The sequence below is a fragment of the Eretmochelys imbricata genome, chromosome 14 (assembly GCF_965152235.1).
Source record: "Eretmochelys imbricata isolate rEreImb1 chromosome 14, rEreImb1.hap1, whole genome shotgun sequence".
NCBI lineage: Eukaryota > Metazoa > Chordata > Testudines > Cheloniidae > Eretmochelys > Eretmochelys imbricata.
In genome coordinates, this window is record NC_135585.1 from 14,317,956 (window position 1) to 14,389,254 (window position 71,299).

General features: G+C 50.9%; 1 protein-coding gene across 1 annotated transcript; it reads right to left on the reverse strand.

The window, feature by feature from the left end:
* Positions 1-4,947: 4,947 nt before the first annotated feature.
* On the reverse strand, positions 4,948-44,276 carry GRIN2C (glutamate ionotropic receptor NMDA type subunit 2C). Its single transcript, XM_077834010.1, has 13 exons — positions 44,209-44,276; positions 40,679-41,102; positions 31,387-31,979; positions 29,410-29,524; positions 27,188-27,399; positions 25,418-25,586; positions 21,381-21,534; positions 15,196-15,321; positions 12,757-12,986; positions 11,352-11,512; positions 9,494-9,681; positions 8,137-8,369; positions 4,948-7,116 (listed from the first exon to the last, which is right to left on the reverse strand). The coding sequence occupies exons 1-13, from the start codon at positions 44,274-44,276 to the stop codon at positions 5,545-5,547; spliced, it is 4,245 nt and encodes a 1,414-aa protein (XP_077690136.1). The 3' UTR covers positions 4,948-5,544.
* Positions 44,277-71,299: the final 27,023 nt, after the last annotated feature.

Here is a 71,299-nt window from a genome sequence, read left to right on the forward strand (position 1 = left end):
GACGCTGGGCGAAATGTTCCCAACAGGGCTGAGAACTGGACTAATGGAATATACTGGGGCGAGGGAGGTCCCACAGTCGACTGAAGGCGAGACTCCATTCAACGCCCCGGGCCCATGGCAGCTGTGGGATGTGCATGCCAAACCCCATTGCCGGTCGAGGGGTGGTTGAAGTGCAAAGCCCAAGGGGTGAGTGTGGCTCTTGGGGGGTGACATGCTTATTTCAGTGCATGGGAGAGGCTGGGAGACGTGGCAGGAAAGCGAGGAAAACGAAAGCCCCCAGGGCTCCGGTTCCAGCACTTTGAGGAAGAGCTCTGTGTGCACCCGAAAGCTTGTCTCATTCCCCGCCAGCTGGGCCAGTGAAAGCGATGACCTCACCTGCCTTGGCGCTCTCATAGCCTAGGACCTATTTTCCAGCGTGCTGAGCCAGGCAGAACTAGACCCTGTGGGTCAGTATAAGACTAATATGAATTATCAATAAGCTGCAGTGCAGTATCAACACCCCAAAGTATTTGAACTCAACTCAATGGATGAGGGCCGGGGGGGGGGGGGGGCGGGAGTTCTTTAAATACTTTTGAGGCTCTGGACTTTAGCACATAGACGAAAATTAACACTATGTTAACATGGGCGGCACATGAACCCTCCCTTTGGGGAGCCCCCCCCCACCCAGGTGTCTATCTACATGCTGTCCCATGTCCTTTTCCTCAGCTTCCTTCCCTCCCCGTGACCTGTAGGGAGTTGATGGCCTGGCTACTCTAGTTGGGGAGGGTTGCCTTGATGTCTGTGGAAGATGTCCCTGAATTCCTGAGTTCTCTAAGACCCCCCTCCCGCCCCCCCCTCCCATTTACAGTGCCACCATTTCTCCATGCAGGGTGTGTAAAGCCATTCGTGTGTCTGTGGGGGGTATTACTGGCAGGGGTTACCCTCACCTTGCTTAGCCAGGGGTTGGCACTGACCAGCCTCAGCCATGCAGAGGGTTTGCCCCTGCCCCACCTCGATGTGCTGAAATGCTTCCCAGTTACCACCCAGCTTCTAAGTGCCTCTTTTGGGGGGAGATGGTGGCAAAGGCGGCAGCTGCAGGGTGGGCTGCTGTGCACACTAGTGCCAGCTGGGGAGAATGCCAGTATACGGGCGAGCGTCTTTGACGTGGGCCTGCTACTTTTACTCATGTGAGTAGGCCAGTGCCTTCATCAGCACGACTCATTTGGTAAGGCCCGCTCACACAAGCTGGCTAGCAGGAGCCCCCTTAACAGCGCCATGGCCTAGCCCTGCAAAGTCACCATGCGTCAGCCTGACACTAAGAGTTTATTGTAAGCTGCGCAGGCTGGCATCTTATTTATCCAATGACGACATTTCCACAGCAACCCCGGCCCTTGTGACCACAAGATTTGCTTGGCGTAGTTCTCTCTGAGCCGGCTGCGCCTCCCCCTTACCAGCGGCAACGTGCTGGCCAGCACCGCCGTCCTGTTCTCTCGTGCCCTGTCTTCTTCAGGCTGGCGGCCTCTACTGTGTCAGAATGACTGTAAGGCGTGCCAGGGTCGGGAGCTGGGGTTTTTAGAGAAACAGTCTTGAGCCTCATCCGGCTGCGGAGAGGTGAGCCAACGGCCCTGTGGCACCTAATAGGCTAGTCTGCTGTGGTCTAGGTTCAGTTGTTGGGTTTAGGGTGCAGCTGCTGGGTGGGGTTTAGTGGCCTGCGATACCAGGCCGTCAGACTAGGTGATCTGATGGTCCAGTCTGGACTTACATTCTATACCTGTGACACTCATTACCAGCTGATGCCTGGTTGATCACCTTTCATAGCACAGCACCAACCCCAGGCTCCCCTTGGTACCATGTACAGAACCAAAGTACCGTCACTCCCATTCCCACCTGTCCACAGCTCCAAGGGCCAGACCCTACCCTGGCTCTGGTGGGTGGTTTCGCCAGAGGCCAAGGCCTGAAGGAGCATAGCTAGGTGGATGTCCCCTCAGGGCAGGACAGTGACCTAGCGGCAGAGTAGAGGGTGCTTATAGTCAACTTGTTCTGAGGGGCAACAGACTTGCAGGGAGTGATTGACGGTTATTCTGCTCTTCTCTCTCAGGCGGGAACAGGAGAAAAGCATCTCTGAGAGACCTTGGCGGTCCCTTGATCCTGTGACCAGGCCCTCACAGCTGCTCTTGCTCCCTCAGCTTCCCAGGGCCCCTGGCTGGAGATGATAGCAACAGCACAGCCTATTCTGCTCCTGCACCAGGGGCTGGCAAAGCCTTCCGGCCCAAGGGTATTCTCAGGGACCCCTGCCACCTCTTCTCTGGGCCCAGGGCAGCTGAGAACCAGGCCACAGGCAGCAGGGCTGTAACCTCTCCAGCACCATCTGTACTTCAAAAAACCTGAAGCCAGAGCGAATGCCACCGCTCGTGTGGTTTAGTCAGTCACTTCAGTAGGGGCAGAGGTTCACCCAGGCACTGCTATCCTTTTCCCCTCTGCCTGGCCCGAGCAGCTCTGCACCCTCGCCCAGGAAAAGAACCTTGAGTGGCCAGTACAAATAACCACTTCAGCTGGCTGCAACCCCCAGTGCAATTGATTTTTAACAAAAAATGAAACATGGGCAGTTTCAGGTCAGAAGACTCCGGCGGCTGCTCCTGGGAGCATGGTGGGGAGATCTGGCAGGAAGACAACCACCCTGCTTGGGAACCTAGCAAACAATCCCGAACAGAACATCTCCTCTTGGCTTCAGTGTGTGTGTACCTTCTGATGGCTCAGGAGCTGTACCCAAGGGCAGTTAATGAAGTGCTATTTACTCCTGGTTCAGGTCCTAGGGGAGGGAGCACAGGCAGCGCAGCATGGCCTGGAGCAAGGAACGTAGGCTAGAGCAGGCAGAGAGCTCAGGCCCTCAGCCAAAGTTCAATTGCCAGCGATGATTATTTAATTCCATGTCCCATAAATCCTAGAGGCTTGTATTAATCCTATACTTTTCCTTCACAGCACTGAATTTGTCTGCACATTCGTTCCCTGAGCTAATTTCATTTTGTTGTATTTAACTGGCCGTAGGCTCAGGTAGGAGAACAAGTGCAGGGCCCACAGGTTCCCAGTCGCTACCCCGGCATTTTGACACGTGTGTTAACTGGAGAAGGGGTGGGGCGGGGGGGGGGGGGAAGAGACACGCTTGATTTACCTGACCAGGGCTCTGTAAATCCCTTGCTAAGAGGGCACATGCCCACACCGATGCAGGGCATAAAAAAAGCCCACCTCCGCCCATGCAGACATCAAGCCACACCCCTCCAGGGGAAGGATTCCTTACAGTTCCCTTTGCCTGACAGACAGATCAGCCAGAGAAAAATAAATTGGTGTGATTCTGAATGTTCCCCATGTTTTTGAAAGCAGCTGCACTCCAGTCGAGGACTCCTGGGTTCTAGTCCCACCTCTGCCAGTGACTTGCTGTGACACCCCCCATCTCTGCCCAGGAAAGGGCACCAGGATCAAGTGCTGAAGAGGGCTAAGTAGTAGCTGCATTTATTATGTCCGGGAAGATGAGTTGGGCTCCTTGTGCAGTTGCTGTGCTGGAAAGCCTGCCTGCTAGTTGCTGTAGATACAACATTTGAGGTTAGTACACGAGCCACACGGAGGCAGGGATGAGACTAGGCCTGAAGCATCTTCATTCCAGCAGCAGCCCCAGGGCAGGGCAGCAGCCGTGATCTCTTTCCGCACAAAACCCCTCTCTGTTCTTTTGCCAGAGTCGGGTTTCTCTGCTCCCGCTACACCCAGGACTGGGAGAGGTGGCAGCTCAGCGAGAGAAGGCAAATGAGGAAACACATTAGTCAGGCCAAGCCCTGGCTCTCTTGTGACAGTAAATGAAAAATTAGCAGGTAGGTGATGTCTCCTCCTGAGGCCTTTGATCCTGCTGTGACTATAATGAGACCAAGTGACTGAACACAAGGGAGTTAATAGAAATAAGATACAGAATAGCAAAGGGCTTTTTCCAAACACTTTGGAGTTAAATTAAATACACTTCTCCTGATTTCTATTCAACAGCTCAACTCTCCTCCCATCAAGCTTTGTTTGGGTGTGAAAAAAGGCCAGGCAGGGGCTGGACTGAATTATCATGTTAACCAAACCTGGGCAAATAGACTGTGCCTGTGAGGATTTACACGGAGTTAAAAACCCATCCATCAGCAAGCGTAGCATCTCCAGGGAAGTTCCCCGTAGGGCAGATTTACCAAGTGAGCCCAGATCTGGCAAGTCGCACCCAGCAACACTATTCCACAGCTCATAGGCGCCAACTCCATGGGTGCTCCAGGGCTGGAGCACACTCTCCCCCGCCCCCCCCCAGCAGTCCCCCGCTACATTAGCTCCTCCCCCAGCACCTCCTGCCCACCTGTGATCAGCTGTTCAGCCCCGTGCAGGAGGGGCTGGGGAGGAGCCAGGGTGGGGCACACTCGGAGCAGGGGGCGGAGCCGGGGCAGAGCACCCCCTGACAACTCAGAAAGACAGCACCTCTGGCACAGCTTCCTGTTGGACAGCTACCACATCGTATCCCACTTACCATTTCACACACACCCTCCCCCAGGAAACCATAGACTTTATCCCTGCTCCTGAAGTCAGTGGAGGTAGGTGCAGGCCCAAGGGCCTGGCGGGAGAGACTCATGTGCAGGATTCTAGTCGGAGCCTCAGCTTGTGTGCATGAGTAAACCAGAGTAAATCCACTGATTTCAATAGAACTCAGCTGATTTGCACAAGCTGAGAATCTGACTCATTTACTTAACCATTTGCAGGTCTTCCGGATGAAAAGGCGGCTCTCTGCATGTTAGATATCAGTAGAAACCTTGGCAAAAATAACCCTGAGTTTGGTTCAGAATGATGGCAGAATTAGAGAAATAAGATTTAAAATGTCTCTTTAATCACCTGGGCATGGCATTGTGACTTTTCACTTTAAGAAACCAACATGTGAAGAAAAGTCTTGAAACTATCCTAGGGAATGTGGGTGTTCCTGTCCCTGGTGTGGTCCCCATTCATTAGCGGACCATATAAAGCAGTGCAGCTTTAGAAGCCAGACAGTCACAGTTGTGGGGTGGGGAGCAGGGCTGGAAGATGTCCCCATCTTTTCACAGAGAGCAGAGCTGTGGGCATGCGCCCCAAGTTCACTGGAACCAAAAATAAATGATTGACATTGTACTGGATACTTTATAGCGAGCCACAGATGACTGTGAGCATTTCAATTGGACAAGACACAACCAAGAGCATCGCACTGCCCATGCGAAGTCACAGTGCCCAGGAAATGGAAGACTTCAGAATTCACACATTAAAGTGCCTTCTACAGTTAGGTTTGTGCCCCGTATCAAATAGCTGTGGCTTTATTATTTTTTGGTCCATCAGTAGCTGAGGAAATGGGAAAAGATCTTCCTGCTGGTGCCAAAGAGCAGGAGAAACTCATGGACAGATTTGAGAGCCTCCCTTATGGGATCAATCCCCAAGAGTCACACCTGAATCTGTTATCTCCAGATGGTGTGTGACAGCAGTAACGTGGATATAGGCCAAGTAACGATAGCCCTAACCCTGCCCCCCTCTCTGCCCTCACACCTCGGACTCAAGGCTAGAGATTCGTCTCCAGGACCGGGCAGCACAAGGACTGTTCATTCTCTGGGCTGCCAGGAGGTCCCTCCTCTCCGTATTGACCATCTGGAGGAAGGACGGCTCTGCTCTGCTTCGCTCTGTACAGTCTCTGTACACGCTGTCAAAGTACATGGTCCTCCGGCTGTCCTCCTGGATCAAGTAGTCCCTGCTCCTGGGTGCCCAGGGAGCCCGAGTGACACAGCGCTGGCTGGTCCTGGAGTGTTCGCAGAGCGGGGAAGGCCCCTGGTAAAGCCGCCCCAAGTACATAGGCAGGTTCATATAGGAGTTCATGTAGGCGTACTGTTTGTGCACCACGGTGGAGGAGGCCTGGTGCACGCCAGTGGCGTTTTGCAGGCACGCCTCCCCGTAAGAGGGCAGCCTCACCGCCTGAGGGTGCAGGAACTGCTGGGCTTTCCAAGGGAGTCGGGAGTTTGCCTCCACACGTTTTCTGTTGCACATAGCACTGGACCTGAGGGCTTCCGTGGGATAGTACATTGGTGTCTGCCTCAGTGCCACACCAGCTTTGGGGAAGAGATCTGGCATGTCCCCTCGGGTGGAAGACTTGCCGTCATATCTCCGGATGCCTAGGGAACGGTACTTCTCGTTCTGCTCCCAGGCAGACCTCAGCAGGCTGGCTCTTCTGTTCAGCTTCTCCTTGCCCAGAAAAGGTAGCTCCACTGGTTCTGGTTCCCTGAACACAGTAACTAAGCGTCTGCAAGGCCTGTCGGCTTTTGAGAAGGAGCTGTTCATGCAGTCAGGAGGCAAGAAAGGGTTCTTCTCGGAAGTGGAGAACAGCTTTGCCAGCTGGGTTGGGTCCCTGTGTCCTCCTTCCCCATATACCAGGTGGACATTTGGTGGAAGCTTCTCCTTTCCCTCTCCCCTGGACACAGGGTGCTTGTGCTCTTTGTAGATGTCTGGGAGGGGAAGCTCCCTTTGAGTTTTCAGTGGTGAGAGGGGAGTGCTCAGGTGGTTTCCCAGGGGCATGTGGCTCCCAAAATGGGATGGAGGCATGGTCCTCACCAGGAGGTGCGGAAAGCCACCCATGGTGGAACCTGGAAGAACTTTATCCCCAGAATAGCTTCCTCTAAACTTTAGGGGGTGAAGTACTGGAGGTTGCTCATTTACCGCCCTCCAGTTTTCATTAGCTGGCAGCCTGGAATCCACAAAGGGCTGTTGGGGAGCAGGGATGGGTGGTGGAACAGCCCTCTGGGCACAGTCCCTCCCAAGCTTCTCTGTTGCAGCCACATTGGAGGAGTAGGGTGGCCTGTTGGACACACTGGTGTTCTGGACAACAAGCTGAGGAGTTCTAAGGGAGAACGTGGTCTGGAGGTTTTCACTCTGGTTTGTCCAGTTCTCGATGGTGCGTGTGGCATTCTCAAGGGAGCTCCCAACACTGGCTGTTGACACCATGTCCTTGGCAGCCTGCAGCATCTTCAGCACATTGGCTTGGGCAGAGTTAGCGGTGACGTCGGGAGTACGAACACGAACAGGGCTCTCCAGATTCTGGACTCCACTGAAACAGCTATAAATGCCCTGAAAAGCAGAGAGAGAAAAAGTGGCCAGAGCAACCCTGAGTGCAGGGGACACAGGGAGGGAGATGAAGAATAATAAATCAGTGCGCCTTGGGTCCTGGGAAGGGATGAGCCAGGGCAATCCCTCATGTACAAGCTCTATGTTCATGCAGGATAAAGCAGATAAATACTACAGAACAATGATAAACATCCATAGTTGAGATGGAGAGCAGCCCAGGACTGGCCTGAGATCACATTGCTGTAGGCCAGGAATATCGTCTACTGTGCCAAGATCTCTGCATTACTTCCAAACACCATGATTCCAAACATCTTCCCTTTTTAGAATAGTTTCCTCCCACTAGTGACCTAGCGGACTCATCTCCAGAACAAGCGCTTTGATCAGCAGTGGAACTTGAGGGCAGAGAACCATCCATCCCCGGCCAACAAGCATACCTCCACGATGGTGCTCTAGAGTTCCTCCTGCCTAGACAAACCCAGAACTTAGTCTTTCCTTCAGTTCTCCCATTCGCTCATCAGCCTCGCTTCGAACAGCACGCCCATTAACTTTGGTTTCACACCAGATGAGGTGAGAGCTTGCTGGAGCACAAGCCATATACTAAACTCAACGCATTTCACGTGCAATAAGCTGTCTTGGCTTGGGAATGTGAAAGTAACAAGGCCAGGAACTGGTGCATCCATTCATTATTCATTTCCTTGATGCACTTTTAATTGGTGCTCGATTGTTTCATATGAATTTAGGGCTGGGAAAAGGCTCCCATCAGAGAACCCCACAGCCCTTCAGACAAGAGGCTTGTTTTTATCCACAGAACACTGACACTGTGTGGGCAGCACAAGCTTCCTCCCTCCTGCCATATTCTGATCAGTAACCTAGAGGCAAAATACTCAGCATCCCATTACCAGACACATCCACTCAGCCTTACTCCTGGTGACAAACTAGCCCCTCCTGAATAAATAAGATCAATAAAGAGTGACTTAGGGGGAACATGATCACGTAGTGGAAACGTGTGGGGAAGGCACTCACCCTGCTTATGGCCAGAAGGAAGTCAAGTTTGTGCGACTTGGGGACAGAATGGCGTAGTTTCCAATACACCAGGTGCTCCCAGGCAAAGACCAGCAGGCTCAACCCCATGGCCACCAACAGCATGTAGAAGACCCCGGCCATGTTGTCAATGTCTAGCTTGCTGCTCATCACCTCATTCTTCTCATTCTGGCAGATCCCCGACAGCCACACGGTCTCCAGTTTCTGGGTTTCCCCTGGGAAACAGTTACACACAGAGGGACAGACTGAGATTCTAGTCAGGAGCTTCCTGTGCCCCTGCAGTGTGAGGGACCAACCCTCTCACTTCACAGTCTGATGTCTACGTTGTTTTAGGAGCAGAAAAAAAATCCACTGCATCCCAGAAGTTATTAATAGAATTGTCCTCTATTCAGCCTTTAGGATTTCTCCCCAGTTTGTGCCTTCACCAAACACTCCTGGATTTGGACATGTGATAGCCTTTTTCCGACTTCTTAATTTCTTCCCCTTCACACCCATCTCTTCTCCCCATAATTCCCTTCCTCTGTCGTGATCTGCCTCTTTCCCCCCCTCTCCTCCCCTCCTTAACTCTGTTACATTTTACTCCTGAACGTCCTGCTCCTCTCCCCCGCCCATGCCTTTATACTTTGCACACAGATCGCTTAAGATCTCAAAGCTGCCAGGAGAGGTTCATTGCCTATTAGTGGGAAGACAGAGATTGCAGAGAGGATAATGTCCAGGAGGGGCTGGGCCCAATTGAACGTTAACCACAAACAACCTGACAGAAAAGAACAGCTTTCTGAATACTTCTTGATGCTTCCCCTAATGCACAGCGCAGACCACGGACTGACTGCTTGACTACACAGAGTCCAGCTGGGGCTTCCTAAGGTATCAGGAGACCAGGAGATTCAAAGTTGCGTGCCATAGATGACTTCCATGTGGCAGGCGGAGGAGAAAGCTAGGGCCAGGATTCCCAGATGGTTTACATTTACACCAGCTGAGGATCTGGCCCCTAGATTACAGGGATGGAGCCCTAGATGTGTGGGTTAATTCACAACATATGTGCTGGTTTTGATGGACTGTCTGATCCTCTTCCAGTTTTAACAGATAAATACATTTTAAAATAAAACAGCAGCATGTTTGTGTGAGAGAAAGAAAGGAGAGGAAAAAATGGAAGATCAAGCAAGTAAGGGAAGGTGAGAGATAGGAGAGCCACCTTTGTGCGTGTCTGATTCTTGGGTAACGCGGTTTCCCCAGCTTTGCAAGGAAAGAAGTACAAGAAGGGAAGGGCTAGGCTAACACTGTCACCCAGTCAGAGGAGGGACACCGCTCCCCAGCACTGAGCAGGGAAAGAAATACCCACCGTCTCCCAGGAACTGCAGAAGGGCCAAGTCAATCGGCCTCTTCCACTTGGAATCCTTCTGCAGAGCAATGCCATAGCCGGTGGTAGCAAAGACCTTCCCACTGCCGATGGTCACCAGCTTGCAGCCCTCGTCCTTGCCAGCCATGTAATTCAGCACAGCAGCATCGTAGATAAAGGCGTCCAGCTTCCTGGAATCAAGCAGAGAGAGTTCAGGGCAAGGACGGCAACAGAGGAGATGGGAAGGGAGCGGCTGGGGCAGGGAAAGGATAAGGATAAGGAGATACCAGGAAGAGAAGAAACAGAGTATCCACAGAGCTTTGGATTCAACATCTCATCTCAAACAGCCGGGGAGGAAACTTGGATGCTTCCCTTTCTAAACAAGGAGGAGCTGCTGATGGTATTGAGGCTCAGCAGCTCTACTGTCAAGAAGCCCAGACTCAACTAGAGTGTGGGCTCCCAATGCCCCAAATGGGAAAAGGCTACCCCCAACAAAATGCTTTCCTCAGGCCAATATTATTTTAAAGGCAGTGACATATCTATACAGATCACTTGGCTGCCTTTCAGTGGTGTGCAATCTCTGGGGTAAAAGGTGGCATCTGTTTAACATCACAGAGCAACACTATACAACAATTTAGGACACAAAGTGAGGGGAAAAAACCCTCTCCTCCATTGAAATCGAAGAGGTGATCTAGGGGATGTCTACACTGTAATCAGAGATATGACGGCAGTACGTGTAGACATACCCCGACGCTAGCTTTGATCTGGCTAGTTTGAAGAACAATCATAATGAAGCTGTGGGAGTAAGGGCTAGCTGCTAGAGTTACATACCCAAGGTCCCAGGCAGACTTGTACAGTCATTGGGTCATGGCTTCACTGCTGTCGTTATTCAGGGGACAGAGATCAAAGTTAACTTGGGTGTGTCTATCCGTGCTGCAGTCACACCTCTGATAGCAGTGTAGACATATCCTCAGCTGAACAGCCTGTAATCGTCAGAGGCCTGGTCTACACTAGACAATTAGGTCGGTTTAAGTATAGCGGTCAGGGGTGTAAAAAAGCCACACCCCTGAGCAGCATAATTCACGTGACCAAAGTCCCAGTGTAGACAGCGCTAGGTCAACGGAAGAATTCTTCTGTCAACCTAGCTACTGCCTCTCGGGGAAGTGGATTACCTACGCTGATGAGAAAACCCTGCATCTTGGCATAGGTGGTGTCTGCACTGAAACGCTGAAGTGGTACAGCAGTGCCGCTGTGTAGACAAGCCTGAGCTAAAATTTAGCAGCCTGTGCTCATGAGAAGTGCTATAGGCTCAGTAAGGACCACAAGCGATCAGGACCTCAGTCTGCCCTCTCATCTGGAAGATGGCAGTGCTGGGAGGGAATATGTACTCAGGAGATTACTCAAAGAGAGGGTGGATTTCTTACCTGATGTGTCTCTCTCTCACCCCCTAGCTTCCTACCCGCTCAGCCCCTTTGAAAGCTAAATGCTCTTATGCAAAGGGATGGGGCATTCTTAAATTACTTGATTTGCTATCGAAAACGCGCACACACCAGGTGCTGGATGGAGATCTTGGGACAGCTCCTTCTTTACTTCTGTGGAGCTCCACCCCTTCACAGCAGTGGAGGACTTGGCCCTGTATGCTTTTGTTAGGTGGTGGGAGCTCTTAGCTGGAGCAGTCTCCTAAAGTCAGGCAAGTTAATCTGACTTAATCTCCATCCCCCCACGTTTCTGATCATGTAAATACAGAATGACAGTCCCTTCCTGCCCCAGCCCAGGCATTTTGGGGGTAGAAGCCTGCGCACGCTCCAGCTATGGAGGCGCACTCCTGTTTCAGAAGAGTTGCTCTTAAAGGGAGACGTACCCCATTTTGAGGCTGGTCAGGGCGTCTTCCACCGAGCGCTGGTTGTATTTCATCATGTGCGTGTGCATATCTGGATAGTTGCTCCGAATGTTTCTCTCTGTGCTGCCATTGGGAACGGTGCCGAAGCGGAACGGGGGATACTGCTCCTGGGGCCTCTGGAACTAGAACAGCAATCACCATGAACAATAATCAAGTGCCTGGTCCAACAAACAAGCCCAGCACTGTCCTCCAGGCCTCCTCTTGGATTTTCCACTTAGCCCAGTGATAGAACCAGGCTGTGTTTTCACCCTCACCTTGAGCCCAGCTTCCACTCCATTTCTATCCCTTCTATCTATTCCCACCTTGTCACTATCAACCTGTATCAGCACCAGCGCTGGCTGAAAAGTGGGATGTTGCTGCCACAAAAAGTTTCCCACTTTGTCAAAATTAGTTTGATTTGGCCAAAGTGGCACAAGTCCATGGGAGAGCTGGGAATCAAACCCAGGCCTCGTGACCCTTGGTCCCACACACCCTAGCCACTGAGTGTAGGAACCCTATTTCCTGGCACTTGCCCCCCAAAGGCATTAGATTTATTAATAGGTGTTCCTAGCTGGAGGCCTGCCTGTGCTCTGTTAGCAAGAGCCTGGATTAGTGGAGAGGAGGAGAAGGGACACACAGGAGAACTACTGGGTCCACTTCTACCACAGCACACAAGCATCTCCTATTGACCTCTGTGGGCAATACCTGTATGCTGTGGTGGCACACAAAAGTCAGGTTCTGCATTAGAACGTTGCTCCCCCTTCTCTGCTCTGTTCTTTGGTTTCAGTCTTTCTCTGCTGGTCACTCTGCTAGCTCTCCATCTTGGTTTCTCCCAGGTTACTTCTCTCAGCCTCTTTTCTGTTCCTTCCCCCTCCGCTCCACACTCCAACCATTCAGCCTTCAAGTCTGTTCAACCTTAGGCAAAGGAGTTCTCCCCTCCCTTAAGACTGTGATTTCATTAAACTCCTCATCTTCAACATAACCATCATTGGAATATTGCCCTAACCCCATCCACTCGCCTTACCCTCTCAGCGCACACTTATCCCACCATATTCATCCTGCCCAGGATGTACACCATGGGCTCCTAGTCCCTCTCTGCCGCGGAGGGATGTCACAGCTGTCAAACTGAGGCACACACATTCAGAGTAAGCAATAACCACCCTTAATGGATTCTGCACATTGCTCCTTATTGTTGGTATCCACCAGCAATCCATGCTATGGAAACCTGACTTGTTCAGAAGGCAAAGTAGGTTAGCTCTCTTCAGTCCTTACCTTGGTTAACCTAATGTACTCACCCTACCCACTGTGTGTGTTCTATACCCAGCCATGGTTATCCCCCCATGCTTCCCCTCCCAAACTGTGGTTATTTTCTGCAAGCCCTCCTCACCTTCTTGTCACTCAGCCCAGAGACGGTGTCGATATATTGCTCCTGGATCATAAAGGCTGCCAGGTTAGCTGTGTAACTGGCCAGGAAGATCACTGCGAAGAAGGCCCAGATCAGCACCATGATCTTACTTGTGGTGCCTTTTGGATTCTCAATGGGCACCGAGTTATTAAAGACCAGGGCCCACAGCAGCCAGACAGATTTGCCAATGGTGAAGGAGGGCCCGCCAGACTCTGGGAGGAGAAAAGGAGAGAGGCTTTGGGTAGCTTGGAATGAACCTGGGCCTTTTGATAAACAACACGTCTCTCCAACCTCAGGCATGCTGCTGTCCCAACTTATGTTTCCTGGAAAATGATTAGGGATGATTCCTCCTGCCTTTTAGCCTTGAGCTGTAGATAAATGGGCTTTCCAGTTATGCTGCTGCCATTTTACACTTGTAACTCACCACCAAACAACGTGGTCCCGGGTTTGCTTTTGGGGAAAGTTATTTTTTTTTCTTACTTAATTCCTGCATTCATTGGTGGGTTCGGTATATGGAGAGAGGAAGTATTGCCTGAAGCCCAGACACCACAAAAAGGGTAACCCTTTCTGGGCCCACATCCTACCCCTAACATGGAGCAGGTGAGTCTGGCTGGGTTTCAGGGACCTTCAAATGACTGTCAGAGATTCCCTATTAATGTAAAGATCTACCTGCTTTATTGAGTGGAGCCAATTAAAAGCTGGCTGTGCACCTAAAACTAAAATATCTCAGGGCCCTGTCCCAACAAGCACCGGTTCTGTCTTAACAGGAGTTGGTCTGAACACGGAACTTCTCCCAACATGCTCGTGCTGAGATGTTCTGTGTCTGTCCCGACATCTAATCTGTTGTAGATATTGCTATAGCACCAGTCCTTGCAGCATCCAGGCATTGAGTCTTATAGAAAACCTGGTAGAGATTCTTTGGTGCTTGTTTTCTTCCAAAGTCCTGGTAAGAAAGAGAGAAGAATCTTGCCAGGACAGGGTATGTGGCCTAGGCAGGTTCTGGCTGGGCTGTGAAGGAAATCTGCCAGACCCATTTCTGGTGAGGCTCCAAGACTGGCCTTCAGCACAGAGACAGAGACCTATTACATAGCAGCTTTTCTGACTTCACCTTCAGAAATAGCGGCATGGTTGCTAGAGAGAGTGGAATGGAAATGCATTTTGCTTCCCCACCACCTCCCAACAATGTACCAAAAAATTAAAACTGGGGGAAAGAAGGAGCCAAAATGAGAAATGAGGCACGAGATTCAAGACCAAACCAGCGCTCTCTGGTGAGAGGATTGGAGCGGCAGGGTTCTGGCTGGCTGAGTTCTGCTGGAGCCTTTGTTCTATTTTTAGCTTTTATCTTCCAAATGATTGTGTATTTTTACTGTGGGCTCTAGGCTATTCTCTCCTGGTAGATACCAGCTTCCTTCTGACTCTCTTCTTTCCTCCCAGTGTCTGATCCCTGACTGAATGGCAAACCCTCCAAGGTCGACACTGAGAAACTGTTGAGGGTCTCTGAAACTAGAGCAGGGAGAGATTTTGTCCTGGAGTGCACAGGGGAGTCATTGATGCTGCTTCAAGAAGCATTTTCATTATGCACCTGTCAGGATGGATATGCTTTAACGAACATTCATCAAGGGCAAAGATGGTACCCTGGCCTGGGGCTGACAGCTCCTCAAAACAAATGTGAGAAAAATCTCCCCAGCTAGCTCGGATGTGGGAGCTCTTAGCTAGAGCAGACAGCATAGTAATAGGCTGATTGGTCCTGCTGGTGACAGCCACCGCGGGTCTGGAAGAAACTGGATTCACTAGATGGTCACAATGGACCCTTCTGGCCTTGGAATTTATGAACCTATATCCACAATGGGCATTGGCAAAAATCCCATGTCAACTTGAAGTGGCCCGAGGAATCTCCAGCTGGCATCCTGTATTGCAGAGCAATCGGGGAGGGGATGGAAGCATGTGCACAGTTAGGGGGAGGGGTATTTTATGGCTTTTCAGTTCCCCATGTTGATGTTGAAGTGGAAGACACTGGAGGCACCATTTTGGTACCTGGTGCTAGGCAAAGAGGCCCTGCTGAGGAAAGGAAGACTCCCCCAATAACAGAGGCTGGGGAGTGGTTGAGGACCTGCTGATGGAGGTTGGGGTCTGCTTTGCAAAGGCTGAAGCTCTGCTGAAAGAGGCTGGGAATCAGTTTCCACACACCCTGCTCACTTTAATCCATGGATATGGCTAGAAACATGACCCTGAGATGAGCCCATGCTTCCCCAGGACATGAGGGGCTGTAAGAATCCAGACCCATTCCCATGGAATTATTATGGTGCCTTCACTCTCATAAAGCAGGGCTCATCAAGGGCAAAGGGGAGGGGAGGGGTGCTTGTGACAAAGGGCACCATCCCATTGCACAACATTTGCTCATAGTTCCTTTAAGCAACTTACTTTTTCCGCTGGTTAGATTCTGGTTGTAGCCGACGGGGCTGAAATATTCGAACATGAAGACAGTGATGGCAACCACAGTGAGACACATCACGAACATCATGACCCACACCGCCGGGCTGTAGGGCTCTGCAAGGCAAGAGGGAGGCAGTCAACTCCAGCTGTGCTGCACCTGGCCCCATGCGTGTGGCACTATAGGTGACTGGACCCTCCCACTGAGTAATACAGCAGGACCCAAACCTAGAGGCTAAGGGGAAAACCCCCTCAAGCTTCACGCAGGATCATGCGACCCTATAGAGACAGATATACCCTTCCCAGCACAATACATTTGTGGTGATCCTATTAGTGCCCTTGGATCTAAAGGGCATCGGGATTACACTGAAAGATGCCCGATAGCTACTGGGTGTCCTCATCTACAGACTGAGCACACGCTAAATAGTCCTGTCTTGCTATTTATTAAGTAACTCAGAGTGGGAGAAAGAGGGAAGTAAAAGGGAGAGTCTCACTCACAAAAAGAGCTAAATTCAGACCTGATGTAAGCAGGTTGAGAAATTAGCCAAGGGGGGCTGGAAGAGAGAGAAACCAGCCGTGTAAAACCATCATGAAAATTTACCAGCCAAAGCACAAAATCTACTCACCTGCCCTGATCATAATAGAGTGACAGAGGAAAAACTAATGAGACATTACTCACCTGTCAAAAAGTTTTCAAGTAGTATCCACCCCCGGTAACAGGTCTATGTTTATTTGTAGTAGTATTGTTAAGGCCCTACTTCATTTGCGATATTGCGGATCCCGCAATATTAGGCTTCCGCTGCAATTTGACAGTGAGCGCCCAGGGCAGCTAATGGCAGAAAATAGTGGGAAAGTATCTGCGGTAATAAGGTCCATTATTACTTTTCCATGATTTTCCATGGCTTCTCCCAACTCAGCTGCAATTTTTGGACAATCATCCTGTGATTCAAGTAGGGCCTTAAATATTGTTTATTATTTATGTTACTGTAGGACCTAGGAGCCCTACTCAAGGACCAGGGTCCCATTGTGCTAGGTGCTGTACAAAGACAGAACAAAAGGAGTTCACAATCTAAGATTAATCTGAGTGGAATAGAATCTTGCAAGGCTGAGGTTAGAATTGGGTGAACATTGCAAACATATGTCCATGAATATTTGTTTTGAATAAATGATGCATTCAGAGACAGTGTTCACATCCTGTTTATGTTCATTTTCTCATCAGTGAATGAGGTTCCAGGCAAGAACATTTGTGGAAACAAAACATTTTAAGTGGATATTGCAGAACATTATTGAAAAGTGAATTTTGAAGTTGTAATCACGAGTATTCACACCAAAAACCTGATCCTAAGAGTTACTTTAATCCAGCCAGGGAACAGAAACATGCTGTGTAACCTACACGTCCAGTCAAAACAGCTCAGGAAGCCAATACTTGGAAGGAATTGCTCTCACACCAGCTGCAGATTGAGAATGATTATTTGCAGAAATTGTTCAGGAAAGACTTCCAGACAAATCAGCAATCTCGTGGCTGAAAAATTCACAGAAAAAGGGGCAAAATACATCAGATACCTTATTAAATTTACTGAGCCAGGGCAGAGATATATAGAGATATGCGTTACCTAGGGAGGTGGTGAAATCTCCTTCGTTAGAAGTTTTTAAGGTCAGGCTTGACAAATCCCTGGCTGGGATGATTTAGTTGGGGATTGGTCCTGCTTTGAGCAGGGGGTTGGACTAGATGACCTCCTGAGGTCCCTTCCAACCCTGATATTCTATGAGAGAGGGAGAGGCAAAAAGGAACAGAGAGAGAGGGAGAGAACGGGATGTGGAGAAAGAACAAGGCAGACACAAAAGAAGACACAATTAATTGATCTTTAAATATTCATGGTAAATAGGCCCAATGGCCTGTGTTGGGATGTTAGATGGGGTGGGATCTGAGTTACTACAGAGAATTCTTTGCTGGGTATCTGGCTGGTGAATCTTGCCCATATGCTCAGGGTTTAGCTGATCGCCATATTTGGGGTCGGGAAGGAATTTTCCTCCAGGGCAGATTGGAAGAGGCCCTGGAGGTTTTTCGCCTTCCTGTGTAGCATGGGGCACAGGTCACTTGCTGGAGGATTCTTTGCTCCTTCAAGTCTTTAAACCACGATCTGACGACTTCAATAGCTCAGACATAGGTGAGGTTTTTCGCAGGAGAGGATGGGTGAGATTCTGTGGCCTGCGTTGTGCAGGAGGTCAGACTAGATGATCATAATGGTCCCTTCTGACCTTAATATCTATGAATCTAAGAGGAGACACTAAGAGAGGGACAGAGAGACAAAGACATCAAGAAGGCAGGAAGAGGTGTGAACAGAAAGAGGCCCTCAAGGCAGAGAGAGACCAAGTGGAAGAGACAGTGGCAGTTGCTGGGTGACAGCAGCAACCACCCAGAATGATAGAGCTCTGTCATTAAAGGGCAGGCTGAAGGATGGGATTAATTCAGGCCCTCAAAATACAGCAGAAGAGGCCCATTTGTCAGCGTGTCCTTCCCTGTCAGGGAGGAGAAAACCTTTATCTGATGGCATCAGATGCATTTCATTAGCATGTGGAGGGAGCTGGGCAAGCGAGAGGGTGGGGAGGGTGGAAGGAGGAACCTTTGACCCTGGCTTCCCCTGGGCTTAGCTCTCCTACACACATTTTCTGGGGAGATGACTGTGCAGTAGGAAGAGAAGGCCCAGATCTGAAAACTGCAGAGAGTTAAAGTCCAGGGGCCTGATTCTTCAAGTAACTGAAATCAGAGAGGGCTACTCGGCTGGAGTTGGGGGAGTTAGGGAACAGCAACACTTCTCTGAAGGGGGGCGAGCCAGGGTGGCTTGTTGCTTCTCTGACTCCATAAGCTCACCCCAGTGTCCTGACACTGAGCTATCTGTCCTCCAGTGAAGGTGGTGACATTGGCTCCCTCTGTAGCAGATACGCTCTACTATGCAGTGCCGGGGAGCCTGTACATTTCTCCTGCAATCCCACGGCACAGGAGACAGGAAGCTCTGGGGAGGAGGAGACACTCGTAGCCTCTGGCAGCAGCATGTCTTTGACTTGACAGTGCACAGTTTAAAGAGGCCTTCAAAACATATACAGGCTTATACCAATATGTGTGTGCAAACATACAGAACAAGGACAAGCTCAGACATATGCACAAACATATACGCAGGCTGCTCGCACACATTGTGCTACACATGCTCTTTCGTAGATGTATTCTGTACACACACACACACGCGCGCGCGCAAGCTTCTACATACAAACAAACATACATATGGAACAGTTCACACATGCAGCTAACAATCCACATGTTCACACACGCACTTTCCTAACAGCAGGTACTCACGTACAAAAGGTGCATATGTACACACACAAAGCAAATATACCCTCAGCCACATGAAAACATGAGTTCTTTGTCATGCACACTCAGATACACCACCACATATGTACCCATACATGTAGCAACATCTAGTTACACACACTTATTCACAGACACTTTTAAACACACACACACAACCAAACTCGCACATGCATTCAACACACACTTATCCGCATGTCACATACACGTACTGAACACAAACACAGACACAGAATCATAGAAATGTAGGGCTGGAAGGGACCTCCAGAGGTCATCTACACAAACCACCTATGCTGAGGCAGGATTAAGTAAATCTAGACCATTGCTGGCAGGTGTTTGTCTAACCGGTTCTTAAAAACCTCCAATGACAACATACCTAGGTAACCTGTTCCAGTATTTAACTATCCTTATAGTTAGAAAGATTTTGCTAATATCCAACTTAAATCTCCCTTGCTGCAAACTAAGCCGATTACTTCTTGACCTGCCCTCAGAGGACTTGGAGAAAAAAACTGATCACTGTCCTCTTTATAAAAAGAAAAGGAGTACTTGTGGCATCTTAGAGACTAACCAATTTATTTGAGCATGAGCTTTCATGAGCTACAGCTCACTTCATCGGATGCATTTATAACATCCCTTAACATATTTGAAGACTATTATCAGGTCCCCACTCTGCCTTCTCTTCTCAAGACTAAGAATTAGGTATGTTTTCAACCTTTCCTAATATGTCATGTTTTTTTCACAACTTTTATCATTCTTGTTGCTCTTCTCTGGAATCCAGTTTGTTCGCATCTTTCTTAAAGTGTGGTGCTCAAGACTGGACACAGTACTCCAGCTGAGGCCTCACCAGTGCCGAGTATAACAGAACTATTACGTCCCACATCTTTCGTACAGCACTCCCGGTAATACACCCCAGAATGACATTTGCCTTTTTCCAGCTGCATCACACTGTTGACTCTCAGTCCATTTGTGAGTCACTATAAGCCCTAGATCCCTTTCTGCAGTACTGCTGTCTAGCCAGTTATCCACATGTGAATATGTGTGAAACATATGCAGATACATGCACATATAGAGACAGACTCACACAACATGCACTGCAAACACACTCCTCCTCATGTAAACACAAACATGCAACATGTATTGCTAATCAAATTCACACACACTCACAGCATTAAACATCCATCCACACACACAAACTTTTGTCTTATTTAAACTTACAGGTTATTTTTCTGGAAAGCACATTAAAATCATCTTAGTGGGGTTTTTTTTGTTTGTTTTTTTACACACACACCATAATTACAAAATTCAAGTGCAGAAGAGGCAAGAACTGGATTTGTGGAATGACCCTCCCTAAGAACATGCTCAGCCTGGCCTCCACCTAACAAGTCCCTGATTCAGTTTAATAAAATAACTATTGAATACAACCTCAGCCACTTGCTTAGAGCAAGAGAGGAATTCAGTCTTGGGGCCTGTCCAGACCTTAGGCTGTAATGACACCACCAGCAGGGAGACTGATCAGTGCCAATTTGTGGAGGTGACTTTTGTGACATGGACCCTTGTACCCTGGGAACTTGTCTGAGACTCACCAATTCATTTCACAAAGGCCATTGGAAAACCACCAGCAGTGATGGGCTTGGACTTCCACTGATCTGGCCAACGGTAAAAGTCTTGATAGTAGTTTAGCCCTTAAACTACCCTGCTCCATTTTAATCACTGGTTCATTGGACTTCAAAGCTTCCTGTTCTTGCAATCAGTGTCCCATCTACAAGACCCTATAACACAGGCTAGAACACCAATATTAAACTCCAGACAGTCTCCCCTAGGTTCCAGGGGGAGCCTAGAGGGACACAGAGGAGAAGGCCCATGTGATACAGGAAATGAGCACAACCCGTCAGAATCTGGAGTGGAATCTGAGCTTGTATGTTGACACTGACTGAAAGTGATGCTCTCAATCAATGCATGGCCAAGCAGTGACTTTGTATGCAGAGGACACTCTTGGCTTTGCCAAGATAAAATGAATTGCATCTGATAAGTTAACTCTTTCATTGCTGATCCTACATAGAAAATGCAAGATAGCCAATGTCCTATCAAAATCACAGGATGCCGGATGAACTTCACAGCTGTCAAGGAGCTCAGCCACCAAAAAAAAGTTTGGGAAGCTATTCCTATGCACGGATAGTTAGGACAGTTCTTTGCACTTTTATAGCACCTTTCATCAGAGGAACCCCAAGTGCTTCATCAGACAATAAGTTCAGCCTCCCCAGATTCCTGTGGGGTTGGTGCTATTATAGTCATTTTACAAATGGGGAAACCAAGGCAGAGAGATTGAGTAACTTGCCCAAGATCACACAGCAAGTCTGTGGCATAGCCAGGAATAGAATCCACAAGTCCAGAATGCCCCCAATCTCCTTACCTAGCAAGAGACAGGTTAGATTGGAAATACCCCAACATGACGGGGAGGGGAGTTGAGCCCAGACAGGAATATCAACCCTTTGTTGGAATCAGCAGTAAGTCCCATCCCAGAGAAATCAAGCACCTCTCTGGCTCAGCCTTGCTTCTGAGTACTCCTCACCACCTGAATCCACATGACAGGCACATTCCTTGGTATCAAAATGGCCCACAGCCACCACATTTACACAGAGCGGAGTCCAGGCGCCCCATGGCCTCACCAAGCTCAGACACACAGATTCACCCTGGACTGCCTTAACCCTCCATTTTCACTTCATGCTTTTCCCCTCCTTGAACGCACCATGCTCACCCGCAGCTCCGCGCATAGGACAAGCATCCACCCCGGCACCAGGCTGGCTCTGCTCACCTAGGAAGGCAGAAGGCGAGACTGTCCCATTGCTTCTAGCCACCATGACACTAATGCCCGTCTCCACGAAAGGCACAGAGAAGTCCACAATCTCAGACCGCTCCTCGTTGATGGTGAGGGACCCTATGGCCATGTCCGCTCGCTGGTAGTACACCTGGAGGACGACAAAGGAGGCAGCCAGGTGAGTCTGGAGCTACGCAAGCAAACCCACACGCCAGCAATTCACAGGGGACCCAATCCCATCATGGCTAACCATCATTCTCAGTCTGATCCCACCTCCCCTTGCTGGCTGAGTGGCAGAGAGACTGGCCCCAAGGTGACCCACTCCCCCTTTCCCTGTCCCAGCTTCAGACACAGGCTGCACAGGAAAGACACCTCCCTTCCCGATTGGTTCTCCCCTAAGAAGCTCAGGGCCTGATGCTCAGTGACCCCCACAGCCCTTTGACTCCATTCTGGCAACACAAAGTAGGTGGATACAGCCCCCACAGGCTGTTGCAGAACTGGAATAAAGGCCCTAGGCCAGCCTTGCAACCATTCCCAGACACGGGACAGATTGGGGGCATGGCTATAGCGCATTGCATGACAGCTATCCTCGGCTGCCAGGAGTCCCAAGGGGAAGCACAGCATAAGAGTTAGAGCAGACAGTGGTACCACAGGCCAGCAAGACCCCTGCACAAGCTACCTTTGCCCCTCCCCAGCCCTTAGTACAGAAATGGAGTAACAGACTCAGGTCCTTGGCCTCTAGGTCAGACTCACACTCCCCAACTACCTCCTTCCTTCCTTCCCAGTCACTGGATTCCTGCCTTGCTACACACCGGGCCCAGCCCTGGTCCACTGCAATCAAAGTCTGCACTGAATGTACATAGTGACCTCTGGCCCCAGGTAAATTACTAGAGCTGGTCAAAAATTGGAATTTCTGTTTTGCAATCTCAAACATTTAAAAAAATTAATTTGTTCCAAATCATAATGACTAAATATTTTTGAAACTTCCCAGGAAGCAGAAATTTTGAATTTTTGCTTGAAAACTAAAATTAAGAACATAAGAATGGCCACGCTGGGTCAGATCAATGGTCCATCTAACCCATTATCCTGTCTTCTGACAGTGGCTGGTGCCAGATGCTTCAGAGGGAATGAACAGGACATGGCAATTATCGAGTGATCCATCCCCAGTTGTCCAGTCCCAGCTTTTGGGAGTCAGAAGTTTAGGGACACCCAGAGTATGGGATTGCATCCCTGACCATCTGGTCTAATAGCCATTGGATGGACCTATCCTCCATGAATTTATCTAAATCTTTTTTTAACCCAGTTATATCTTTGGCCTTCACAATATCCCCTGGCAATGAGTTCACAGGTTGATGGGGCGTTGTGTGAAGAAGTACTTCCTATGTTTGTTTTAAGCCTACTGACTATTAATTTCATTGGGTGACCCCTGGTTCTTGTGTTATGTGAACAAGGAAATAACAACACTTCCCTATTCACTTTCTCCACCCCAGTCATGATTTTATAGCCCTCTATCATATCCCCCCTTACCCGTCTCTTTTCTAAGCTGAGCAGTCCCAGTGTTTTTAATCTCTCCCCAGATGGAAGCTGTTCCACACCCTTAATCGTGTTCCAATTCTAATATATCTTTTTGAGATGGTGCAACCGGAACTGCATACGGTATTCAAGGTGTGGGTGTACCCAGGATTTATATAGTGGCATTATGATATTTGTGTCTTATTTTCTATCCCTTAATAGTTCCTAACATTGTTAGGTTTTTTGACTGCCATTGCACATTGAGCAGATGTTTTCATAGAACTATCCACAATGACTTAAGATCTCTTTGAGTGGCAACACTTAATTTAGACCCCATCATTTTGTATTACATTTTCGACATTTATTTTGTTTGCGCTTTTCCATTACTTTTATTATTTTGACCTTATGTCGGGACATGTCATATTATGCACTACTATGCCTGACATGTCCTGACAGTGTCAAAATAATGAAAGAAATGGAAAAACAAGCAAACAAAATACATTTTGAAATGCAATTTTAGCTTTGACATAACATTTAGAAATTTTTCCTAAACATTATTCATGGAAGTTGACATGATTTTGCAAAAAATTTCCATCTTCTAAAAACAGCATTTTCCAACAAAACTGTTTAGACAAAAATTTTCCCAAACAGCTTTTTCAAATAACACCTTTCTGGGAGAAAGGGAGCTTATTTCCTGCTAATGCAAAAATGTCCAATAAAATAAACAAAAATACATGAAAATAACACTGCTCTGAAAATTAATAAGAGCACAACATTAGCGACTCATTGCTGCAAAGCTATGCAATTAGTCAGCCTCAATTTAATGACCACCACCTCAGAGTTCCTCCTGCTTTCTCACTGCACCAGAAAAAAGACAGGCCATATGCACCAGCATGCTCTGGCTGCTTGGTGCTGCTTCAGTGACACATATCAGCTTAAATCTATTTTAGCCAGGTTTACAACTGCTTGGCCTTGCTGGATCAATGCAAAACAGCTCAAGCATACCAGGGAATCTGGCCCAATAAATGTAAATAGTACACACACATACTATGTTTAAGAAAGTTAAGGTTGCAAAATCAAGCACTTAACAGTTAGGAAATGCCACAGTTAAGGTTACCTGTGCAACCTTAATTTAGCCCCCTCTTGCATATGCATTATGATACTGTGCTTGATTATGTGATCATATCCTATTTTCCCACAGAACTCCTGCCTCAGTCAGTGAAATGCTCAGCATTTTTACAGCAATTTGTATATTCACAGAACAGCTTCAATCTATTTCAGCTGCAGTTGTGATTACTCAGCACTTGGGCAAATCTGCTTCTAGGTGGCCTGCCAGGCACCCAGAAAATCATGAACATACAATGATCAACTATGAACATTTTGGTTTCAGTGGCTTGCCCAGCATCAGAGAGGCAGGGAGAGAATCCAGTTCTCCAGCCAGTATTCAACTTCTTTAACCATGAGACCAGCCTTTCTCTTCCTTCAATTCCCTGCCTCATTCACTACACACCTTCCAATGTCTGCAACAAACACAGCAGAGGTTCTACTGACAACCTCATTCACTACACAGCCTGCCTCCTGTTTCCCTCCCACTCTTCTCCTATCCAACCTCCTGCACCCCCACATTGCCTGCCCCCATCCCATGCTGCTACCCATCCCCCTACACTGACTCCTGTCCCCCACCCCATATTACCCTGGCTCCTACCCCTCCTCTGATCCTACTCCTCCATTGTCCCCCCACCCCTCTGCATTCCCTTCAGGTACATCCTCCCCCACACTGCCGGGGCACCACCAGGGGAGCACTGAAAGCACATGCAGAGAGTCTCCTTACTCTCACTTCCTGTGCTTGGCACCACAGCGGCCTCTGGCAGATGGGAGGAGCAATTGCAGGAAATGGAGCCCCAGGTTGGAGCATGCCCAGTACAGATGGAATCTTTGGAGAATTTAGCTGCCAAACGGATAGGTCTCTCGTGAGCATGTGCTAACTGAGATTTTTTTGGAGGTTGATAACCTGGACCAATTTGGGTTCATTTTTATGTGAACTCAAGGCATATGCCTGATGCTAGAGCAAATGTCTTGCTCCAAAGCACACAGGCAATAGCACCTCAATGATTGTATGATTTTTTAACTTGGACAAAACAATGTCCTTTTCCCTAATCTCTGAAACATCTCAACCATTTTCACGAAAATTTCCCCAAAAACATTCAGCATAAGGCAGACACCCAAATTTCAGCCCACCTGGTTAAAGTTTGGAAAAAAAAGTTATAAACAACTGAAAACAGGGTCTTATAATGCAAAATGTTAGGCTGCCTTTACTATAGGCATCATCCATGTCACATTATGCCCTAACCAAGCATAGCCAAGGATCAGAAACTGAGTCCAAACACTGAAATTCTGACCCAACTCAAATGGGAGAATCCCAGTTCAGATCATGCCTTTAAGCATTTTGGTGAACTGATTGCAGGCATGGCCCTCCTTGAGGAAAGGTGCATTGTGGGAAAGGGTCACATCTGTCTCCCTACCTCGCCAATCATGCCATTCCAGATGCCACGCACTATCTTCCCATGTTTTCCATTGGTTACCAGGTAGAGATCATAGGAGAACTTCACTGCCTTGGCCAGCTTCTTCAGGATGTCGATGCAGAAGCCCTTGCAGCAGAGTTTGGTGTAGGGGTCCACAGGTCCATCCCCACTGAAACCAGGACATTAAAAATAAAAACCAACACAGACACCGGTCACTTCCTTCAGAGGATTTCCACGGTAATGCAAGGGCCATTCCACCACCTATGCCACCTCATGCAGCAATGCTGATATACCACTATAGGCAAATGCAGGGCCTGACTAGTCCACAGAGTGCTCAGGAAGTAGCACTAGGGTTGCTGAGCCCTGCATGTTGGGTAGTCATTCACATCCATGCAAAGTGAGTGTAAAATGCTACCATGCCAGAATTCTCCCCTCACATGCCACCAGCCATGGGGTTTCAAATGCACTTTTCACAAGAGCAAAATGCCAACATAAGCAGCTTGATTCTCTACTGCCCTGGCCCTCATGTAGAGGTTAAAACTGATGCCAAGTAAGTGCAATATGCTACTGGTCTGGTCTGAGTTGGTAGCATTTTACACCCACTCTAGACTCAACTTTGCACTGGTGCATGTGACTGCACAAGGTAGGGTGTTGGGGAGTTAGACCCTATGTACAATTAGGCAGTGAGGAATCAGGACCACAAAGCAAGTCCAAATTACAAGGAAAGAGGTGGCCTTGCCAGTCAGCTGGAAGAATAACTCCACACAGGCCTAAGAGGGTAGCTGCAGAATACCAGTTGCTCCCCTGGGAAGGGAGCACATGTCTCTCCACATGGGGGTGAGGGAAGCTGCTGAGTAACATCTGTGATCCCTTGTGTGGGGAAGCATAGCTGCAGAATAGCCACTCCAATTCCCAATGGGAGGAGGGTGTCTCCTTCCACTTGAGGAAGGAGGGAGAGAGAGGGAACTGTGGAAATGGCAGGGCAACAGGAGGGGCTGCTCCAGCCGGGAAGTGAGAGAAGTGCTCCAACAGGCTGGCTGACACAACCTTGATCAGAGAGCTGCAGAGGTCAGCCACAGGCAAATAATTAATGAGCGTGCACAGGCCTGCCTGGCTGCGTCCCTCCGGGGGCACTTTCCAGGCCAATCTCCACGGCCACCTTTTCAGAAGGCTGTCTCAGGGGAGTCTGGGCTGCAGCTCTGGATCGACAGGCTGGCTGTCCACACACACAGCCCTGGAACTGTAATTGATGGGCCAGGGCAGCAGCCAGTCTGGTGGGAAAACACAGCATTTATAGACACTGAACTGATGCTCCAGAGTCTAGTTCCAACACAGCCCCTGGAACAAAGTCTAGCATGAGCCAGAGGCTCCCAGCTCTGACAATCAGGACTGGCCTGCAGCCCAGTTCTACGCAGCATCTCCCAGCTGTGAGCATCAGGCCTGAAGTCAGAGCTATTACAGATAAGAAATCCTACCTAAAATTCCTGTACTGAATCCTGGCACCACATTAAATCCACACCAGCCACATTCCTGTTTGCAAACACTCAGAAAGCACTGCCCGAGCAGAAAACACCATTTTATCCTGAGGTTGCAGCCTGCCCAGTTCTGCTCCTTGCTTGAGCAGGGCTTGGAACACCTGACGCTCCCTTCTACCGACCTTGTGAGAAGCAGAGCACGTGCATGTCTAACCCTGCTCCAGCACACCTGGGGCAGCTGAAGATGAGGGCTGCAGCATGGCACCTCCAGCAGCCCATCTGCCTGCCTGCTTACCTGTCGGTGTAGTTGGTTTGCTTCCGGCAGGGGACGGTGTTGCGCACACAGACACCAGAGGCCGGGTCCGTGTTCTCCACAATCACAAAGGGCCTCTCTTCAAGGGTGGCCACGGTGAGGTGGCGATTGTCCGACACGGGCTGCAGGAAGGAGCCATAGCGAGGCCACACTGGGTACTTCATGTGGATGATCCCCTTCTCCCATTTCCCCACCTGCCCAAGATTGGAGAACAGTGTTACTGTCCACACAACAAGGGAAATGCCCGCGACTGCCTGGCAGTGGTGCACGCGAGGTTATTCCAGTGGGGGTGTGCCGTCAATGCAGGTCCTTTGCTTCCCACAATCACCACCTTTGCAACACTGCTGTTCAACTAGAGGAAGAGACAGCACGTCAAGGAAGTTACAGGTGGGTCTGGATATCGGGGAAGCCTGGCCCTGGATGGACAGTAGAGCCCTGATAGGCAAACAGCACGTAACAGATAACCCATTTTGCCTCTCCCTCTGCCTGTGAGCAGATGCAGACCCCCTTGGATCGATCCGCTATTACAAACCAGTCAGTGGCTTCACTCACCACCTCAGGGGTGGGTTGCAGCATGCAGCAACACTAACAGGAAGGGAGGGAAACACCACATCCAGTTATCCTGCAACTTTACTTTAAGAAGGCTGAATGTAACTAACTACATTTGGTCAGCATCTCTAAGTTAATTCCCCGGCTCTTGCATAAAGATGTGTGAGATCTTTAGTGATCACTAGTGGTCCTTTGTTACACAGCTCATGCCAAAGACAGCATGTTCCCGGCCCAAAACCATACTGGCTCAGAGGGAAGAGCACTCCCTCCTAAATCACTAACGCCACTTACTGCAGCATCCTGGTATTCTTAAGTTGCTCCACTTTCAGCTCTGACCCTGATCATTCCCTGAGAGCTCACCATGCCCCCTTGGGCTGTCGTCTGGTTTGCCTGAAGGCTGCTTCCTACCTTGGTGCTTTTCACCCTCTCAGAAGAAAGCAGCCTGTCTAAAAGAATATCAGACCCAGGTGCAAACACACTCCAGCGCTCCCAACCCCTGAATGCTGGGAACAGAACTCTCAATACTAATCACATCAAATGCTAGCCTGATTGTAAACACTGCAGTTCAGAGCGAGAATCCCCCAGTATTCCAGCTGGTGTGAAATAAAACTTCAAATAGCAGCAGGAGGACTCAGGGTGGGTCTGGGAGGCCTATAAGGGGAGTCGTCAGTGGTATTTAATGGGAGCAACCAAAAAATGGGGATCTCAGGCTGCAGAAGCATAACTGGGAGTAGTTATAGAGATAGAGCCTGTGTAAGGAGGAGGAGCACAAGGGGGCTCAACGGAGAAAATAGAGAGGGTTATCTAACAGGAGTATGGGGAGTCTCTAAAGGGGTGGTCAAGGTGGTGTAGGAGCCAACCGAGAGTCTGTGGGAGAAGTAAAAGCACATGGAAGCCTCCAAGCGGAGGAGCAGGAGAACACGGGACCTCCAAAGGAGCTTGGTGGCTAGTTTGTGGCAGTCTCCAGAGCACATGGTGGAGGGATCCTAAGAAGTGCATATAGATGCTCATGGGGATGGGGGTGGTAAGGGCACTGTGGGTGCCTAATGAAGGTGTTTGGATTGGTTGCAAATGGGGGGGAGCTTGTCACAGGTATTAGTGGATCTGGAACCTCGAGGGAGAGAAGCCATTGGGTAGAGTTTGGAGCTACTGAGGCACTGGGGATGGGCGGGTATGAGCCCGCCCATTACTAAAGCCCCCCCGCCCCCACTGTAAGGGGAGGAGCCACAGGACCCAGACATGAACTAAATCCACAGGATTAATGAAAAACAGGGATGGGAGTGAAGGCACCAGGGATAAAATCAGGGATCCAGAGGGAGACATGAAGCAGAGAACCCTGGACAGCTCCCGCTACTCCTCAAAGGCATCCAGGGAGGCAGAGGAACCCTGCCCCGAGACGTGACATGAGGAGGGCTCAGGAGTCGTAAAGAGTCTGGAGCAGACGGAGCAGCAGAGCGTGGCAGTTCCTACGTAACTCTTTAGTAGGATGTTCTCTCTGGACAGCAGCCTCTTCTCTCACCCACCCCTTCCCGTGTTGGTTTTAACCTATAGCGCCCAGTGGATGCTGTGCTTTGCAGGGGGAAGTGTTCCTGAGTGGCCATGCCTTAAAAGAGAGGGAGACGACTGTGGATGCTGAAGGGGAAAGCAGCCCTTACCATCTCCCAGAGCCGATGCCGGTTCAGTGAGATCACCACCATGGTTGGCCTCACCAAGTAACCAGCTTCATTGAAGGAGAAGTCCCTGTGCTCCCACGTCACATTCAGCAGGTGCCTGTGGGGGAAAACAAGAAGCACTGCGGCCCAGAAAGGTGGGAACTTCCCAAACAGGGCTAGCAACCTCTCTCCCTCCCACAGACGCCATCACCAACATGGGCTAACTCAGAGTCCAGATTCCAGCCTGGCCTCTCTCCCAATCATTGCCCCTAGGATCATCTGGCAGCCTGTTCTATCAGGTCTAGGCTGAGGAAATCTGGGTTCTATGCCTGGCTCTGTCATTGACTAGCTGAGCCACCTTGGGAGAGTCACTTCACCACTGCCTGCCTCAGTTTCCCCACCTGTCAAAGAGGCATAACAATCCCCTAACTTGGCAGCATGCTCTGAGATCTAGGGCCGGAAAGCACTATACAAGGGTGGAGCTTTGTTATCCTTTCCTCAGTATGGGCCACAGTTATAAGTCCCATGGGTAGGGTGCAACAAGGCTTCCCAGACAAAAGCAACCTGCAGGGAAACTAAGGCAAGGAGTCTGCATGGATTGGGATAGCAGGAGATCAGGAAGAGCTCCACCTGACTTACCCGTTTACACCAAGCCTATCCCCACAGTCCCAAAATATTGGCAGTACATTACATGACCGAACAACAAATTAGCGCCCCCGCTCCAAGGTTTCACCCCGCTCCCTCAGTCCAGGAACCAGAGGGAGGCAAAGGCAAAGCCAGACGGCGCTCCAGCAATTTAGAGACACACGAAACGTAGCTGACATCCCAGGATCTTAACCCCCCCCTTTATTTTCCCAAAGAGTGTGGTCTGCCAACAGGCTAACGAGCTAAACAGGCAGAACATTCCAAATCAGTTAACAGGGCGTGTGGGGAAGGGGAGCATTGGGCACGGAGCGGCGGCAAGGTCACTGGCTTGGCACCATGCCCACGTGTGCGAGCCGAGTGTGGGCATATTCAGCTCTAGCACATAAGCGCAGCCTGGTGACTGGTATCACTCGCCCTCAGTGTCATTCCTTCAGACAGGTGCCCTCCCCTCCATTTCCTTCCTCCCTTTACCCAGCTCCCACCCCCCGCTGGCGAGTAAGTGATTCTGTGGGACTGGATCACCCAAGCAGCACAGGGTTTGACCAAACCCGGAGCCAGAGCCCCTTGCTCAATTAGCCAAGGGTCACACTCGGATTAAAAAACGTTGCACGGAGACAAGTCCTTCAGGCTTTGTAGCCTGGCCCTCCCTCTCCTCCCCTGGCCCTTTGTGCCCGCTGCGTCCTGCGCTTTCCCTCTATCGCCCTACTCCTTTGCGCCACACCCCACGTTGGCAGTGGTGCAGAACGCTGCCGCTTTCGCCCTGAGCGAGCCCTTGGAGGAAGGGAAAAAGAGACTTTTCCCTCTATACCCATCTCGCTCGGCTCTATCTGGCAGTGGGGCGCAATGGGCAAGTCACTGGCCTTGGAGTCTGGACACCTGGGTTTGCTTCCTGGCTCTGACCTGGTCAGTGACCCGGGGCAAGGTCACATTCCCTGCTGTAGGTCTATGAGGGGTGTGGGGAAAAGTGAAGGAGGTTGAGTTCTCTCACCCCCAGGAAAGGGCAGTCCTGGCAGCTCAGAGCTGAATAGGAAGCGCCCCTCTACCAGCCAAGAGGTGGAGCTTAGCATCGTTAAGCTGATCAATTTACTGGGCCCTCACGCTCTCTGATGCGGATCCCCCCCACACACACTTTCAGGAGGTCCAGGGTGGGGATTTCCCCAATTGGTGGGGTTCAGTAGCTCTCTGAGTGGATACTGCCAACCTACCCCTGCCCACGGGAGGGTACCTCCAGGCCTCTCTGAGAACTTTATCCCCTTCTTTCCTGATCCCCACTATGCAAGTTGCTAAGTCCCAGCACTGCTGGTGGCTACCCAGGAGCAACTTTTCCAGGCTGACCTGTAGAAAGTTCTGTTGGCGGTGGTGGTAGGCGGCGTCTTACAGTCCTTGCCCACGTCTGGGAGGTACCCGTGGGTCCTGAAGTAGCTCTCAGCCCCCGTGGCGATGATGGCCATGCCATCCTGAACCTTCTGCCTCAGGCTCATCTTCCAGCTCTCGGTCACCACGCTGATGAGGCCGACGGGGAAAGAGGCAGGTGGGATCTCCATGTTCCCCACCGTCAGGCTTGGCACAATCCAGATGTAGCCGGGCCCGACCAAGCCCGCCTGCTCCGCCACCTGGAAGAGGTACACAGCCTCCTCCCGCGAGCAGTACACAATCATCACCTGGGCATCAATCTGCCGTAGCAGCCGCTGGGTTTTGGAGTTGCTCCCATCCTGGGTCATCTCAAAGGTCAGGACGTCCTGGAGTTCCCAACCAAAGTAGCTGGCGTCCGTGAAGGAACGGATAACGTCCACGAAGATGTTGTACCCTGGGTACAGGCTGGTGATGACCGCAAAGGAGCCCCAGTCATATTCCTCCAGGACTTTGAAGATCACCTGGATCTGCTGCTCAATGGAGACTCCCAGCTGCAGGAAGGCAGAGTCGGGCTCCTGGAAGAGAAAGCCACCCACCATAGAGAGGAGAATGGATTAGCAACTGGTTAAGTGCAAAGAGCCCCAGGGTGCCAATCTTCTCCCCTTTCCTCTCTTAGAAACCTTCACAGGCTGAAGAAGTCACCACCAATCTAGCACCCCAGCTCCCAGCCCTATGACTGGCATGGATAGACTGCCCAGTCTTGTGCTCACAGTTCAGGGCTAAGAGTCAGGAAACTGGGTCTGTCCCCACCTGTCATTGGCTTATTGGGTGACCTCAGGCAAATTACTTCACCCTGCTGTGTCTCAATTCTCCCCCACCCCCATGCTGTAAAATGGGGATAAAAACCAGCTACATAACTTCCAGGGCTGTTAAGAGGATGAATTAATTAATGTTTGTAAAAGTGCCATCTAAATGCAGAGGATTATTATTGCTGCTATTTTCAGTCCAGCATCAAACACTCTTTTCCTTTATCTGCTATTCCAACTCAAGTATTTCCCACTCCCACCCCTCTCTTCCCCTCCCCCATTTCTTATCCCAGTGGCTCTTCAAATTGCTTCACTCTGCTGAGCAAGGGAGGACCCCACAGACCACTGGTGGCCTACAAACAATAGTCTGAGTCTTATCCCATACCTGCTCAGCCCAGTTCTTATATACCTTTCCCTGAGATCATATCTTCCGTGCCTTATCACGCATCTCTCCTCCTGATTCTGGATGCTGAATATCTGTTTCCCAATCCAACAACATGATCAGGGATCTCAAACTTTCATAATTCCAATTCCCAGTTATATTTCATTCCTCATTTTGTACATTCTGAGCCCTTCCATTTTCAGCTCTGTATCTCCCAGACTGCCCATTCCAAAAACCTACATTTTTACTTATGATCCCATAGGCCTTCAAGTTTGCCAGTATGAAGAGATCATCTGAGCAGTGCCAGGAGGTGGTGGAAACTCCATCACTTAGGATATATAAAATTAACCAGTTTAGGATTCCCCTTGTTTTTTCCTACCGCCCCTCCCCCCCCAGACGTTCTTGTTAAACCCTGGATTTGTGCTGGAAATGGCCCAGCTTGATTATCATACACATTGTAAGGAGAGTGATCACTTTAGATAAGCTATTACCAGCAGGAGAGTAGGGTGGGGGGAGGTATTTTTTCATGCTGTGTGTGTATAAAAAGATCTTCTACACTTTCCACAGCATGCATCCGATGAAGTGAGCTGTAGCTCACGAAAGCTTATGCTCAAATAAATTGGTTAGTCTCTAAGGTGCCACAAGTACTCCTTTTCTTTTTGCAAATACAGACTAACATGGTTGTTACTCTGAAACCTTATCATATGTTCACTGATACTTTATCCTGTCTGAGAGGGATGGGCTAGATTACCTAAAAGGCCTTTTCTGTTCCTAATTTCTATGACTAACTCTTCCTTTGACCAAAATTCATCCTCAATTTAATTTTTCTGCAACTTCAGAAGAGACAAACATTTTTCTTTACGATTATGAAAAAATGAAACATTTGAGTAAAAAAAACCTGCCTGGTGAATTAATGCTGTTAAACTTCATTTACACATGCCCCATACCCACCTTGCCTTTTCAAGAATCGCACTGGCCATCTCCCTCTCTCCCACACCACCCCAACCATCTGTCCCACTCATTAGCAAATCTTAATTGATCTGATTCCATCTTAAATGGTTTACAAAATGGAATTTACTGAAGGTCACAGAGAAGGCAGGGGGATTTTTTGGTGCAAACTGCCATAATCTCCATTGAATTGTTTTTACAGGGAAACATCAATCAGTCCTCCTGGAGATTAATTCCCAGGTATACTCAGAGTTGTCAGGTAGATACATTGTCTTGGGGGAGACTACCCCAGATTTGAGAAGCCTGTTGTAGAGGAGTTTGCAACTGTCATAAATATAAAGGGGAGGGTAAACCCCTTTAAAATCCCTCCTGGCCAGAGAAAAAAATCCTCTCACCTGTAAAGGGTTAAGAAACTAAAGGTAACCTCACTGGCACCTGACCAAAATGACCAATGAGGAGACAAGATACTTTCAAAAGCTGGGAGGAGGGAGAGAAACAAAGGGTCTGGTCTGTCTGTCTATATGCTGCTTTGCCAGGGATAGACCAGGAATGGAGTCTTAGAACTTTTAGTAAGGAATCTAGCTAGGTGTGCGTTAGATTATGATTTCTTTAAATGGCTGAGAAAAGAATTGTGCCGAATAGAATAACTATTTCTGTCTGTGTATCTTTTTTGTAACTTAAGGTTTTGCCTAGAGGGGTTCTCTATGTTTTGAATCTAATTACCCTGTAAGGTATCTACCATCCTGATTTTACAGGGGGGATTTCTTTATTTCTATTTACTTCTATTTCTATTAAAAGACTTCTTGTAAGAAAACAATGCTTTTTCATTGTTCTCAGATCCAAGGGTTTGGGTCTGTGGTTACCTATGCAAATTGGTAAGGCTTTTTATCCAACATTTCCCAGGAAAGGGGGGGGGTGCAAGTGTTGGGAGGATTGTTCATTGTTCTTAAGATCCAAGGGTCTGGTCTGTAGTCACCTAGGCAAATGGGTGAGGCTTTTTACCAAACCTTGTCCAGAAAGTGGGGTGCAAGGTTTTAGGGAAGTATTTTGGGGGGAAAGACGTGTCCAAACAGCTCTTCCCCAGTAACCAGTATTTGTTTGGTGGTGGTAGCGGCCAATCCAAGGACAAAGGGTGGAATATTTTGTACCTTGGGGAAGTTTTGACCTAAGCTGGTAAAGAGAAGCTTAGGAGGTTTTTCATGCAGGTCCCCACATCTGTACCCTAGCATTCAGAGTGGGGGAGGAACCTTGACAGCAACCAAGAGACACGCAGCTCCAAGAAGGAAACGGAGGACATCCCTGCAAAAGAGTGAACTCCAGCACTGCTGCCAGAATTAAACCCTCTGTAAAATATAGAGAATCCACTGCGAGGAGATGGGAAGAATCAGAGAAAGTGCTGCAGCCCTCTGGGTCCAGAGCACTGCAAATTCAAGGCCCATTTGTAATCATTCGGAGCTTGATTCTGATACTCTGAATCATGAGTAGTACCTTACACTCTAGCAGTCCTATCAAGCTCAATGGTTGATGATTTTGTGGGCCTAAATTTGCACCACAATTAACTGCAGGGGTGAGTTACACACACAAAGCTTTCTGGTGGCACCCACAAGTCAGGTAGCCACACATGCAAACAGTGTCATTTGGTCCAGGTACAAAATGCCAGGCCGTGTTATTTACAGGCACAAAACTGCACCCACGAAAGTGGAAAACAGGCTAAGGACCTTTTGAACATCAGGCCCCAAAAAAGATTCCAAACTGCTAACCAAAATACAGGTGAAGGGTTAGAATAGATCAAGACCCAGCTCCAGGGTTCTGTGTTTCCCACTTAATACAACGTATTTTTAGGGGGCAAATCCTGCGAACTCTCCATGCACAGAACTCTTACTGAAGTCACAGAGAAGTCCACTCGCAGAGGGCTAGTAGGATCAGGGCCTGGTTTTGCACAGAGATGGCGTTCACACAAACTGCATCCCAACACACCTTCCAGACTTACGTGGGTAGGATAAACACGAGCAGAGGGGGGCTCAGAGGTGCAGCTGGCAGAGAAAGGGGTTTCAGCGGGGAGTTGTGAAATCAGCTGAAGCTCAGACGAGGCAGAGAGATGCAAAGAGGCTGTTTGACATGGAAGGACCCTTGAAGGAGACTATTGCACCAGGAGCGGCCAGATTGCATGCAGTGGAGCAGAGAGGCTGGTGCTATGAAGAGCGGAGGGAGGGAGGGAGGTGATAGAGATAAGGTACAGGAACAGGGCCATGGAAGGTTTGGAAATCAGCTCCACGATGAAGAGGATTAGATGGGACTCCATTCATACTCTGTCAGTACAGCTCCTTAAAACCAAATGTCAGTAAGGTCCCATTAGGGGACCTACACATCCCTGTCCGAAGAGCTGAGCCCCTCCTTTTGCAACACCCAATGTCTTGGCTGCAAGAGTAACAGAACCAGTGCTGAGAACTGGACTGGGTTGTCTTTTGTCCCAAATAAAAACAAAGGTAAATCGTTGTGATCTCCCCACACTAAAAACAGGAAGAATGCCCCCCATGCTATGTGCCCTAACCCCCGCCCCGACCAAAAAAAAAAAAAAAAAAAAAAACAACCTATTCCCCGCTTTTAAAGCCCTGCATCATAGTGCCACTTCCTCCAGTCAGGGGTCCTGGCAGCTCATTGCTGCCTCTCCTGAATTGGCTTGTAGGTCTCTCCCAGATGGAGCTGGGCATGTTAATACCAAACTTCAAGCTCACTGTGTCTGGGGAAGGGGCTCAAGATCTCGTTTTTAAGCATTGCTTCTGGGCAGGCCAGGCTGGCACCCGTAATGTACAGTGTTTCCCATAAAAAAGCATTTGGGAACAGTCTCCTCAAGCTCTTCCTCCTCCCCCAACCCTTCAATGGGACGAGGTTGTATTTTTTATTGGATCTTAAAGATTTGCCGATTACATAAACTGCCCATGAGAACCTGGCATCAAACTTCCACAAACAAACACAATCGCATCTGCAGCGAACTAGGCTCAAGGAAATCTTTACACATTTCCCTGCAAGCAGATGACAGTAACAGCGTCTGACACCCAGCTATGGGCAAACAAACTAAAAATAATTACCCAGTATGCAGTCCACCTGTAAGAAATTGCAGCGCCCTGCAGCTTTCTAGGCAATGCATGTTCAGGTGGCTTGGGCTGGTGATTTAAGACACAACTGCTGCTGGCATGAAGCATGGGGCTGGATTCCATCCTCACCAGCCTGAGCTGAATCTCAATGGGCCTGTCGGGGACACCATCAGTCTTGGGAGCCTTTGTGTTGACTGTGGTGACTTAAGACCACATCCTGCGAGGTGCTGGACACCTTTAACTCCCACTGGAGTCAGCAGTGTGTGCTCAGCACTTGCAGGACCAGGATCTTGGCAGGAGAGCTTCAGGGACCAGTGCCTGGGACTGTCCTGCCTTCCCCCCGCTCCCCAGGGTGCAGAGATACACCAACAGGGTCAAGGGGTGGCCTTGTTTTCACTCAGCTCTACTCAGCACCTTCCATTTCACATCTCCTACCAGCTTGTGTGTCACTCAGACCCTCAGTTCCCTCTTCCCAGCGCTTCTCCTCACCCCTCCAATGAATTCTGCCTTCTTAGCACGCTCCCCTAATCACACACAACACATGGCGTGTATCCCTGTTAGGCCCCCTCCACATAGCGTACGTCTACACTGCTGCTGGAACTGTAGCGCCCAGTCGAGTGGACAAACACACACAAGCTCTGATCAAGCTACCACGCTAAAAGTAGCGGTGTGGCCACATCTGCACCGGTGGTGGCTCAGGCCAGTCACCCGGGGACACGCCTAGGGTCTCACAACCGTGCTCAGGCAGCTCGATCAGAAATTGCATAGATACCTCTACCCGAGCAGGGAATTACACCTCCCAGTTTAGATGTACCCATAGAGGATACAACACACCCAGAGAGGAAACCAGCCTACTACTGCTGCCAGCTAATTGAGTTCCTCCGTTAGTTCAAGTGAGGGAATGTCATGCTTTAGTGCTGAAGTTCCCAGATTAAAACTCTGTTGACACCCATGGCAGGCCAAGGGGGTGTCATTACTTATACATAACCCGAAAGAAGGGACTGTAGGGCCTGATCCTGAGACACTTCCATGGGGCTCAGTGACCATTTCTCGCACTCGGTGTGGGTAGGGTTGGCCTTGACTTTTCCACTTTGAGTCAGAGGAGTTTCATCTGCTACTATCGCCAGGCTCCAAGCTTGCCTGGCTGGGCCTGCTTTGCCTGCGCTGCGAGAGTTACATTCCGAGAGGCAGCCACATACACAGCCACTGAAGGAGTTCTCAGAACCGTGTTTAACAAACCCCTCCAACATCCTCACAGTCTCCATTGCGGTGAGTGTCCCAGGGGCAGCTGTCACTTCCCAGCAGGAGTTTCAGTTTGAAGATGCAGAGCTGGACTCAGGGAATGGAGCTCCCATGTAAACACATGGGAAAGCAGGGATGTTCACAGCTATCATAGGGTAAGTGGCACTCAAAGGAGTAGGGGTGGACAGTGAGAGTTAACTAAACAGTGGCACTTGACATAGATGCTTATGCCTTAGATCAGGGATCGGCAACATTTGGCATGCGGCCCGTCAGGGAAATCCGCTGGTGGGCTGGGACGGTTTGTTTACCTGCAGTGTCCACAGGTTCGGCCAACTGCAGCTCCCACTGGCCGCGGTTCACCATTCCAGGCCAATGGGGCTGCGGGAAGCAGCAGCCAGCACATCACCAGCCCACACCGCTTCCCGCAGCCCCCATTGGCCTGGAATGGGGACCGCAGCCAGTGGGAGCTGCGATTGGCCAAAACTGCGGACGCTGCAGGTAAACAAACCATCCCGACCGGCCAGCGGATTTCCCTGACCAGCTGTGTGCCAAACGTTGCCGATCCCTGCCCTAGATTGTGAGCTAATCGGAGCCGGAGCCATTCTTTTTGAATATTTGAAGAGCACCTTGTTCATAGAGGGCACTACCAGAAACTGATAATTAATAATAATAGATCTTCTCTTACCATCACCATGACACTCTCCTGCTTCCCCATGCATTCAAACGTTGGTCTGCATTTCTTGTGTCTTAAAATACATAAGAACAGCCATACTGGGTTGAAAACTCGTGGCGAATGGGGGAAGTCCCGGATGACTGGAAAAAGGCTAATGTAGTGCCAATCTTTAAAAAAGGGAAGAAGGAGGATCCTGGGAACTACAGGCCAGTAAGCCTCACTTCAGTCCCCGGAAAAATCATGGAGCAGGTCCTCAAAGAATCAATCCTGAAGCACTTACATGAGAGGAAAGTGATCAGGAACAGTCAGCATGGATTCACCAAGGGAAGGTCATGCCTGACTAATCTAATTGCCTTCTATGATGAGATTACTGGTTCTGTGGATGAAGGGAAAGCAGTGGATGTATTGTATCTTGACTTTAGCAAAGCTTTTGACACTGTCTCCCACAGTATTCTTGTCAGCAAGTTAAAGAAGTATGGGCTGGATGAATGCACTATAAGGTGGGTAGAAAGTTGGCTAAATTGTCGGGCTCAACGGGTAGTGATCAATGGCTCCATGTCTAGTTGGCAGCAGGTGTCAAGTGGAGTGCCCCAGGGGTCAGTCCTGGAGCCGGTTTTGTTCAATATCTTCATAAATGATCTGGAGTATGGTGTGGATTGCACTCTCAGCAAATTTGCAGATGATACTAAACTGGGAGGAGTGGTAGATACGCTGGAGGGCAGGGATAGGATACAGAGGGACCTAGACAAATTGGAGGATTGGGCCAAAAGAAATCTGATGAGGTTCAATAAGGATAAGTGCAGGGTCCTGCACTTAGGATGGAAGAACCCAATGCACAGCTTCAGACTAGGGACCGAATGGCTAGGCAGCAGTTCTGCGGAAAAGGACCTAGGGGTGACAGTGGACGAGAAGCTGGATATGAGTCAGCAGTGTGCCCTTGTTGCCAAGAAGGCCAATGGCATTTTGGGATGTATAAGTAGGGGCAAAGCGAGCAGATCGAGGGACGTGATCATCCCCCTCTATTCGACATTGGCGAGGCCTCATCTGGAGTACTGTGTCCAGTTTTGGGCCCCACACTACAAGAAGGATGTGGATAAATTGGAAAGAGTCCAGCGAAGGGCAACAAAAATGATTAGGGGTCTGGAACACAGGACTTATGAGGAGAGGCTGAGGGAACTGGGATTGTTTAGTCTGCGGAAGAGAAGAATGAGGGGGGATTCGATAGCTGCTTTCAACTACCTGAGAGGTGGTTCCAGAGAGGATGGTTCTAGACTATTCTCAGTGGTGGAAGAGGACAGGACAAGGAATAATGGTCTCAAGTTGCAGTGGGGGAGGTTTAGGTTGGATATTAGGAAAAACTTTTTCACTAGAAGGGTGGTGAAACACTGGAATGCGTTGCCTAGGGAGGTGGTGGAATCTCCTTCCTTAGAAGTTTTTAAGGTCAGGCTTGACAAAGCTCTGGCTGGGATGATTTTATTGGGGATGGGTCCTGCTTTTGAGCAGGGGATTGGACTAGATGACCTCCTGAGGTCCCTTCCAACCCTGATATTCTATGATTCTAGACCAAAGGTCCATCTAGCCTAGTATCCTGTCTTCCGACAGTGGCCAGCGCCAGGTGCCCCAGAGGAAATGAACAGAAAGGTCATCATCAAGTGATCCATCCCCTCTCACCCTTTCCCAGCTTCTGGCAAACAGAGGCTAGGGACACCATCCCTGCCCATCCTGGCTAATAGCCATTGGTAGACATATCCTCCATGAACTTATCTAGTTCTTTTTTGAACCACATTATAGTCTTGGCCTTCACAACATCCTCTGGCAGAGTTCTACGACACCAGATAGTTAAGAATACAGCTCCTTGCCTATTTAGCATTGCAGACACTTTAGACAACATTGTAGTGATTTGCTCCTCCCTGAAAATAAAATGATTGGAAATTTACGTATGCACATTAGGGGCCAGATCCCCAGCCGATGTCAACTAACACAGATTGGTTGACTTCTATGGAGCTGTGCTGACTTACACAAGCTGGGCATTTGGGCCTATATATTTAAAGGATTTCATGAGTCTCCCTAATTTCCCCCCCTGCCTCCCATCCACCATCTCCAGAAATAACCAGTGAAGAGATTTCACCTTGGGGGTCAGGACCACGGCAGAGCCCCCACTGATACTGATGATGGGGACCTGGGTCTGGGAGGATATGAAGTCCAGAATCTGTGCCACAGCCTCTGTGCCGATGTTGTCCTCAAAGACGATGCCGTGGATCTTGGTGCTGGCGAGGATGTTGCAGATCTGGGTCAGGAGGGTGCTGGGGTTGGTGTCATTCACAATCACCGTGACCGGGTGGATCTCCAGAGGCAGGTCCAGGAAGCTCTGGTGAGTCAGCCGGCTGCGGACGTGGAGAGGGTATGAGGAGCCCCCAAACACCACGGCCACATTTACCACTGGCTCCCCAGGGCCTGGCAGCAGGAGATCCAGTATGACAGCTGAACAGCCCAGCACCATGGACAGTACCAGAGTGTGCGTCAGAGCTCTGCCCATGTCCACCACCGAGTTCCTGCAACCCAAAGCAAACAGAAACCAGGGTGGGAATGGGCAACAGACAGACCTGAGCGCGGACGGGGTGGGAGGCCCAAAGAGGGAGGGGGAAGGGGAGCAGGGAGAAAGAAGAACAAATTAGCAGGAGAGGAGCTTAGAGCCTGGCAGCAGGGAGAGAGGGGCCTGCCATCAGAGAGCCAGCAGAAGCCCTGGCAACAAGGCGAGGAACACGGCTAGCACCTGGGATCCTGTGCTCCATGAGTGACCTCCACTCCTGCAGGCCAGCTCTCCTCCCCACAGCTCCATATAGCCCTGGCTCCAGGGCAGCACACCTTGTTATCAGCTGCTTCTTCATAGGAACAATCAGGGAATGAAACAAGCTAGGCACACAGTGATCCCCCATTTCCAGGTCTGCAGGCCTCTCCTGCCCTTCTCTCCAACAGCTCCTACTCTGCACCTCGCTGCCTGATGACCTTACGTTTTTCTCCCTTTGATCCCCAGCCCCTCATCCCCCACCCTACTGCGTGCCGCATACACCGGTTAGCACGATGACTCAGCTACCACCAGCTCCATGCTCAGCCTTCGAGAGGCAGCTCCTACACGCAGGGAGCCTAAGCTCAGGAAGGTCTGGATCCTTCTGTTCAGAAATTTCAAAGCCAGGGGCCTGGACTTGGCTTGAAGCATTCCCAGCTGTGGAGCACTTTTGTCGAGCTGACACACAGGGTGTCCATCCCATGGCTCTGATAAGTGCTCGGAGGAGATGAAAGGCTGAAGCCCCACGCATTGGGCTGAGCGTATCCCCCTCAGAAGTGAGGTTTTCAACCCCTCCCTGCTTGGCATGCTCTGCACTCTGCACACCAAAGCCAAGCAGAGACTCAGCAACAGTCAGTCACAGCGCACCCCTTCAAATGCCCCTCTTTGGGCACCGTCCGGCCATACGGGATAGAGGCAGCTCCTGAGGAAGCCTGTCAGCTCAGCTCCTGGGATGGGCAGTGAGGGAATGGGATGGGGGAAAGGGTGTCACTCAAGGCCAACACGGGTGCCTTCCCATTACCGTGGGACAATACCCCACCACTGGCTGAAGTCAATAGCAGGTGTGCATACAGAACGAATGGATGATCAGATCTGTGATATTCAGTGGCCCCTGCTTCCCACTGCTCCCCCCCGGCCCAACCCCGAACCCATCCCAGTGCCCCCTATCTTCCCACCACTCCCCCGGCCCAACCCCGAACCCATCCCAGTGCCCTCTACTGCTCCCTCCAGCCTACTCCCTCCCCCAAAGCTCTAGTGTTTGCCAGCTCCTTTCACTCTGGGTGCAGGCTCCCTAGCTGCTCTCTAAGTTACTATCGCTGTGAAATTCCTTTATTTCCTTTCACTTCCCCAGTTTTTAATAGCTGTTTTATCATACACGAAGAGGGGGTGGACAAAGAGGCAGAAGATGCAAAGAGTTGGAGGCTACACTGCCTGGCTCTTTGTAAGCCTGACAATCACTTCGAAGATTTAAAGTCACCATTCTCCCATCCGATCCATACAGCGGCTCTTTTATCTGCACTGCGGGTCTCTATGGCACGTTCCACACTCGCTGCCACTGCTGGCAGGAGAATAGTGTCCTTAGCTGCACAAGATGCTGGTGCTTCCTCTCCCCATACTAGATTGAGTGGAAGATCAGATTAAAAGCCCACTATGACAGATAGGGCAATTTCCTGCATATTCTTGGGAAACCTTATAGATTTAAGCTTAATTGTCTTTGGGGATCCATTGTATTAATTGCAAAGCGTATGCATTATTGTGGGCCAGGACTGCATGTGACCTCTCTGGGGGAGATGTGACGTAAGGTCTGGGAGTCCAAAAGATTACACTGAAAATGTGCCAGATGAGAATGGACTTTTGGGACAATAAGCGTGAAGTGCATTTCCTGTGGAATGCCTAGGGAGAAGTTAATGCAAATTCCCCCACCTCTAGTTATGTCTTTTAAAGCTATGCCCTGAGGAGTGGATCACTGTCTGCAGATTACCTGTTCCTGGAGATGAGATCAAAGGCCTGAGTTGTAGAAGAAACCAATGAACTGTCCAGCCTGGGTTCTGGTTCTGAATCTGAGACGGTCAAACTTCCATGGGGAAAACCAAGTTGCAGGGTTTGAAGGACTGACACCTGCTCTAGGTTGGAATTGGGATGACCTCTGCTAAGCTTTTTACTATATGTGTAAGTTCTTCTACTATTTTGAATATGTTTTTTCTATAATGCTGTCAGCTTAAGAATCAATGTGCTTGCTTACAAAGAGCTGTGTGGTAACTCATAACTGCAGACAATACATTAGGCATAGCCTCTGGAGAGAAAGCAAAGTGCAGACACTGGCCTGTTTAGGCAGTCTGGCTTGCTGGGAATATCACAGCGTAGGCAGGGAACTGTGCAGCCTTGAAAAACCCCTGGTCAGGAGGGAGAGAGATCCGGGTCTCCGCCCAAGAGAGGTGATGGCTGAGGAGCCAGGAGCCTACAGTGGGCGCCCTTAGTGGGCCACAGAAGAGGAATACAGGTGCAGTTGCCCTGAACATGACACCCACAGAGAGTGTAAAAGCTCTAGCATTGTATTACTCTAAACTAGGCAATACCTGCTACAGGGTGGCTGGCCCTTTAAGGGGAAGTTGGACCCAGCCCCACCTATGATGGATCAGCTGCCTCCCAGCTGAAACCAATCAGCTGGGGATCAGATGATTATACAAGCCAGCAAGGAGAGCGAGCTGCAGGAGATACAGGGAGAAGGAAGGTTTGCCCAGTGACAGGTCCTGGAGCAGGAGGGTTCCCAGGCAGATTACCTGGAAGAGCAGGGAGGCTGCAGCAAGGAAACCAATGGCTCTAGGGAAAGGCAGCTGTTGGATTTACATGGAACTGTTGTATTTGGGGTACACTGAAGACTGTTGGGCAAAAGGGCCTGAACAGCCTCTGGGCAAGGTGTGAATCCTTGCTGGGCTGGGGAGGCAGGCCTGCAGACTCCAGCCTCGTTAGCTGCCATGGCAGGGGTCTGAGTTTGGGGAGCTCAACCACCTCAATTTTTAGCCCTAATGCTAGGTGTGCAGTTGGACTGGTACCATATATACAGCATGCAGTCACACGCATTACAGCCTCACCGTCCCCATGTCCCTTGCATGGAACAGGCCTCCTGGAAGCTCTGGGCGATCTCTCGGACACACTGCATAGGCTCTACTCTATGCTATTCCTACCTAGAGCATTGCTGCCTTGGCGATGGTATGCAGGAACACTGAGCACTTCTGTAGCTTTTCATGGGTCGCTCTTAAAGCGCCTTGCAAAGCTGAGCAGGAACCATCATCTCCATTTTGTAGAGAGAGAAACTGAGGCACAAAGAGGGGAAGAGACTTGTCCAAAGTCAAGGACTCCCCATTCAGTGCCCTATCCTCCTGCAGCTCTCTCTGCTTGCTGGCTTTTACAATCATCTGATCCCCCCCTGCTTCCTTGCTATATCGATACATCAGAGCCCACCTGGGTGGAATGAGTTTCATATTTCAGTCCGACAACAGACTACATTACCCCCCGACACACCCACACACCTGTGGCATATTTTGCATGTGGTTAGAGAATTCAGAGGTGAAGGGGTTAAATAAAAGCACAGTTCTCCTTGTCTCCATCCTTTCCTCCTGGTGCCCTTTGTTCCTCAGCAACTCAGGCTCCGGGCGCCCTTGAACGTTTTTATATTATTTTAAATGATCTTCAGCAGCAATATTGTCTCCACTTTCCCATTCTCCTCCCCTCCCCCCCAGCTCCCGCCATCCCTGGTCAGTCAGTTACCAGAGAGCAGTTTGCCTTCCATTTTAAATTAAAAAAAAGAAATGTATTTCACAGGCTGATAGGCACCTTCAGTTCCATCAACTCAAAGATTAAGTACCCAGGGTAATAATAAAATATTTAAACATTTGAGGGGGGAAAAATGAGCTGTAAGTATTTTGGAGAAGACAGAAGACAGGCAGCTAATCCCGCAAAACAACGACATGTGACAAAGCCCTGCAAAGTTCAGGGAGATTCTAATTACTGTGAACTTCAGCTCAGCTGGAAGCTGGACACACCCATTAAACCAGAGAATTTATCAGTGAGGACAGGAAGCCAAGTATCCTGCCAAGTATCCTGCCCCCAAAACTAGCCACCCCTTGCTCTAAGGGCCCATGAATGTGTGACAGAGACTACCTCTTCCCTTCCTGCACTGTGTATGTCAGTTTCATTATTTTTTGCCAAATAGATTTTGATTGGCACCAGATCCGGCCAGTGGTCAGCCTGGTACAGTACCCTGTTTGACAGTAGCCAGAAACTTTTGAGGAAGAAATTCCAAAGCGGGGAATTATAAAATAGCCTGTCCAGAAGGGAAGTTTCTTCCAAACCCAGTCACTTAAAGGTTGTTTTATGCACTGAAACAAGAGGGATAAGAAGCATCTTCCACCCTACACGGGGCTAGAACCCACAATCCTCAGCTCAGGAGACCAGTGCCTTATCCATTAAGCTCCCAGGGCTCCACAAAACGTAAGGCTGAGTCAAAAGAGATCAAAATCTGAACCTGCCTCCTTGGCGCTGGTCAACGCTGGGGCTTTTGTTAAGAGTCTTCTCTGATTCTGATGCACTGTTTACCTTGGTCCCTTGTTGTTCCACAATGTCCTCCCGCCCCCCCCTCCCCACAGCATCACACAGCCAAACCCACAAAGATTCTTACAACTGACAGGCTTAGTGTGGGGAGACCTCTGGGCGATGGCAGCTCCCCCCACCCCTCCAAGCATTTCCAGGTTGAAGCTGCTCTTGGGTTTCCATCTGATATAGAACAATAATTCTAGGCAGCAGCTTAGCTTATAAGGGCCCAGTTCTGTTTCCAGTGAAGCCACAGGGAAAAGCCACATGGTTTGCAAAGGGAACAGGGTTGGGTCCTAAGTCACTGAGGGCCCCAATTATGCCTCGATCCACCTCTCAAAATAGCAAGGAGCTTCAAACACCCCTGCAGCAGCACTCACCCGGCCTGCCCCTTTCACCAGACTCTGAGGAAGGTACTCTGGGGGTCCAGGAATCACACTAGGGGAGGAAAAGACTGGCTTTGGGAGGAGAGGGGTGTGCATCATTTCCCACATCAGCTCCACCGTGCTCAGAGTGGAAATTCCCTGGCTGGAGGTTACATTACATACACTCTCTGTGGCAGGGAATCACGGCTTAATGGGGGTCCCAAAGGCAGCATGGTGCCAATGCAGCTGCACTGCAGGGGAGCAGTTGAGAGGCTCTGGATCTCCAGTGCCATCTCCATTAACCCCTCTCTTCCCACCCCTCATCCCCCATACCCATGTGGATCCAAGGGGAGCCACAGGGTTTGGGGTCTGGCCCCACAGCCCATCCTGAGGGGCTGGGGCAGAGATTCTACGCTGCACCCCCAGCAGGATGGCTGGAGAGAACCTTGCTAAGCTTTCTGCCCCCACTCATGGGGCAACACTGCAGGCATCTGGCCTCAAACTGCACTGTCCAAAACATAGTCTCCTGCTCCCATGCCGACAGGTGCTCCCTGGTGCATCCTGCTGAGAAGTGGCCCCATGTGGGGGTCTGAGCTCTTAGGGCAGGCACTGTCTTTGCAATATGTGGGTGTATTGTGCCCACCCCAACCGGGCCTATGACCTGCAGGCCAGACTCTGATAGAAACAACAGACACCAGCTCGTGACTCAGCTAACCAGGAAGGGAGCCCTGGGCCCAAGGTCATTACACTAGAGATAGGCCCAACTGCCAACATTGCACCCAAATTGGAATTCTCTGCACCTCAGAGTTGGAGTGGGGGTTTGTTGGGCCCCATGTGCAAAGTTTGGATTTGGATCTAGATGCCAGATGTCCTCCCCTCCCCCGATATATTGGGGTGTTTGGATCCTATTATGTCACTGTTTTATTTATATGGTGGTAGAGCCTAGGACCCCCAGTCCTGGGCCAGGACCCCACTGTGCTAGGCACTTTACAAACACAGAACAAAACACAGTTCCTGGCTCAAAGAGCTTCCAGTCTCTGCCTTCCTATAGCACTTTCCATCAGAAGATCTCAAAGTGCTTTGCAAACCTTAGCGAAGACTCTTACCCTCCATTGCAAAGTCAGTCAGTAATATCATCCTCCTCACACAATGGGGAAACTGAGGCACGTGGCAGTCGATTGACTTGCCTCAGGTCACCAGCAGGTCAGGGACCAAATCCCTGTGCCCTATGCTTTAAGTGCAAGACCGCCCCACTGAACCTTTCCCTTCCACATGCAATGCCAACTGACCAATCCAGAGAGGATCGTTAACGGCTGAGTAACGAAAGGAGATGTTTGACCATCCTCTGATGTTAATAGCAGGAACGGAGCAAAAGGGAGGCTCCTTTACATGGTGATACCGGCCTCCCACCCTGCTACTGACACAAACGTGGGTGTCAGCAAGATGTTGGCTGCCAGCAGGAGTCTTGGAAATGCCAATTGTAATTAAAAGCTGTAATTCCAAATGCATCTTTGCAGGGAGGAGCACCTCCCACCAGGGGACCTGCAGCCTGCTGGGCTGCACACGCTGTTTCACATCCCAGGCCCTTTCCTCATGCTTTTACTCCGCTCCTTTCGCACTCCATCCCTGCTCTGTTTCATCGCTAAGAAAGGCGGGAAGCAGAGGCTACAGCACAGGCCTAGAAGACAGGACCTCCTGAGTTCTACTCCTAGTTGTGACACTGGCTCCCTCTGCAGCCTTGGGCAAGTCACTTAGTCTTATTCCCATTCTCCAGAGGCGGTGCAGAGGTTATGTAACTGCACTTTCTCCCTCCAGCTAAAGGGGATGAGTCAAGTTACAGAGGATGGCTGGGAGGATTCGCGTTTGTAGAATAGCTAATAATTAAATAGCTAATTTAATTAATAATAATTAAAGCCCAACTGGAAGGTTTCTAGCAGAGGAGGAGCCATCTTTAAAGGAGGCACTTATTGAATTGCACCCCTGCTGCACAGGCTGTTGGTCAAGATTGTCAGCTCCTTGGGGCAGGGACGGTCTTTGTTCTGTGTTTGTCCAGCACCTAGTACAATGGGGTCTTGAGCCATGCCTGGGGCTCCTAGGCCCTACAATAACACAAACACTGTAGTGATGAGATTTCATCTTCATTCTCTCTCTACAGGCTAGAGCAGGGCTCATCTCCTTCATAATGCAAAAGGTCTCGCCCCCTTGGACTCTCCTGGATCTCCTCTGGGAATGAGAAGCTAGGTCAGCTTTAAGCAGTGGTAGGACCGTGGCCCCTGCAGCAACCTGCACAGTCACAACCCTTTCCTCCCCACCTAGCAGGGGGACCTGGTGTTCTGTTGCCAATAAGCATAAGGTCCTGTGTAAAGAAGGAACACTGGTGCATGGCCCGATCTCACAGCCTGGCAGCGAGACCAGACAGGGAAGCCAGTGATTCTGTCCTTAGGCTACAGTGATGGGCACAATTATCCCCATCCAGTGAGCAGGGGGGGAAGGCCCTGCAGTTTTTTCCTTGCTAGGGAGCCAATGAAGCACAGGAGAACATCAGTTTGCCTCAAATCTGCTTTCTGTCCTCAAAGAGAAGTTTAGGTCAAATCCAACAGGATAACCAACTCACCCACTCAGCTTTCTTCAGCATCTGCTTGTATTCAGGCCAGGACTGGACTGAATCTCCAAACCCTCTCCAGATAACCCGCAACACTCAGCAGCAGCTGACGTTTAAGGGTTAAGTGGAGGGAACGGCAGGAACAAAGTGATGCCTTAATACCTGGATATGGAAACCCTGGACCCTCCCACAGTTCTAGGGTTCACCATTACACTCATTGCCACAGGAAAACAGATAGTTGACCCCAGCCTAGCACACCACACACCCAGTCTCCCCACCCACCCGCCCGGGCTGGGCTGGAGGAGGAAGAATCTCTTACACTCTTGCTGTGAATTTCAAAGTATTTTTAGTCCTGCAATAAATAATTCATAGGGAATATGGCCTCAACTACCTGAGCCGAGGAAAAAGCCTCTCTTAAAAACAGTGATTTGCCAGTTTAATTTCTCCTCAAGGACATTTAAATATACTTTAGGCAGCACTTTGTCCTCACAGCTGCCGATCAGATTTGTTTGCACCTGACACATAATCAACTTCTCATCATGGCTCAACCATTAGCAGCTCCACAGCTGGTCGAAGTCCCCTCCATCCAGTGGGCTGGCTGCAATGGAAGGAGTCATCTCTCTCCTTCCATGGTGGATACCCTGCCTGAGCTGGTAACAGACCCCTCGTTGTTGTTCCAGCATCCTCCCCAAAGCCAACATCCTGATTGGCAAGCTAGCTGAAGACTCAATGCCACAAGGTGCCAAGCACTCTAATCCCAATCCAGCAAATCACTTAAGCAGGTGGGTTAAGTATTGATTTTAAACGGACCGTTCACCTGCTGAATGTGCTAAAGTGCTTTGCTGGATCGGGTCCAAAATGCTCAGTGCCTTGCAGGATGGAGCCCTAAAGTGGTAAATGTTCCCACCACCCCACAGCTAGCACCCTGACTGAGATGATAAAGGTAGGTAGATTGACACAAACACAGGAATTAACTCACCCGCTGCTGAAATGCATCCGGGGTTAGGTTGGAACGTAGCAGCTGCTTAAAAGCCAAGGACAGACTCTGAGTGAGAATACTCTCTCCAGTTTTGACTGCAGGGGGAAATTGAGGTCAGCAGAATACAATGATTTCAACTGGAACTTGGCCAGACCCTTACTCTTACAAGGCAAGTGCTATGAAATCTTTAATTGCAGTCAGTGGCAGGACCTCCCTCCCCTCTTACATCTCTTATGAAGAGGGGACCTCAAGCACCAAATTGGGATTCAGTTCTGACATGGGAATGGTACATGCCTCCTCACACTGGGAAATTGATCCTCTCTTGACCATTGGCTGGAACACCTGGAGTTTGCAACACCATGTCACTGCCATCCTTGGCATTTTAGGACCATTGGCAGTACCATCCATCTTTGATGCCAAGGAGAAGTTTCTTCCTGTAGGCCCAGCTGAACCAGTGCAATCTGCACTGGTTTCTCCACAGCATGAGCAGCATCCCCTGACTCTTGCAGCTACCCCGGTTCAGCCACTCCCCTCAGAATCCAGTGCCTCCTGCTTGGAAGTCACCCCAAAGCCCCTTCTTCCCAACGACAGTTCTGGAGAATGACGGGATTGGTGCTTCAGGAGTCTCTGAACGCACCCGGACAACCATGGCAACAAGGTGCCTGGAGGAGGTGCTGGAATGGATCTATCAGGAACACGTCCTCGTCCGGATGCACTAAGACATCAGGAGGGTGAGCCACTGCACAAACCATTTCAGAAAATCAGGGAGAGGAGCATCCTCTAGTGAATCACCAGGGGAGGGCTCCGCTCCAAGTTGTGACCTGGGCCAATGCTGTTTAGCTTGCCAGAACTCCCTAGAACGCTATTTCCAACCGTCTGGTAGTGCAAACAAATGAAAACAACAGCAACAGTCCCTAGGCACCTCCACCGACAACTAAACATCTCTTTATCCTGGGAGCTTCTTTAGCTTATGGTGCAGTTTCTCAGCCAATAGCTCCTGTCATTCCCTGGTGATCACATATACATCTTCAAAGGAAGGGAACGTGAAGTGTCCAGTTACAAGGATGCTGATGTGCTGTTGGCTGTGCCTGCCAAGCGGAAGGGGGCTAACCGAATGGATGCATTCCTCCATCCAGAGGTTTCACTGGGCATGCAACCTGCACAGGACTGCAGCTGAGACCCTAGGCCCTGAGGCAGCAACTCTCCCCAGTAAGCCAAAAGGGAGCTCTCTCTCCAGCCAAACCAATGGGAGCCACTGAGCGAAGCCTGTCTCATCAGGGAGCCTGTCCTTGCAGATCTTACAGCCATTGCCAGCAAAATTAATCTCACTTAGTTCAAATCTCGCCCGAAAATGTATTCGTTTAAAAAAAAGCAAAGATGTGTCACCTCCACTGGCCCTGGGAGGGGCAGGTTATGGAGGTGCAAATTCAGTCTGGGGCAGAGTGGGGGGAGCAGTCCAGGGGACTGGCTGGTGTTGCACAACAGCCACCTCTCTGAGTGATAAAGTAGCTGCACCGATAGGCTACATTGACTTCAGTGGCTGGATTGAGTGTAGGGGTATAGCAGGGTTGGCACAGCAGGGCCTTGGGGGTGGGGGAAGTTGTGGAGATACTTAAGTTTCTGACCAGGGCACCAAACACGCTCCCCCACCCAAAGCCAACTTTGTGTAAACTTAGCAGATGCCATAACTGTATCCCAAGAAAGACACTTTTTAAGCAAAAGGAGTAAATTAGATCAATCTCTGAAATCGCTGGGTGATCTCAGTGGGCATGAAGGGAAGGAATCAGGACTCAAGCTCTATGCCTTGTTCTGTCACTGACTCACGGTGTGATCTTAGCCTCTGTCTCAGTTTCCTGATCTGTAAAATGCAAAAAATATTAATACTGTAAAAAATAGTAATACTTCGATCTATTATTATTCACTATTATCAAGATGCCCCTATCAGGAATTAGGGCTCCTTGGTGCAAGGCACTATCCACATACGTGACAGTCCCTGTCCTGAAGAGCTAAATCTCTTCATCCATCAATACCAGCGTGTACCTACCTATTTTACAGGGATGTTGCAAGACTTAATGATCATAAAGTGCTCTGAGATTCTCCATATAAGGAGTGAAGTAAATGCTAATCATGTTTATTTTAAACAGGAAAGGGGTCAAACCCACCTCATTTGGTTTAGTTTTAGTGGTATGTACCGCAGCATGAGAGGATGTGGTGGGGGGAAATATTGTTGGAGGGGGAGAATGAATTAATAAAAGAAATCAGGAATGGTACAGAATAGAAAGACTGATGGTAAAAAAGGGGGGAGGGGGGAGAAATCAGGCAAAACAAAACTGAAGTACCACAAAACACCATCAAAGCAACATCTAGAGCTGCAGCAAAGCTAAGAAAAACCCGGGAAATTAAAAGCTAATGTTCAGGCCCTGCTCTTTGGCACTGGCAAGACCCTGGGCTTGGGTATTTACATCCCAGGTAGATCTGATTGCATCCCTAAGCACAGAGTGGTGAATACAATGAAAGTTTCCCATCTTGGGTCAGCTTGTGCCTCATCCTTATGGCTATTTACACTGGGAGGAGAGGTATAGAAGAAAAGGGTCATCTTTGCTCAGTTGGCTAGTTTTTGGTTTGGTGCAAGCTGCGGATTTGCTGTTAGTACTAACCCACCCCCCTCCACACACACACTGTAGTCCCTTTAATCCACATTTTAAAAAGCCTCTAAATAAGCATCATGTAAGTACTTATTTAGGGAAATTATTTAAAAGGCAGATTATCAGCCTGAGGGAGGCTGGCTGCTGCTGTGTGATGGGTGGCAGGTCAAAGCATGTGGCCCATTTGTGGACAAGGTAGAGACTGGGAGACCAAAGAATAAGTGTCCCCATCTGTAAAACTGGGATAGTAACACCTACCTCCTGCCGGGGAGGGGAGGGGGAGAATAATAGCCCCGAGTCCATTCCCGTGGAAGCCAACAAGAGGTTTGCCACTGATTGAAATGGGAGAAAGACTGAGCTTAATGCACTTTGAAGATGAAGACAAGTATCACAAACACACAAGCTCTGGGTCCTGCTTAAAGTACTGATGGTGCCTTTGGAGATCCGAAAGCTCGTTCAGTGTATTCTGCATGATCTGTGGATCCAATAAAAGGTGTCGCATTATCTCTCGTCAGCTCTGCCTTAAGAAACAACATGGCTCCAAACATTTTTCCAACCCACTCATGCAAACAGTTGCTCTGTGATAACGTTATTGAGCTTAAAGTCCGCAATGGTTATTTCCTTAGGGTCTGCCATGAAAACTTGTATTTACCATCCTGTTAGAACACAGTGTGATTGACTACAACAGAAACTGAAATAGATGAATGAGGGAAGGGCAGCAAATGAAACATGTTCATGCTTTGGTGTTTGCTTTTAAACTAGCAGAAAACAAAACAAAAAATGCCTTCATTTCCTGTTATAGACCAAGTGCCTGCAAAATGTCATTTTAAAAGCAACACCCTATTGAGTTTTCCCTATACTTCCACATCCTAAAGCCAGCCAGGTTTGTTTGTTTATTTCAAGAAATGTGATGTGTGAACATTACTGGTATTTTAAGTGTCTCTGTTGTCGTCCCCCACCCCCAAACGCTGAATGCTGGGGTCTGACATGGAGAAAAGCTCTTGCAGACATTTTGACTTTAGGGATTAAATTAAAAAAGGGTTCTGCTGCTTAAAAACATCTTAACTAGAGAAACCTCCAAACCGAAGAATGCAAGTGAAAAATGTGCAGTGTTTGGGGGGGGGGGGGGAGAAGAGAGAGTTGTTGATATTTTTAAGTAATTAAATCAATGCAGCCCTCAGGTGAGAAATACTGAGCAGAAGCATGACTGGAGGAGAAAGAGGAGAAGGGGAAAGCCAGGAGGAAGGGGAAACTATTACTATATGCTTGTGGTCATTGCATGGATGAGCGAGAAGGAGCTATCAAGCAGAGCAAATGATGGGAGTCTAGACTGAGCCAAAAAGAGGGAGAAGCTGCAATGGATTGTAAGTTTTCTCAAAAGGAAGATATTCCAACTTCTCCTCTGCCCCCCCCCCCCCAATTTCCCCCCTTACTTTCTTTGCCATTTTCTTCCCGCCCCCCCCCCCCGGCCCCTTTTCCTTCTCTTGGGACTCCAGATGGGAAATGAGTTGCAATGCATAGACTCCTCTCAGTCAAGCTGCGTCTCCTTTCAACCTTGATCTGATATACATTTTCCCCCTTTCTTGCCTAGCTCCTCCTGCAGCAACAGTTGGAGACGGGAAGCCTATCGATAACAATTAGAACCCGGAGCAATAATCATTGCCAGGCAAATGCCAACAGTGCAGAGGCAACATGGAAATATTTCTCCCAGAGGTTTGGAGCCTCAGACATGCCTCCTTTGCATGGCTCCGGCTCAGACACACGCAGAAATAGGCAGCTTAAAAAGGTCAAATGTGGATTAAGCAAAAATAAATGCGAAGTGTCCTGCCTCATGCTATGTTACGCAAGGTGCTAGATGGGGATGTAAATACTGACAGCGGGATCCATTTTTAAAGGACACATTAAAACCTCATTTTCTGCCACTTAATCGCCTCTTGTCAACGCATTCAACATGGTGCTAGGGACTCAGCCGAGGAAGGGAAGCTAGCCCAGTCCTCCGGAGCGCCAGGCAAAGGGGACCCGAGCAACAGGGGTGGGGGCGGCTGGAGAGAAGAGGCGACGGGGAATCACTGGGGAGGGACCACCGGCCTTGCAGGCTAAGTTCCGCGGACAAAAGTTGCGTCCTCAGGTGTCAGTCCCCTTTGCAGGGCTGGAGCCCTCCCTGCCCGCCCCTAGACGAGCGATCGCTCGCCCAGCCCCAGCCGCGCTTGCCCACCTGAGTCGAGGCAAGAGACACGGGCCGGCAGGGGCTGGTAGAAAGGCGTCGCGGGTACTTACTAGAGGGTGACCGCGGGCAGCTGCAGCCCCGGCTGGTCAAGGCAGGTCCGGGCGCTCCAGCGTCCCGGGCGCTGTCCCCGTTGCTCAGGCTGGGAGCTTCCAGCTCGTCTCCTCCTGGGCTGGGAGCAAGTGCCGGGCTCGCCGTCCCTCCTCCCCAGCAGGGGCTCAGGCGGCGCGGGCTGGCGGCGGCGAGGGCTCGCTGGGGCGGCCGCCTCCCCGCGGCGGAGCAGCAGGCGCAGCCCTCGGGGGGGCCGGAGGGCTCCTCATGGCGGCGGTGGGGGGCGGGGGAGCCCCACGGCTCCACGTAGAGGGACGCGGGTGGCTGCGCGCCCCGGCCGGTTGCAGGGGTCCCCGCCCGAGCCGGGGGCGATGGGGCGGGGCGGGCTGAGGGACGGACGGACGGACGGGGGCAGATGTCCTGCCTCCAGCCCTCTGCCGCTGGGCGCTGCCCGCCTCCGCCCGCGCGGGACCCGCTCCAGCCCCCCCCCCCCCCCACCACCACGCGCGCTCGTCTCCCGCGCCCTGCCCCGTGCGCCCCGCGAGCCACGAGACCGGCGCCGTCAGAGGGCGCGAGGGAGGGGGGGGGCTCTGCCGCTCCCCTCGGGGCGCTCCAGCTCCCCCGGCTCTGCCCCCTCTCCGCCTTCACTTACTGTTCCCTGCCCCCGCCCCTCACTCCCTCTGCCCCACCAACTTTGGCCCAAACTCCACCCCGGCAACTCAGTGGAGTCCGGCAGGGCGGGAGCCTGGCCCTTTAAGGGAGCCCTAGTCCCCTTTCCCTGGCCGGGGGGGCGGGGCCGCTAGTGGGCGGGGCTTGGGGGCAGCTTGGGGCGGGATGACGGGCCGCGAAGCTCTGGCCGCCCGCGGCCTCCAGCTGTCGCTGGGGCCCAGTATTAATGGTCAGCTGAGTGCGTGGTGCATAACTGAGAGAATATTTTACAAAAACACCTGCAGAGGAAGGAAAAACCCGACTGGGGTGGGGGGGGTTAAGGGATCCCTTCCCCAGGGCTCGGGGTTTGCATGGCCCCAAGTTTCTGGTTTAAAAGAGCTTTGCTAGGCTATGAAATAAACCCTGCTCCTCTGAGTGAGAGGGGCAAGGTGCAGTTTTAGGCAGGGGAGGGGGCTTTGCCAGCCTTCACAGCACCCCTCTCGCCCCTGTTATTCCCCACAGCAGAGCTGGAGCAGTGGGGCGCAGAGAGGCTGTGGGCCAGAGTCTGGGAGCACCTGCCCCCTCGCAGGGCTGCCCTAGGGGGACCAGTTTCCAGAAGGCCTGGCTCGCAGTGGTGCTAATGCCAACAGGAACAGAGGGTGGGCTGCCCCTCTCAGGATCAGATTGCAGTGAATCCCTGGCCCAGGAGGGTGTAGAATTTAGGAGCCCCTGGACCCCAGCCTGGGGTTCAGCCTACAAAGGAGTCAATATAGTTTTTCACTTGAGGTACTAGCCTGGAACTAACAAGTTCTGGGGTCATGTGGTGGTTCTGCCATAGGCTTGCTGTGTGGGCAAACCATGCAAGGCCACCTTTTCGCAAGAGCTCAGCGTGCAACATGCACTACACCTGCTGAGCGCTTCTGAAAATCTGGCCATTTATTTGGGTGCCTAAGCGGGAGCTGAGCTCTTTTGAAAATCTGGCCCCAGTTGTGGGTGCAGAGCTCTTCTGAAAATGTCATCTTTAATCTCTCTCTGGGCCCCAGTTCCCCATCAGTAAAATGAGGCGAATACTTCCTTCTCCGATCCTGGGTGTGTCTCATCTATTTATATTTGTACATTATTTAGGGCAGGGACTACATCTTACTATGTATTTGTACAGCACCTAGCACACTAGGGACTCATTCTCACCAGAGGCCTGAAAGTGTTATCAGTAATGACCCTCATGCCTTTCTGAGAAAGAAAGCTAAAAATAAAAGGTTAAAGCCTTGAAGCAATGAAATAACTTTTTAATATCTCAAAAGATGTACAAAGATTTCCAATATGCTTTATTTCAGTTTTTTAAAATCCACCCACTGACTCATATACGTGAAGTCTGTGACAATAAGAACGCACAAATACGATGTAATATGATCAGGTTCATAATCTCAGCTGGTATTGTGCACAAGCCAAGCTTCACTTACATTTTCTCAGTCACACACCAGTTCATAAAAATGAGATTCTGTTCTGGTTAAAACCGATAAGGAAAACACACAGAGAAGACTACTGAGAACATCATTGGGTCCTGAAAGTGACACCTGGCATTTCAAGAGAGACAGCAGCTTATGTAATGACCCTGACTCTGTTAGTTAACTATTCGCTGTCTAAACTAGACTCTGACACTCTAATAGGAAACGACCTATTCCTGGGGAATTGTTGCTGTAACAAAACTGCTTGTAACAGCTGGAGAAACTGTGACTAGCCACAGTGACCTTTGAATGGTTTCAGGACTTTACACTAGCCAACAAGTTAAAAACAGTTATTGTGGCATTAAAAGCTCTGAGCTAAAACCATCAACACCAAGAGAAATAGCATTCACTACATCCTTAATCCACAGCGCTGAACCAGGTGGTGTTGTAAAACATCTCACTAGGCATCTTTGAGTGCCTTTGACACTCTGGCTCACTGGGCTTGATCCCATTGAAGTCAAAGCGATGGTTTGTGTTATCATACTACCCAGGAGCCCTAGTTATAGAGCAGGACTAATTTAAATTTTTTCACGTTAACAATTAGCAGGAATATAGAAGCCTGGTATGCATATTACAGGTAGCTATTGCAGGGGCCTAGATTCCTCTAACTGAAACCATGAGACACCCAGATTAACAGATGCTGCTGCATCGTATTTTCTTTCTTTACTTTTTAGGGAACAAGCTTAAAAAGGGTCATTGGTGCCTAAAATCTTTGCAAAAGTAAAGGGTTTTACAAATGAAATGGTTTCATGATTTATTTTATTTCAATGAAAACATTGTTTCTATTGGCTGGATTTGCTCTCCCCCGCAGCGTTGGCAACCCGGACATCATGACGTGGTGGAGTCAATCCCAAGGGTTTAACCTTCCCAAATAGCATATCCTAGGAACTGTATGTTGTTAGTATATACCAAATATTTACCTTTTCCATATCAGATTCCCCTTTTCTGTACCAGAAAGCCAGGCTCCCATTTATAATATGGGGTGCTTGTGACTCCCTGACATCTGTTTGCAACCCCTTGGTTGAAAAGGCAAGGCACATACAATCAAACACAATACATTACGGTCTACCTTTAAAAAAAAAAAAGAACAACAGGTACAGAAACTGCTGCTTGTGATGCTACATGGCAGAGTAAATATGGGCAGTTTTGGAATCCCCAGTCCTTTGTTAATTTCCCAGCCTTCACATTAAATGCAAGTACCTTCCATTAATGCAATGTCATTGGTGTGTTTAACTGCCTATGCTTTATAGGGGCAGATTCAGTGCAGCTCTGTACCCAAAATGGACAAGAGCTCAGGTGATCTGAAAGGGCCAAATTCTCAGCTAGTGCAAATTGCCATTTGGCCCAAAGTCTGGCTCTGTGAGGAGAGCCTGCTATCCAACCCATTCCCCCTAGAGAGAGGGTGAAAGAACAAACCACATCACAGATGTTAGTCCCATTGCTTAACAGAGTACTGGAAGGCACTCAGATGCTACACTGATGATCAATCACAATATAAGAACCTCTGCAGAACAGAACAGCGTGAGGTAGCTAGCAGACAGACGGGGAGACCAAGGCTGCAACAAAACTAATTGTCTCCTCATCTCTTTTGCTAAGGGTATGTCTACACTACGAAATTAGGTCGAATTTATAGAAGTCGGTTTTTTAGAAATCGGTTTTATATATTCGAGTGTGTGTGTCCCCACAGAAGCAAGGAGAGAAGCAGCGTCATCATCCAGCAGCCAATGTGCTGAAAAGGACATTGCCCTCCAGGACCCAGCAAGCAAGCAGGTGGGGCAGGGAGGGATGGGCATGGGGATGTTTAGCAGCCAGTGACCAGAGATGGGGGAGAAGGGAGCAGTGACAGAGCGAGTGGAAAGGAGATTCACGGAAGAGACCAAGGGGTGGGGAAAAAAATAAGGAAGGAGCAAGGGCCAATGAGGCAGAGAAGAGAGTAGATGGAGAAGTCGAGGAAGGAAGGAATTAATGGGACTGGACAGACACGGAAGAAGAGAATGAAAAGATATAGGCGCTGGAGAAAGAAAAGGGGCATTGAGAGATCAGGAGAAATTAGACTAAGGCCTGGTCTACACAACCCTGTTAGGTCAACCTAAGTTGCCTTGCGTCGACCTAGCTATGGAAGTGTCTTCACTTAAATTTGGCTCCTGTCAGCATAAGTGCCTCTCTACGCCGATTTAACACCACCACCTCCCCAAGAGGCGTAGGGTCACAGTCAATATGATTAGGTTGATGGAGTGTCAGTGTAGACACTCGACTGTTACCAGCTCTCAGGAGCCGTCCCACACTGACAATACGATCCATACAAGCGCTCCTGGTGAGGACTGCACCGCCGACACAAGAAGCCAACTGTGTGCACACACAAGTCACGAGCAATTTAATCACTGTGGTGGCTGTATGCTGACGTACATTAGGTCGACATAATTTTGTAATGTAGACATGGCATGAGAAACAGTTGGGAAAAGCTGGAAGAAAAGTAAAGCCAGGTCATATACTGCAGTTGGGAAACAGACACAGACCCGATGGCAGAGTCAGGAATAGCACTCAGGTCTCCCGACACTCAGTTCAGTGCCTTATACACTAGGTCACGCCACCTCCTTGCTGCCTGCATAACTCCTAGTGACACCAATCAGCATTATGCACTTACCAAGGGGAAAATATGCCCCTTTCTTGCAAAGTGTTGTCCTAAAGTAACACTTTGAAGGTGTGATTTTTAGCAGGGGATTCTAATGGAGACCCTTTATAGATGTTCTCATGGTGGTCCCTTCTCCTTGTTACTGTGAATACAGTGCCCGAGTCCCTTAGACAGATGTTTCCACCAATTAATTCAGAGAACTTGAATTTTAAATGACTGATGCTCTGTGTGAGCTGGGGAAGGAAGAGGATGGCAGAGGTGAGAGCGTAACACACCCAGTTTGGGAATGTAATCAAAACAAAAACATCAAGTCACTTTCAGAGTTCTGTGGCCTGTGTTATACAGGATGTCAGACTAGATCAGGGGTTCTCAAACTTCATTTCACCGTGACCCCCTTCTGACAACAAAAATAACTACACAGCCCCAGGAGGAGGGACCGAAGCCTGAGCCCACCCAAACCCTGCCGTCCTGGGTGGGGGTGGGGAGGGGCAAAGCCAAAGCCCGAGCCCCACCGCCCTTAGGGCGGGGGACAAACCCAAAGCCTATAGGCTTCTGCCTCAGGCAGGGGATCTGTAAACTGAGCCCTGCCGCTCAGGGCTTGGGCTTTGGTCCCAGATGGTGGGGCTCGGGCTTTGGCTTTAGTCCCAGGCCCCAGCAAGTCTAAGCCAGCAATTTGTACCCACCTGCAGGAGTGAATCTAGTCTGTGAGTAGCCAGAACCTCCAAATGCTTTATCTATTTTATGCTGTAGCTGTGTCATCCCGGGGTATTAAAGACACAAGGTGGGGGAGGTCATATCTTTTATTGAACCACCTTCTGATGGTGAGAGACAAGCTTTTGAGCCACACAGAGCTCTTCCCCACATGACCCATATAAGCTTGTCTCTCTCACCAAACAGAAGTTGGTCCAGTAAAAGATATGACCTCACCCACCTTGTCTGTCTATCTTAGGCACTTGTAGGGCATCCATTACCATATGTGACAGGGTCGGGCCAGATGACTCTAGGAGAGTAATTTTTTTTTTTTAAGCGAAAGATGTTTTTATTTGCATAACACACTTACAAAGTAAAAACAGAAGCATATGCAATGTGTAACACAGCAACCAATCACAATTGTTTTCTCATTAGCTTTAGGGGAGGGAAGTGTTCAAGCTTGCCTGGGCCCAGAGCGGGGGGCTTCCTCGACTCTCATGGTCTTCCACCCTTCCGAGTTACCTGGTGGCCCTGAGCGAGGGGGCTTCATCGACTCTCAAGGTCTGCCACCCCCTCGAGTTACCTGGCGCCAAGTCTGAGTGTCACCAACAATTCCCTCCTCTGAAAGCACCCAACAAAAGGGGCAGGCTGTGGGGTGGACAACCCGGGGGGGGGGCACGTGCACCCATGTGTGAAAGGACCCCTCTAAGGCAGTGGTGTCCGCAGCAGCAATGGCTGGGGCTGGGGTCCCTTACTCTCTCCCCCAATCAAAGGGTCAGACAAAGGGAACCGGACGGGGACACCGAGCAGAGAACCTCGGACAGCGCCCACCGCTCCTCAAAAGCATCAAGGGAGTCGGTGGATGCTGCCCAGAGGAACTCCGCCCGCATACGTGAACGGACCGAGGATCGGAAAACAGCCCCACAGTCACAGGAAACTCCATCGGCCAACCTTCTCTCTCTGGTTTTATAGATGGCCGTTTTAGCCAGGGCCAGGAGGAGGTTAACTAGGAGATCCCATGACTTTGTGAGGCCATGGATGGGGAGTTCATAAATAAAAAGGTGAGGGGAAAAATGCAACCAAAAACGTAATAGGAGATTTGTGAGGAGCTAGAACAGGGGCTGCAGCCTGGCGCACTCCAGATATACGTGCGCCAGGGTTTCCCTCACACCACAAAAGGGACAAGTATCTGGGATGGGGGTGAACCGCGCCAAGTACGTGCCCGTGCTCACAGCTCTGTGAAGGAGCCACCAACTAATGTCCCCGACGGGCCTTGGAACCAAGGTGGAATACAGGCTGGCCCACCGGGGCTGCTCACCCTCCAAAGGTGGCAGAAGGTCTCACCACTTTGTGTCGGGGCGGGACACTAGGGTGAGGGCGTGAAGGGTGTGGAGCGCGAACATGTATAGATGTTTCCTTGGCGCGGTTTAGAAGCGTACCGGCTGCAGTTCATGCAGCCGGCTCGCAGTGAAGGGATGAGGGGGGGTCAATTGGATCTGCGGGGCACGGGTCCAAAAAAGTCCGGCGGGCCTAGGGTAGAGGGTGGGGGGCGTGCCCTCAAGCAGGACCCGGTCGAGGTAAGCTCAAGCAGCGGGCGGCAAAGTGGCCTTCACCTCCTGAAGTACGCGCCAGGGGGTACGAGGTCTGGAGAGCCCCATGCGCTGGGCGAGCGTCATGGGATCCAGCCAGTCTCCCCAGTCGCAGTCCAGGAGGTCTCCGACTCTCGTGACTTCTGCCAGGATCAAGATCTGGCACACCGAGCGGGACTCTCCCACCTGCACACGGAGCTGGGGGTTGTGTAGCAGGGGCTCCGCGAGGAGCTCTACCCCCTCGGTGGCCGCCACGGAGCTGGTCGTTAAAAACAGTTTCCAAGTCCGGAGGAGGTCCTGGTAGAAGACTGGCAGCCCGGAGAGGTCTCGCGGAAGACCTTCCGGATGGAGATAAAAGAACTGCCGGTCATATTGGAGCCCTCAGATGCGGAGCAGGATGGTGTGCACCAGTGTGCTCCATGCCGAACTGCCTGCACCATAGAGGAGCCTCTGTAGGGCCTGGAGGCGGAAGACACGGACCTGAGCGTGTAGACACTTCAGGCCCTGTCCTCCTTCCTTCAGGAGTAGGTGAATGCAAGACTCCTACAGGGGCCCAGTGCATTCCTGACCAAAAGAACCCCAGAATCGATGTCCAGAGGTTGGTCAGGAAACCTGGGGCCAGGACCAGGGTGTTGAGCCAGTAACCAGAGCGTGGACAGAACTAGTTGATTAAGCACCAGCGCTCTCCCTCGGAGGGAGAGACATCGGAGTAGTCCCGTCCATTTCCGGAGCCGCTCTATCACCCCGCCCTCTAAATTTTCCCAGTTCTCCGGCGGAGAGGGATGTGTGGCAGAAAGGTAAACGCCGAGGTAGAGTAGTGGACCCACGCTCCACCGGATGGTCTGAAGTGCGGGTGGGAGGGAGCTCGCCTGCCGCCAGTCTCCTATCGCCAAGCCAGAGCTCTTGACCCAGTTGACCCGGGCAGAGGAGGCTGCTGAAGAGATGGCCTGGCAAGCCTCCACCCGCGCCAAGTTGCCGGGGTCCTGGATCACGAGGAGCATGTCATCGGTGTACGCCGACATGTCCAGCCGCAGCTCCAGCTCCCACAGCACCAACCCTGTCAACCTCTTGCGGAGGAGACAGAGGAAGGGCTCGATCGCCAGAGCGTACGGCTGGCCCGAGAGGGGGCATCCCTGCCATACTCCTCGCCCGAAGCTGACCGGTTCAGTCAGGGTCCAGTTGAGCTTAACCAGACACTCTGCGGAAGTGTACAGCACCCGAAGAAAACCCACAAACTGGGGTCCGAAGCCAAACACCTGCTGAGTGCTCAGGAGGTACCCTATCGAACGCCTTCTCCTGATCTAGGGACAGGAGGGCGAATGACAGACCGTCTCTACGCCCGAGTTCCAAAAGGTCCCGAACCAGAAATAGGTTATCAAAGATACTGCGGTCCGGGACGGTGTAGGTCTGGTCTGGGTGGATCATGTCCGCCAGCACAGACCCTAGCCGCAGCGAGATTGCTTTCGCTACCATTTTGTAGTCTGTGCTGAGGAGTGAGACGGGACGCCAATTTTGTAAATCGCAGAGGTCCCCCTTCTTCGGCAATAAGGCGAGCACAGCTCACCTGCACGAGAGAGGGAGGACCCTGCTCTGCAGAGACTCGGCCCAGACGGTGACTAGGTCTGGGCCGAGGACATCCCAAAACACACGGTAGAACTCCATGGTCAGCCCGTCCATGCCTGGAGACTTATTAGTGGGCATACGACAGAGGGCTTCTGAGAACTCGGCCAGAGTGAGCGGCAACTCTAGCCGGTCTCGGTCACTCGCGCTGACCGTAGGGAGCTCCTCCCAAAGCACTCTACAAGTGCTAGGGTCAGTCGGATCCGGGGAGAAAAGACTTGCATAGAAGGCTCGGGCCCTCCACACATCTCCGCCGGTTCCGTGAGGGGGGTGCTGTCTTCTGCGGGAGGCAGGTGACGTGCTTCTTGGCCCCCCTTGTTTTCTCCAAGACATAGAAGAAGCGGGAGCCGCGATCCATCTCCCAAAGGAGGTGGATGCGGGATCGAACAAAGGCGCCCTGGGCCCGATGGTTCTCGAGGGCCCGGAGCTCCTCCCGCTTCTCCCAGCACGCTCCGCAGAGGAGCGGGTTTTCGGGGTTGGTGGCCAGACGCCTCTCCAGCTCTAAGACCTCCCGTTCCAACTGCTCTATCGCCGCATTTCTCCGTCGGCTGGTGCCCCGGGTGTAGTTGTGTCGGAAAAGCCTGGGGCGCACCTTCCCCAGGTCCCACCATCGCCGCACCGAGGGAAAGGCACACCGCTGCCCTCGCCAGGCCAGCCAGAATTCCCGGAAGGACGTCACGAAGCCCTCATCCTCCAATGGGCTGTTGTTAAAATGCCAGTAGCCCGGCCCCAGCCTCTCTGCACAGAGGGAGGCTGTCACGGTGGCTAGGTGATGGTCAGAAAATGGGGCCAGTCGAATGCTGAAGGAGTGGGCTCATGAGAGATGGAAGCATGATAGATAAATGCAGTCCAACCGGGAGTGGCTCGACCGATGGGCTTCCACCCGGACAAAGGTGAATGTGGAAGTGTCATCCGGGTGGTGGTCACACCAGATGTCCACTAGGGAGTGATGTTCAACTATCTCCCGGAGGGTGTCCGCGGAAGCCGGGCACTGCTCAGTCCCCGAGTGGTCTCGCTCCTCGAGGGTGGTATTAAAATCCCCTCCCAGGACCAGGCACTCGTGAAAATCTAAGGTGCCGAGGAAGGCGGACGCCTGCCGATAGAATTGCAGCCGCTCCGGGCCTGATGTCAGGGCATAGACATTAATAAGGTTAACCACGAGCCTCTCTATATAGACCCGGAGATGCAGCAGGCGACCCTGCATGGCCTCGGCGACCCTGCATGGCCTCGGCGACCCCTAGCACCTCAGGCAGTAGGTCAGGGGAGAACAGGGTCGCCACTCCAGCCTGCTGAATCGTGGAATGGCAAAAGTAGACCCTGTCCCCCCACTCCAGCTGCCAACTATCTTTGGTGGTCGGATCCGTATGGGTCTCCTGCAGGAAAATTACAGAGTACCCTCCCTCCCGAAGGAAGGAGAGCACCTGGGACCTGCGGAGAGCCATCCTACAGCCCCGGGTGTACAACGTTGCGATGGTGAGAGGTGCCATGGGGAGGGCCGGGGGGGATCCTCACTGGCAGGGATGCTTACATCCCACAGCGGGCCACGCGACAGTCCCTGACCCATCCCATAGGTGAGTAATTGGTCACGGAAGACGCGGACCTGCCAGTAGGCCGTGGCATCCTGCTTCCCCGTCCCTTTACCTTCCCCTATGAGGGCCCTTGTGGCCTGGAGGATTTGAAAAAAATCCCCCCAGCACTGGAGAGCAAGCTGTACCTTGTTGTGGGAGCCACGGACATCCTCTAAAAACTTCCGCAGCTCTCCTCACAGCTCATGGGGGGGTGGGGTTACGGTTTCCCGGTTGTTCCCTGGTGGGGCCCTTGGTGCAGCCCCATGGCCCACTAAAATGGGCAAGCAGGGTGCGGAGCCCCGACGGGTGCCTGATGGGCTGGAGCTTCTAGGCCCGCCTCAAACCCTGGGGTGATAGGGGATGATGGAGGGAAAATAGCAGCTCCTAATGGGTCGGGGCAGGAGAACACAAAGGCCATTCCCTGGGGGTCATCAGTTGGAAAAGGGAAGGAGACAGCCCCGGGGGCGGCGATAACATCGCAGGAGGTAGACTGGATAGGGGTAGGGGCAGGGGCAGGGGCAGAGGCAAGGTTCTGGGTTTCGGGAGGCAAGCAGCTGGATGGTGGCGCCTCCCGATCAGGCTCGAGGGTTAAGGGGGTAGGGAGGGAGTTCTCAGTGATACCGGGCGCAGGCTCTATGGTGGATTTAGCGGCTACAGCATCAGGAGGTGGATTATCTTCTGTTGGGCCCCCGCCCGGGAAGGAAATCGATTGCTCCGCACCAATGGGGGATGCCCCTGGCGGCTCGTGTCCCGGCCGCATGGCGCCAGCTGTCACCTGAGCAGGCTAGGTGGTCGTCAGTGGGGTGCCATCAGCGGCTGGGTTGGTGGAGGCATCCAGGGGCTCCTCGGAGGTGGGAGCAGAAACAGCAGTTAGGGAGAGGGAGCATGGGGAAAAGAGGGGTGGAGTGAGGTCGCCCAAATCGAGGTTTGCTGGCAAAAGGTCGTCCTCCCCCTGGGCGACCGGGGTCAGATTTAGGGCCTCGATCTCCTCGAACATGGAGGAAAGGACACTTTCTGTCGCCCCGGGGTTCTCCCTGCTGGCACCCGCCACAACGGTTGCCTCGGGGTTCACGGGGGCTTCGGGTAGTGTCAGGACAGAAGGGGCTTCCTCAAGGGTCTCGGAAGGGAGGGTCTCCCGTGGAGGGGAGACACTACCTTCCGCTGCTACCACGTCTTTCCCAGCTGACACCGGTGGATGGGATGCACTCATGGGCAAAGCGGAAGGTTCGGCATCGGTGCCCCCCTTCGTGGTCTTCCAGGGGGCCTCCGCCTCGGGTAGATGAGGCGGAGTTCGAGCCTTCCGCTTGCCTCGCTTCCCCTGGACTAGGGCCCAGCCCTCCATGGCATCATCTGGGGGCTGGTTAGCAGGCGTCGTATCAGGGGGTAAAGGCGATGGCTCAGGGACTTGGGGGGCGGGGGTGGCATAAGGGAGGGAGGATTCTCCCTGCGGCTCTCTCCCATGCCTGGTGGTATCTCTGCCACATCCTCCTCCATAGGTCCTGCCAGATTGTCAGCAGCAAGGGCAGGGCTCTCCTGCTCATCTGGGCATTGTAGGGGAGGTGCCCCTTGAGCCTGAGCGGGAGAAGTGGTGGTCCGAAGAGGAGGGGAGGCAGGTTCGGGTATCGGGCGGCCAGGGGCGTCGGCAATGATGGGGCTGATGTCCTGCCGGGTCTCGGGGATCCCAGGTGCCCCTCCTTGCCGGGCGAAGGGGCAGTCCCTCCGGAGAATGCCCTGACGCCCGGCAGAGGTAGCACCGGGCTTCCCCCATGGAGAAATACACCCGGTAAAGGGCCCCCTGGTGGGGGACTAGGAAGGACCCCTTGAGCGCCTCTCCGTCACACGCCGCCGACAGCAGTAGAAGCTGCACTTGCCGGCAGAAGGAAAAGATGACGGAGGTTGGGGTCCTTGCAGCCCAACGGAAGAGGGCTGATGACAGAAACAGGTTTCCCTAGGGTGGAAAGGGCGGGTAACAGGGCAGCACTGGGGAGAAAAGGAGGGACAGAGGTCAGGAGCAGGCAGATGCCCAGGTCCTCCAGCGGCTCGAGGGGGACAAACACCCCACCCCCCCACCACCAGGCCCCTCTCCACCGCCTCCTGGGCAGCAGCCTCCGATGCTAAGAAGATGACAACCTTCCCATACATTTTGGAGGCCGCCACAATGCCGAGGCCCCACCATCCTCGCCAACGCCCGCACGTAGGTCTCCACGTGGGGCGAGGCGGGCACCAGGAGGCATCGGACACCGTGCTTCCTTGTCATGGTGGGGAAGGGGCCCCGGCCACTGTTGATGGTGGCGGAGGCGGTGGGTGGGAGAGATGACGAGGTGGCAGGCGGGGGGGCTGCTGCCGCCCAGGCATACATCCTGAGGGAGGGACACCCGCAGAGCCGGTGGAGCGGGCAGTAGGGAGGGACGCCGTGGTCGGTGGCGGGGCTGCAGCAGTGGGGGTGGCCCCTGCCATGGAGGGCCTGGTGGTTTTAGTGGGGCCCTTCCCCTTCTTCTTACCCTGGCCTTTCCCGCTGGCTGGGGGGGCTCCCCTAGAGTCTGGGAAGGCGGTGGGCATGGCAGCGGTGGAGGTCACCCCGGTGCCCTCTGTTGCCGATGCCCCAGCAGGGGCAGTGGCAGGTGATTAACAGGAGTTGGGGTCAGGTAGAAAGGGACAAGCTGTGGGGTGGACAATTCGGGGGGGGGCTGGCACATGAACACCATACGCTTGTCCAGAGAGTCCTGTTTGGTTGGCTGGTGCTTCTGGCCCACGCGGTGGAATCACGGCGAGTAGCTGAGTCCAGAAGCAGATGTTAGACAGCCAGCAAAGATGGTGGAGTGGGGGGGTGAAGATTGTAGTGTGGGGGTTGGGAGGACACAGATGGATCGGGGGGCAGCTCCGTGCCACACCCCCGTGTCCCTACAAACACAGTTAAGACACAGTCAAGGCCTCCCCCCACACGAGAGCACAGTTCGAAAGTTACTCAGTCTTAGGCCCCCTCCACGGTGATTTGTAGATTCCCTGGGCGGTGTTCCTCCAGTGGACGGCTTTTTGTCTGTCTGTTCCGGGCTTTCTTTTTTGCATTCCAGAAATGCCGGAGCAAGTGATAAGAGTCCTCTTGACTGGAGAAGGGTCCGCAGACAAACAGCAAGCGGCTGGGGGCTGGGTCCTTCCACTCCCCCCCTCTGGGGAAGCGGGCCGGCAGGCCCCCCCCCTCTTGGGGGGGGGTTTCAGCTGGAGTGGCAGCAGCGTCCGAGGGCGGGGAGGGGGTGGGGCAGGGGAGCAATGGAGAATGGCGCTGAGACTGGCCAGGCTTCTGCACCAGTCCCAGGCACCTCACTCCGGGGAGACAGGTGGGGCCCCACAGGTGACGGGAAGCAGAGACTGCCCGGAGCTGGAATTGCACTGGGGTCTGGCCAGGGGGAGTGGGGCCGAGGAGGCAGAAGGCAGGCAGGCCAAGAGGAGCAAGTGGTGGGTGGGGGGAGTCAGCGGGGTATCGGGCCGCAGTGCAAGCGGAGCAGGCCAGGGCTCCTTCTGAGCATGGGCCCGGCTCCATGGAGCCACTATAAACCCGGGACTGTTTCTAGGTGCCTTTCATCCAGGAGACTCCAACAGCATTTGAAAAACGCATAACAGAGCTCACTGATGCGCAAGCCACTTTGGGAATGCAAAGCAGCTGCTGATGGACAGGACAGGAGAGTTTAGGACCACAAGGATGCTTTGTTCACCTGAAAATACAGGGGCAGGCATAGGTAGGGAGGATTTAATTACCAACAGTAGAACTTGAGCAGGACACCTAGGTTACTCTTTCAGAAAGGTGCCCTGGGATGCTCTAATTAGAGCAAGCAGTCAAGTTTCTGCTTCGCCTCAGAAACACACCGTCTCCAGCAGCACAGTGTTCCCTAAAACCAAGGTGGCTAGTGATCCAATACTGACTGCAAGGGTAGAGCGTTACCACCTCACTTCTCTCATCTGACAGGTCTTCCCAGAGGCCTGCCAGCCAGGTAATGTCCCAGTCCTGCTAGCTCACGACCTAACACGAAAGGGCTGCATTTACACACAGCATCCCTCCCTCGGGAAGTGCTTACATTCAGGGTTTAGCTGCATCAGACAGCCCAAACCAGGGACCGGCTTTATAATGTAATATTTTATATTTGCAGTTATTCACAAAGCAAGTGCAGGCACCAGACAAGTCTTTCTAGAAAACAACAGAACAGGTTCCAGAGGTTCAATGACATTCGATCCTCTAAACATCTGAAGCAGGGAACCTTGAAATGGAAAGGTTAGCAAAGCACCCTTCGCTTTTCTTAATCATTCCCTTTTCCTCCGATCAGACATGCCTCCTGTGCAGAGTCCTGTGTGCGTCAGAGTGCCATTCAAATACAAGGTTGCTTTCATTCGTTTAGAAAGGATGCAGTCATGTTAAAAATCGTGGAGTGTAAATCCTGAGTAACTCTGCTGACATCAGTGGAGGTGCTCTGTACGGACGCCAGGGAAACTGAGACTGGAATCTTGGCAAATGATTTTTAACCCGACTACATCCTAAAGCAGGGGCTAAGATTCTGTTTTCCATTTCAATCAGTGTATAGCTGGAAGAGCTCCAGCAAAGTCTGGATTTACACCACTGGACCTGAGATGAGAATCTGACCCATTACTTAAAACCAAAATGCTATTTCACTTGTCAGTGTTTCTAACAATACTCAAGAATTAAACCAGATAAAACATTTAAAGTCTAGTTTAACATTTCATCATTTATGCGGTTTGGTTGTTTTTTGCAATTCATTCAGCATGGACAATGAAACTAGACTATATAGTCAATTTCGCTTCTGCGGCCAGTTCCAGCTTTTGGGTTGCAAATCCTGCAAGGGTTCATTTAAAAAAAGAAAATCCTTTTGTTTGGTTTTAATCTATGAAAATGTTTGTTAATATGAGGTTTTGTAGGCAAAAATTCTTGCAAGACAGAATCCTCACCTTTTGGGGCTAACCTGCCTGCGTAGTGTCATTTTAAAATACTTTCAGTCTTATCTTCCTGGTCATGAACTGCTACCTACAACAGCACAGCCTCATACTGCCAATTCTTAATCAATGCCTCCAAGTGCCAGCTTGAGTCCTAACGGAGGTAGCAGGCAGCCTGTCAAATCCTTTCCCTTTGATTCTTCCTTCTCTGGCAGGAATGGCAGATACGCCACAATGATTCCCCCCCACCTCATCCTGTCCCTCTGACATACTGATGACTCTGAAGCATGGTCCTGACCAGTGTGCCAACCCCAACCCTTGGCACAGTGACAAGCAAAGCATGCTGGGTGAAATTCTGGCCCTGTTGAAGTCCATCAGAATTTTGCCATTGACGTCAATGGGGCGAGGGTTTCACCCCTCACATCCAGTCATTGCTCTTGGAGAGGGAAGTGTGAATTTCACCCTTGTCTCCCAACAAATCCACAAAAATATGCTATAGCTGCTCATGTGGGATTAAGTGAGGGAGGATGATCCACATAAGGAAGGGCCAATGCTTATGTAAACGCCCCTCATTTATAGCTCCTGCAAGCCCCAAAATGGAGTAGATTGGTCATGACCCAGCAAACGGCTCAGCTGCGGCAATCTTCCACTAAGCATAGCATGGAGGGAGTGCCAGCTGGCGTTATCGGCTGAAGCAGGTGAGCAGACAGGCCGAGTATGGAAGGTGAACACGAAATGGAAATGTAGTCTGGAAACCCAGGAGAGAGAACAACTGAGGCAAAAGAGAGGAATACCAAAAGAAATGTGCCCCTGACTGAGGTCTGAAAGGGTAAGTACCATGCCCTTACAAGGGCTGCTGTACCCGGGCCTCTCTCTCAGCTCTGGAATGGTGCACACCTTATGACACATGCTGGAAATGTAATGTCCAGTTACATTAATTAAAAAAAGAAATGACAGCGAAATGAAAAGGGACCATCTGATCCATGGACACAGTACCCTGCATTCATTTATATTCACCAAAAGATGGCTGGGTACGCTGGGGATGAGGCAACTAAAAACAGTAAGGGAAATTTCCCACGGAGGGAAGAAATAACTAGTTACTCAACAAAAATAAGCTACTCCAACCTGAACAACTTTATTTGTTGCTTTTCATCACGTCCCTAAATAGCTCCTCAAAGCAGCTGCTGCAGGTTTACATCTCACTCTGTTCTATTCCCCTTCTAGCCTTAAGAAACCTGTTCAGGAAGCCCTGTTATGCCAAAGTAATTAACACACAGGAAGAAAAAAACCTACAGCCAATTATGGAAATTGGAGCTATGGAGCACTCCTGCCTGCACCTGAGAGCCAATAGCGCCCCCTTCCTCTTCCATTTGGGATTTCTCCAGGAGAGAAGAGATTTGATAAGGAGTACAAAGCACATCAGAGTAGAGTATGGAGGGCTTTGGGCATCAGGCCTAGGCACAGAGAGAAGCTCAGGCATTCAGCCGAACTAGGTGTCTAGAACCAAATATATATTGATCTGACAGAGGGTTTTAGC

Excerpts from the sequence above, each read along its gene's own strand:
- GRIN2C (XM_077834010.1), bottom strand. The coding sequence starts at position 44,276 with ATGCAGTGTGTCCGAGAGATCGCCCAGAGCTTCCAGGAGGCCTGTTCC. Across the intron at positions 15,322-21,380 it reads CTCGCCTTCTGCCTTCCTAG|AGCCCTACAGCCCGGCGGTG; the intron begins GTGAGCAGAGCC and ends CTTGCCTTGCAG. Across the intron at positions 12,987-15,195 it reads GAATCTAACCAGCGGAAAAA|AGTCTGGCGGGCCCTCCTTC; the intron begins GTAAGTTGCTTA and ends TTCTCCTCCCAG.